This window comes from Zingiber officinale, chromosome 10A, assembly GCF_018446385.1.
Source record: "Zingiber officinale cultivar Zhangliang chromosome 10A, Zo_v1.1, whole genome shotgun sequence".
NCBI lineage: Eukaryota > Viridiplantae > Streptophyta > Magnoliopsida > Zingiberales > Zingiberaceae > Zingiber > Zingiber officinale.
The window spans coordinates 30,034,730-30,106,818 of NC_056004.1; the positions used below are offsets into that span (position 1 = coordinate 30,034,730).

Here is a 72,089-nt window from a genome sequence, read left to right on the forward strand (position 1 = left end):
TATTAGTTCTTAAAGAAGTGACTAACTCTAAATCATTACCTGACCAAGTTCAGACTGAAAATTCAACTCAAGTTCAAAAACTTGAGTAAGAAAACTCTGGTCTGAAAAATCAGGTCAAGAATTTAAAAAATACTTTAGAACGATTTTCTTTAGGTTCCAAGAATCTTGACTTGATTCTTGGGACACAAAGAGTCATTTATAATAGAACTAGGCTAGGATACAAAACCAAAAAGAAATATAAATCTTATTTATCCTTAATCAACAAACCAAATAGCAAAGTAATCCAAGCATGGGTCCCCAAGTCCAAATTGGTTAATCAAGTTGGACTTGATCAATACTGGGTCCCGAAGGATCAAATACACTACCTCGATAGGTCATATCGAGGCTATGATCCAAGGGGAGAAAAAAGAAAAACGATATTAATTAAACGAACTTAAAATTCAAAATTAAAAATTCAAAATCAAATTAAATTCAAAATTCAAATTTAAATTAAAAAATTCGAAATTAAATTAAAATTCAAAATTCAAAATTCGAAATTAAATTAAATTAAAAATTCAAATTTAAATTAAAAAAATTCGAAATTAAATTAAAATTTCAAAATTCAAAATTAAAATTCAAAATTTGAAATTAAAATTAAAAATTCGAAATTAAATTAAAATTCAAAATTCAAAATTCGAAATTAAATCAAAATTAAAAAATTCAATCAAATAAAAATTTAGAAGGAGGATCCAGAATAGCTGGCACCTCTAACTAAACTACCCGACTGGGTAACTGAACTTAATCTACCCGAAATGGGTAAACAAGAGTAGACTACCCGGCAGGGTAATTAAGGTTAGAAAAAATGGGCTAAGTTTAACTTGACCCACGGTACTGGTGAAATTTTTGGATGATAGTACGTTAGAGAAGTTTGGGCATCGCATGTCTAGGAAGATATGGCTTCGACCTAGTGCATTTGGCCAAGTGCAACTGACCGAAGCTACCCTTAAATGGATCCTAACCAGTTAGACCAAGGTTTAGTATTAAATTCAATGGGTAGGACTATTTGGAAAACCTCGAAGGCATGGTTACTTTAATGAGTTCCTTGTGACTCACCATAGCCCAGAAGTTTATCCAAAGAATGTCTACTTGTTGAACCCAAAGCTAAACCTGAATCTAACACAAAGTTAAACCGAACCCTTAAATTGAATCTCAATTCATCTCACAAAAATTATAGGATTCCCTGATTGAAAACTTAGATCGAGTGAGATGACTAAGTAATTAAAATCAAACTGATAATTAATTCAAATTCAAATTAATTTCAAAATTATTTTAAAACTTAATTTCAAAATTATTTTAAAACTTAATTTCAAAATTCTTTAAAACTTAATTTCAAAATTCTTTTAAAAACTTAATTTCAAAATCCTTTTAAAACTTAATTTCAAAATTAATAAACTTAAAATAATTTTCAAAATTAATAAACTTAAGATTATTTTCAAAATTAATAAACTTAAGATTATTTTCAAATTAATAAACTTAAAATCATTTTCATAATTAACTTAAAATCATTTTCAAAATTAACTTAAAATCATTTTTAAAAAAAATTAACTTAAAATCATTTCCAAAATTGATTAACTTAAAATTATTTTCAAAATTAATTAACTTAAAATTACTTTTCAAAATTAATTAACTTAAAATTATTTTTCAAAATAATTAACTTAAATTATTTTCAAAATTAATTAACTTAAAATTATTTTTAAAAAAATCAATATCAAAATCATTTTCAAAATAAACTAAATTAAAATGTATCTTCAAATTTTTTTTGGTTATCAATTAAACCTTCAAAATTTAATTAAACTTAATTAACTCAATTATTTAATAAAAACAAAAATATATAAAAATGGGGGGACACATGGCGCATCATGGAGGCGCCTCCCACACGGGAAGGCGCCCCCAAAGCGCGGCGGGAAAATTCCCACCGCATCGTCTTAAGGCGCCTCGGATCAATTCGAGGCGCCTCCAAAAATTTACTTAAGGCGCCTTCAATCCTTGACTTCAGAAAACGAATAGAACGCTTTCTGTTCACTTTCTGCCAACGCCGAGCACGACTTCCGCGTGCGATTTCTAGCAACCAAGGCGCCTTCAACCCGTTGTTCTTCCCTCAACACCTAGCAATGCCTCCTAGGTATAATCTCAACCCTTCCCGATCAAGTTTTACATAAGATTCATGCTTATTTTTGCCAATTTTGGTAAAATCGTTGAAAATAGGAAGCACCGTCACGTTGACCCTACTCCAGCTAGACTTCCATCAGCAGATATCAGATTCCCTACTGTACATCTTAGGGATACCTTTGCTAGTTACACTTTTGAACCTATCAAACCTAGATACGTAAATAGGACCTTTTTTACCCAGTTTTGCCAGCCATCTATCCAGATGATAGAGCACTATCAGCTGGACCAACTGGTTTACTGCATCGATACAGTAAATCAGGAATTATGTGCACAGTTCTATCACAACCTTGAAAGGGTTAATGATAGAACGTACACCACCAGAGTTGCTGGCGTTGACATTGAGCTTACTCCCACTTTGTTACGCACCACCCTAGGACTTAGGGCTTCAGAGTCTACTTTCCTATGCTACCCCAGTAGGGAACTGCCATTTGGCGATCCCTACTCCCATATTACGTTAGATACTATCTATACGTATTTCTTCGAGGAAGAGAGACCTATTGGCCTGACTGAGTTCAGGTCAGTCTCTCTTCGGGTTCAGGACTATGTGATGTATAGGGTCCTGACAGCATGTATTTTGTCGATCTCATCTCGGGATGTCCCGAAGATGAGGTCTTCACACTCATTTTTCTTGTACGCCTTGTGTCATCGATTAGATATCGATATAGCCTTGCATATGTTCCAGAACATCATTTGTGCATCTGGGATAGTCACTTCCAGGATAGTACACATGCCCTATTGTCATATTTTGACACGCTTCTTTTCGACCATAGAGGGCATAGATGTGACCAGAGGGACAGTCATCCCTCTAACCATATATGACGAGCTAGGGTCCCGCAGTTGTAGACTAGCCAGTGCTGAGATCACCGCTGATGGAGTTCTAGCTTGGACAGGACGACCATAGCCAGTCGCTGCCCCTATCGCTCCAGAGGCCGAGGATATTCCAGGCGAGGGAGAGGAGTGGGCCGACTTCTTAGCTGAGGATCTTTTCGCGGATCCTTCCCCGTCTGCCGTCCCATCCACCTCAGCTGGACCTTCGACCTCTGCACCACTCTCCGTCGAGGACAGACTTGCTCGACTCGAGGTCGAGTCCATCCAGACACGACGGATAGTTCTCTCCCTTCGATCCGAGATAGCTACCGGATTTACCTCCCTCTGAGACGAGATACGACGTCTAGGTCGGCCAGCACTCGAACAACCCCATGCACCACCTCCCGCTGATGACCCGCCAGCTGATGCTCCTCGAGTAGACGATCCTACTCTTTGATATGACACTATTATGCATTGTACTATGGATTGTTGACTATGGAAACTTACATTTCACTATCTATTTGTTTTTTTAGACCTTCTGGAAGTGAAATCTACTTATTTGCATGCTTGCTAGTCAACATTTTACTTAGTTCCAAATAATCTGGGTCTACTCATTTTAAAAATTCTAGGAAAATATTTATTTCAAAATCCCAATTTATTAGATTTTTTAAAAGTTGGACTTAGCCTAGGCTTTCCCCCTAGAAATCATGTTCCCCTAGACTTAAGCCAGAGCATCTCACAAACACCTAGGTATATCATGCTTGTGTTTGTAAAACATAGAACGGCGTGACATGCATAGGGTACAGCCTGAACTCAAGAATGTTTATTTCTGTGCATCAATAAGAGTCTGGGCGTTAAATACTTTATTAACAGTAATTCAGTCAAGTCTTCCTGTCTTAGTCAAATCTAACTGGACTAAATGACTTAACTCGACTAACCAAGTGAAAGTTGTTGTCCTCTAGGCAATCAGCAAGTAGCTACAGGTTAGACAGTTGGTGAAGGAAATGGATCTGTTACAGTTAAACATGCTTGTACTTTAGGGCTCTGATACTTGACCAAATCATATTCGATAATTTGACTCATGCTTAATTTGACTCATGCTTGGACTTAAGGACCAACTGAATAATTAACCTCAATTTTTAGCTACTCCCTCTTTGTTCTAAATATTCACAAGTTCTTAATTTTACCCCGATTTTCAAAATCAAGTTATTCAAGTTAAAGCTAAGTTTTTTACTTAAGCTATATTTTCGAAATTCAATGTTTGCAAAACACCTAGCAATTTTTTTTTTTTTGCTAAGGCTTCTCACAGATTCATTAAGTATTAAAAAGCATATTACTTAAAAGTATTAAAAAGCATATTCTTGCAAACTTTAAAAATTTCTGCTAAGCAAAAATAGCTTTCAACATTTTCTTTCAAAAATCATTTAGTTCCAAAACTTCTCTTTTGACTCATATTTTCATTCACAATTTGAAAATGAAGTGTAGTTTTGGTACTTCTTTATTCTTTCAAAAAGAAATCAGGTTCACTTGTTCATTTTTTTTCTTTTCTCTCTTATATCTTTTCAAAATTATCCGTTAAGACTCCTCCAAAAATTTAATATTTTTTTACTAAAACAGTTGCAAAAGACTTAGCTGGGTGACTTCAAATCTCTTAGCAAATACTTTATCAATTTTGACGAATATTTCTTTAAAGATATTTTCAAAATTAAGCTAAGTCAATCTCCTTTACTTATTTTGTTTCACTTATCCTAAGATATTCTCACTTAGCTAAATGATGAAATCACTTTGCTAAGTGTTTTTGAAGGTCTCTTTCTATCTTTAGAAATCTATTGGCTATCTTTCTAACAAACAATTTTTTAATATCTATTCTACCAAAGCTAAGTATTCCATTACTTATTTTTGATATATGGCAAAGGGGGAGAGTAGCCAATTCAAAAAGTAGCCAATTCAAAAGTAGCCAATTAATCACAAAATATTATTTAAAGGGGGAGTAATACTTAAGGGGGAGCTTTACAAGATCATCTTTTGATTGCCTTAAAAATCTTTTCTTTATGCTTGCTTTACTTGCATATTTGTTTACTTAACTTTGAATTTGAGTTGCCATAATCAAAAAGAGGGAGACTGTTGGTGCGGGAAGCATCCGACGATCAAACTCGTATTTTGATAATGGCAAAGGATTCAAAGTTAAGATGTTATGTGATCTAACAAATCTGTTAAGCGTTTGAGGAAAAGACCTAACTTTGGTTAGGCAAGGTAAAAACCCTAGGGGGTGGTAACCCTAGGTCATAGGAGATGGTAACCCTATGCGGAGAGTCTTGGTAGGTCGAAGGCTTCAGGCAAAAGTCCTAGGGGGTGGTAACCCTAGGTGGAAAGTCCTGGTGTCGCGAACCAGGTGAAAGACTGGACTAGCCGGGAAGCGGATGTCCAGCAGAAAGTCCGGAAGCTTCGAGTGCTAAGTAAAAGTCCAGTCGATCTGGAGGATCGCACTGGCAGCAGGTAAATCTCCTAAGTGGAGTAGGTGAGGACGCGTTCCTCGCAGAGGGAACAGTAGGCGTCGGGTCGACCTAGGGTTTCCGATTGAAAACCCGAAGTCAGACTCGGACAGTCCGGAGACTGTCAAACTTTCACCTTCATACTATCGTGTTATGAGCTAACTTTGTGATGCAGGGTATTTTTGTGTTTAACATATCTTGCAGGGACCAAAGTACAAAATTAGCCTCGGATGAACAGTACCAAGGCGCCTCCATGGAGCTTGGAGGGGCCTCGGGTGCAAAACCTGAACTGGCTGTGAAGCAAGCTTGGAGGCACCTTAAAGGAAGCCAAGGCACCTTGGACAGCTTAATGAAGGCACCTTGGAGAGGCTGAAGGCGCCTTGAACCTGATAAGGTTCGACCAGTTCAGCCCTTATCTCCGCGGCTGACTCGGCTCATTCAAGGCGCCTTGGTGAACAGTGGAAGGCGCCTTGAACACCCTTTATAAGGGAACTTGACCAGCAGCTCAAGACAAGAACTCCAAGTGATCCCTATACGCGATTAGTTGCTAACGAAAGGTTCCCGAAGTGCTGCAACTACTTTTTGACGACCCTGAGCTCCAGAATTCATATTCTCTAAGTGTTGTCGGTATTTTTAATTACTGTTTTAATTTGTACGTAGATTGTAATAATTCTCATGTTTATAGTTGTTACCCTCGGAAAGTGATCAAGGATTGCGGGCCTTCGAGTAGGAGTCGATCTAGGCTCCAAACGAAGTAAATCCACTATGTTCATCTGCTTGTTCTTTTATTCCGCTGCTTTAATTACTCAACGAATGCTTTACGATTCCGATAATCGAATGAAATAGCCGCGAGCGCTATTCACCCCCCCTCTAGCGCTTCTCAATCCAACACGATGTCCCTATGAGGAGGAAGACGATGGGGAGATTTTTGGAGCCACTCATTGCTATAATACCTATAAAAAAAGATTGATAGTTAAACATGAACTAATATTTCTAATTTTCTAAAACTTAGAAAGTTAAAATTTTAGAGTTTTACCTCGAATTCAAAGAATGCATCAAACAATGTATAGTCATGTTGCTTTTATTCCAACACTCCACCAGAACATTATGAACAACCTCATAAAACTTTGAGTCTTCGATGTGAGGCCCCTTCAAGACAATAACCATCATCTTCTCTATCGTTTCATCCCACCGCTCATAGACTAAATGAAGACAAGGTTGATCAGTGTATGCTCTCCTTAGTATCTCATAAATTAGACTTGTGAAAGAAAGTATATAATCAATTTTTTCCCCGAAATGGTCATCTAATATTTTGTACTTCACTGCTCTAATTGTAGGATCAAGACGTGCTAGGGGGGTGACTAGCATGCGTGGCTTTCACCTTGAAAGGAGAAGCAATCCCCTATAAGGAAGTAGGAAATTGTACGTAATTATTATCTCTATCTCTATCGGTATTGAGTATAAATGCGTTCTTGTGATTTATGACCTAGGGGCCCTAGTGATAGGGGTGACCTGTTACTGAACTTCATACGGATCATTTCGCATGGGATATTGATTTGAATAACATTCTGGATTGACCACTGCAAGGAAGAAGCCGATAATGAATCTAGTTTCCTATACATGCAAGGGAATTGAGGATGGACAAATGGTGAACCATGATACATTGATAAACATTACAATGAAACCGAACCCCTATAACATCTTCCAAATCAAGACTCTCTCTCACTTTCCTCTTCTCGATCTTGTTTCCCTTACTTAGCACGTGACCCTCAACCATCAATTATTTAGCTAATTCTCCGTGAGAAATCACTAGTGCTTATAATCAGTCCTGTGGGTTCGACAATGTTTTATATTACTGACGACGTAGTCGTGCACTTGCGGCTTCGTAACAGTCCCAACCCAATTCATCAAGAGGGAGAAGATCGTAGATTCACTCCTAGATGATGTAATTGTCGATCTGGCATAGCTGATTTGGCGTAGTTTCTTTTAAGTTTATCCACATCCTTTTGTAGTAACGAAGTATTTGTAAAAACTTGCTAAGTTTAACTAGATGCACGTCCATTCTACATTTCAGAATTCTCGTTCATGCTAACCTTTACTTTTCGTCTTCGAGACTGAGCTTCTTTGATTTACTTAAAGTGAGAGAAAGACGGAGTGTGAGAGCTAAGTTCGCTCGCAACTCAGCCGAATGGCTTGATATTCTAAGATACTTGGCGCGAGGGCTTTACTCGCTTATAATTTAGCCGAGCGGCTCAAGAGTCTGGAGGCATGAGAGCATGTTCATTTATAACTCGCCCAAACGGTGCAAGAGTCTGGGACACTTAGGCATGAGGGTTTTGCTTGTTTATAACTTGGTCGAGTGGCTCAAGAGTCTGGAGGCGTGAGAGCATGTTCACTTATAACTTTCTCAGACAGTGCAAGAGTCTGGTACATTTAGACACGAGGGCTTTGCTCACTTATAACTTGGTCAAGCGGCTCAAGAGTCTAGAGGCATGAGAGTATGCTCACTTATAACTCACCCAAATGGTGTGAAAGTCTGAGACACTTAGACACAAGAGCATTACTCGCTTATAAATTGGTCAAGCGGCTCAAGAGTCTAAAGGCATGAAAGCATGCTCACTGATACCCGAATAGTGCGAGAATCTGGTGTAAGACCGTTGAATTCGATAGAGGGGGGGGGGTGAATATCGATTCGAAAATCTCGAGTTAAAACGCAGCGGAAAAGTAAAGAAGTAAAGAGATGAACACTGTTGATTTTAACTTCGTTCGGAGCCTGTGACGACTCCTACTCGAAGGCCCGTACTCCTTGAGTACTTTCGTTGGGCAATTCACTAGCAATTCGGATAATTACAATTTACGTACAAATATTGCTAATGAAAAAGAAAGAAAACAAAGCTAACCGACAAACAATGAATTAAAAAGAGAGCCGGAGTGAGTCGTCGGAGCTTTGTGAACGTTGTTGGAGCGCAGAGCAGCAGAGTGATTGGACTCAGAGTTCTCAGAAGACTGATATGTTGAAGCTCCTGCCTGGGGCTTCTTTTATATGCTGCTCCGGGCGCCTGGATCCCTTCCGGGCGCCTGGAGTGTGACGTAACACTCCCAACCAGCATGCTCCAAGTGTCAACGTCGTCCTGGGGATAAAATTTGCCTCCGGGCGCCCGGACCCTCACTGTTCCCTACCTGCAAAACAGTGTTAGTCCGAGGCAAATAAACCCTGCAGCACAGTTTGTTAGCACATTTTTACAGATACGCTAAGTAATAAAAATTAGCATCAAGAGTATGACTTAGATTCCGTCTTTCCGAGACCGGAATCTAGTCACGATCTCGACTTAGATATCCGAAATGGATCTAAGCCGGATCGACGCCTAATGTTCCCTTCCCGGGAACGCGTCCTCGCAGTCACTCCCCTCCAGTGACTTACCTTACTTACCTGCCAGACGTCCGGTCAGCCCGTCGACCCGTCTGGACTTCTTGCCAAGCGTCCGGTCAGCCCGTCGACCCGCTTGGACTTCTCGCCAGCTATCCGGTCAGCCCGTCGACCTAGCTGGACTTCTCGCCAAGCGTCCGGTCAGCCCGTCGACCCGCTTGGACTTCTCGCCAGCTATCCGGTCAGCCCGTCGACCTAGCTGGACTTCGTGCCAGACATCTGGTCAGCCCGTCGACCTATCTGGGCTTCTCCTACACACTCGATCAGAGTGTTAGACAACAACAGACTAACTTAACCTGATTTGTCATTCATCAAAACCTGGGTTAAATCGTTAGTGCTAACCGCACCAACATCTGGGACACCTAAGCGCGAGGGTTTTGCTCGCTTATAACTTGGTCGAGCGGCTCAAGAGTCTGGCGACATGAGATCATACTCACTTATAACTCACCCAAATGGTGCCAGAGTCTAGGACACTTAGGCGCGAGGGCTTTGCCCGCTTCTAACTTGGTCGAGCAACTCAAGAGCCTGGAGGAGTGAGAGCATGCCCACTTATAACTCGCCCAAACGGTGCGAGAGTCTAGGACACTTAGGCACACAGATTTTGCTTGCTTATAACTTGGTCGAACGACTCAAAAGTGTAGAGGCGTGAGAGGATACTCACTTATAACTCACCCGAATGGTGTGAGAGTCTAGGACACTTAGGTGCGAGGACTTTGCTTGCTTATAACTTTGTCGAACTGCTCAAGAGTCTGTAGGTGTGAGAGCATGCTCACTTATAACTCGCCCGAACGGTATGAGAGTCTGAGACACTTAGGCACGAGGGCTTTACTCGTTTATAATTTGACCGAGTGGCTTAAGAGTTTGGAGGTGCGAGAGCTCTGCTCACTTATAACTTGGCCTAATGGCACGAGAGTCTGGGACACTTGGCGCGAGGGCTTTGCTCACTTATAACTAGGTTAAACGACATAAGAGTCTGGATGCATGAGAGCATACTCACGTATACCTCGGCTGAATGTACGAGAGTCTGGGACACTTAGCGCGAGGACTTTGCTCACTTATAATTCGATCGAACAATACGAGAGTCTGGAGGCATGAGAGCTCTACTCACTTATAATTTGGCCAAATGCCACGAGAGTCTAAAACACTTAGCACAAAAGCTTTTCTCATTTATAACTCAACCAAATGGCACGAAAATCTAGGCCACTTAGTAACTTTTCATTTAAATCTTCCTGCATTCATAGAATAAAATATTTTTACAATTTATACAAGAGTAACACAAACTTACTACTCGGCCCGCTAGCTTACGCTCCATGGTTGGTGGAGCCTCTTGAATTTTGTTTACTCCCAACTGTTGAGCTTTCCGAGTAGCACGTGACTCATCTTTTATAATTTCCACATAGCATCTCCTTGCTTCCAGTTGGTTGCCCCTAACTTCACCGACAGAGTCGTCAACAGGAAACTTGATCTTTTGACAAAAGGTAGAGATGACAATTCAGAACTCATTCAGCCCCGGTCAACCGAGGATAATGTTGTACACGGAAGATGCATCCACTACAATGAAGTTCATTAGGCGAGTTCTCATAAGCAACTCCTCCCCCAGACAAATTGCTCCCGATCTGCAATACCTCGTTGTTCAATTGTGGGATCGTTGGGGAGTTGATTGGCGAGGCTTTGGGTTGAGATGGTAACAATCCTTCTTATTATGTGTTGTTGAGTGGTGATAAGAGCAGAAGAGCGGAGTCCACTATCGGGACCCTACTAATTTTACCCTCTCGGCCTCCACATGCTGGACTGCATGGGTTCAGGCTTCGGGTGTTGCTGTGTTGCACCTGCTCGAGGCCCTTTTGGCAGTGGGTGAGTGTAAACCACTCGGCGTTCAAGGACATCTGCTAGCTCGAGGATCACTTCTTTTTTCCTAGCCGACTAGGCCTCTTCAATGTTAATGTACTTCATCGCCCATCCGAGCAGATGATCAAAGTCTTTCGGAGGCTTGCTGATAGGTGGGCGAAAGAAGTCATTATTTGTAAGTCCCAGTGAAAAGGCATTTACGAGAATTTCCTAAGTGGCTGATGGGGCGTCCATGGCCATTTGATTAAATCTCTTAATGTAGGCCCGTAACGTTTCCTTAGGCCCTTGTTTGACCACGAACAGGTTCACGTTCATCTTTTGATAACTGTGACTACTACCAAAATACCGAAGAAAAGCCGCTCGAAAATCCTTGAAGCTGCAGATAGAGCCGATCGGCAAGTGTTAGAACCACCTCTGCACCGATCCGGAGAGCGTGGTTAGGAACACTTGGCACTTGACTCCATCGGTGTATTAGTGGAGCGTGGCTATATTGTTGAATTTGAGCAGATGATCCTCGAGGTCAGTTGGCCATGTGTACTCTCCGATCGTCAGAGGCCTAAAGTGAGGTGGCAACTGATCGTCAAGGATTTCTTGAAAGAATTACCTATTCATATGCTCGAGCGAGTCATCGAGTCAACGTGCTTTGCCTTTTTGCATATCCTGGACAGGCGCGTCCTCGGAGGATGATCCTTGCGTCCGCTCGGCTCGGCTATGCTCTTTTGAGGGCATGCAGAATAAAGCCCTGTGGTACAAGATCGGTGCATTTGGTGCTTCCTTGAAGGCTCCCGTCGGCCAGTGATTAGGCTTGCGGTCGGTAGGGTCTTCCGCTCGGGCTCTCTAGTCAGCTCTCTAACCTGTCACCAATATAGCTGAGTCGTTCGACACTCGACAGTCGGTTGCCATCTGTTGCTATTCCACTATCTTTGTAGCTCAGACTTGTATTAGCAGCTCCAGTTCTTCTTGGGTTAACATTACTGTAATGAGTCATCCAACATTTTCCATCTTCACGTTTCAAATTCAAGTGTAGATTCTGACAGAAGGCGCCAAATATGATCCTATCCGAAAGTTGGGAAGATGGTAGGTTGGGAACGTGGCTCTGCTGTTGACTAGATGAAGACTCCATGATGTCCTACAAAACTAGGAGCGTTAGTGCCGGGCCGGAAAGGGGTCCCAGTGTTGGCTCTCTGACACTCAAGTCAGTGCTTAGTTCAATGGAGAAGAATAGTAGAAAAATTATAGCAGTGAGCGTGTTGAATAGTAAAGTTTCGTATACCTCTGCATGTAAATGGAAACCACCTTTTATAGTGTCACTGAAGTGTCTGTGCACGCATCCTAAAGTATATGCATGTTTTCCAAAGCGTCATAGTAAAAGATAAGTTAAAAAGAATCTCTGACACCTTTCCTTAAGCGAGTATGCAAATCTCTGATGTGAGAGGCTAGAAGCTTCTAAAGTATTGTTTGTTTGATGGACATTCTCTGTTGTCGACGGCACAAACTTACAAAGAGTACCAAGAGGTACATATATGGGTCCCGCTATAGGCCAACCTGACACTACTCGACCGGGGCATCACCAGATTGGCTGTACTGAATAGATCTGCCAGATTGATCTTCACTCAGCTTCACTGTTGTCGAAGAGTTGAAATGCGTTTGATCGGACATGAGGTCCGATCGGCCAAGACGGTGGTCTGGGCAACATGACATCTGGCTCGTAATATCAGTTGCATGTTGCGAAGTGTTGTCATTCGAATAGTCTGGTTGGCATTTTACGTAAGACCGGCTCTGATGGTTTGCTCGGCCAACTTTGACCGTTTGACCTTGACTTCGACGTCAGCTGATCTTCCCGCTTTTGGGGGGCCATATTCATTACCTTATCAATATCATTTAGGGCATTTGCATTTGTTTGTATGTTAATATATGACATCTCTTCAAATAGCATACCACGTACCCATTATATTAGCACTTCTCTATTACTAACACACACTCATATTTATTTTAACATTAATATTGATTATTTGTGCATTACATTATCCATTTATTCATTTTATTCTTTATATCCAAATTTATTTATTTTTTAAATTTTAGAAAAAATTTTATATAAAATTTGCTGATTAACAGCGTTCAAAGAATTGAACACGGTTAATATGTGGGTGTTATAACATTCATCCACATTGGTTTATAACATCATTTAGATGTTATAACACCCGATATTAATATCAATATGGATGCTCTTTATTAGCTATTATTAGTAGCATGGTATACCTTCCTAAGGTGCACCTATCACAATTGTCCATGGATTGTGGTTGGTGAACCTCAAGACCCCTAGATTTTGAAGGGGCCAGTGTAAAATAATAATAATAATAATAATAATAATAATAATAATAATAATAATAATAATAGGTTTTTTGTATTCATATAAAAAATAATAAAATAGATGCTATCAAAATAATTTCATAAATAGAACACATAAATTAAATTTATGTTTAGAGATTTTAAGGTTTACTTGGTGCATAATTTTCTTTTTTATTGGACACTTTTTAAAAAAATCCATAATATTTTAGAATTTATATTTAGATCTTTTTAATTTATGTTTTTTCAAAGACATAGTTTTGTTAGCATTTACTTTAAAAAATATATAAAAATTACCAAAAAAAAAAAGGTTGACACCACCTTTTAAATTTATTTTTTCAATGAATTAGCATTTACTTTAAACAAGTATTTTTTTTCAATGAATTAGCATTTACTTAAAACAAATATTTAAAAAATTAAAGAAAAGTGGGCCTCGTCGGAGGGGGGTCATATGTGCCAGCCGCACCTTGACCACCCAGAGCCGGCTCTAGTGAACCTGCTTATCAACCTCATCTATCATCGTGCTTTGAGCTCTCCTACTCATCACACCTAGAGCCGACCCTAGTGTGGTTAAGGTGAGGCCAACGCACAGAACCCACCTCCAACAGGACCTATTTTTTATTTTTTTAAATAAATGCTAACTCATTGAAAAAAATTAAATTAAAAAGGCAGGGCTCACTTTTTTGAAAAATATATATATTTTTTAAATAAATACTAACAAAACAATGTTGAAAAAAAATAAATTAAAAATATAAATATAAATTCTAAAATATTATAGATCTTTTTATGGTAAAAGTGTCTAATAAAAAAATAAAATATGCACAAAGTAGATCTTAAAATCTCTAAACATAAATTTAGTTTATGTGTTCTGTTAATAAAATTATTTTTATATCATCATCTTTTTTTTTTTTTACACCACACCCTTCAAAATTTAGGATCGGCCCTGATCACACCCGCTTGAAGGCTTCTGCTTTGGTAACTTGATAAGTTAAGGCTTAAGCAATAGTCATCAATATGCCACCTCCAACCTCATGATTTGTTCAAGAGTTTAGTTGATTTCAGATTTACGTGATTTAAAGATTCTGAACAAATTTTGATTAAATTGTGCTCCTTATTTCTCATCAAATATCAGATCTCTCTTCCAGCTGATCTCAAGCCAACTTGATTATTTTAGCTAATTTTGTAAACTATGCTTACAGCCTCATCACTTGCTCATTTTTTAAGAAACTCAAAAACAGACGTTTGATTTGATGTAGAAAATTATAAAGGATTTTTTAGCATTGTTTTTATTATATGACTTGTCAATTTCATAATGTACACTAGATATTAATGTATCTATATGTATACTAGACTTGGTATAACCAAATGTTAACATTTTCTTTCATTATGTTTTATAATTGACTTTGGATTTTCATGTCTACTTTATGAATAGGTTCCAGAAGAAAACATCTTGCTGTATTCCCCACTCAAGATTTTTCCTTGTATCCTTCAGCCTCCAGAATTGATGTGTCTCCCGAAACAAAATTGGGCTCTGTGATAAACAGATTCGTGGAATAGCATAATGCTAAGTTGTTTGTACCATGTACCGGTAGAGGTGAGATTTTAGGCAATTGCTTCTTCCAAAAATTCTTATTTTGGAGTAATCGAAAGCTTCATCCAGTCACTATATTCAATCCTGTCATTTTTAAAGTTTTGTTATTCAGTTTTTGTTAGCGAAGTTTCTTGAGCGTAGCAAAGTTGTGGTGGCCTCCCAGATGAAAAACAACACACGAATGTTTGGATGATCTTTTGATGTTGACATACAAAAATGGTGCATTGTTAGGTGTCTCAAATTACATTTCCATTTATCATTGATTGTAAATTTAATGGGCAGATGTAACCAAAGATATTTGGAATCCCTGTATTGTATTCAATTGGTGGTAAGTGAATTTTTTAAGTCTTGATTTTTCGATAAACACCGTGGCAGTTTAATGTATACCACTTCGTGGTCTTACATTGTAACACAGTTTTGAGTCAAAGCGTTCTTCTAAGTTTACAAAATGTAAACTACGTCACTATTACATAAATAACCTGAAGTTTACATTACCGGATGTTTTTGGTTGCATACAAAGTTCTAGAGTGCCTTAGCCGACCATATGGCCAATCCTGATTGATCATTGTTAACGGCCTTCCTCAGCTGCGAGCGCTTCTGATTTATTTGTCGGGAAAATTTTTATGAGGTAGTGTAGACGGACGTAATTAAATAATACTTTGAAGGGTCGACTTGGGCAAATTTCCCATTGGATTTTAGTTTTTCTCAAACTATGTATAACAGTCTATATGTTCTAAGGACAACGTAAAGTTAATATTTTTTTTTAAATAAATGAAAGTGTAATTGGATTTACAAAAGCGAGACCTATAAAATAAAACCATTTCTGTTAAAATGGTTAAGAAGAACCATCACGATAATTTTTTTTTCAAGACTTTGGTCATTTTTCACTTTTTTTAATAGGTTTTTACAGATTAAAAAAATTTTGAACTGTTATAATTGAGATCCTCCAAAACGTGTTGCTATATTCTTTACTACTAAGTTATTTTTTTTATTTTTATAAAAACGTTATGACGGTACTCGTCAAGAAAAATAAAAATAACAATAATAAAGTGAAATTATATTAAAATTCAAATATTCTAAACAATAATAAAGTGAAATTTGTAGGTCGACATTATAGTCATCCAACAAATATTGATAATTACAATGACTATAGTGGTGGAATGATAAGGCACACCTATAATCTTTCAAGTATTTATAGTTCAATTACTAACTATGGTATATAATAGGATATTTTCCTCTAATATAATGATAAAATATTTGGGATGTTAGGTTACCCGCTATGAGTATTTTCAAATTTATCATGATGATTGGTAAAAATTTTTTATAAAATTGGACCATCATCCTAAGATTAGTGGATTGGATACTTAATGCTAACTAAAAAAAAATATTAATAATTATAAAAATCATAATTGCTTATAGTATAGAAATCTATAGAATAATCTTAAATACCTAAGATATTATCTTACATTTATTTACAGATATATTATTGTTAATTAGACTAGGTTGTAGTAGTTAACTAGTTCATATGAAATTAATGTTGGGAGTAAACCCGTTACAATCTATGTGATTGTCTCAGAAGCTCTTTTCCACGCTTCTGAGTGCGTACCAGAGTCACAAGAACTTACAATCAAGTAGGTTTGAACAGATAATCTCAAACTATCGACTCTAGCGAGCCGAGCCACGTGCCGAGTAGGTGAGTCGAGGACACCGTGAGTTGTCGAGCGGCGCCACGTTGCTGCTGAGAATTGCTGACAGAATGTCGAGAACTGCAACACGAACTCAGAGTGGATGCCGAGTCCAGCAGAGCGCTGTCTCCTTAAAACAGATTCGGCCTCTCCGCGGTGCTCAGAGGATCAGGTGGACGTGTGTTTCCCAGGATAAAACGGCAGGATCACGAACACAACCGAGCACTGGTTGTCGTGACGATCTGAACTAGATCTGAAAACTATCACTATTTCTGTTGAGCAAAAGAAGTGCACAACAGAAGAGAAGGAAACATGGGGATTCAAAGAGGAATTGAAGCATGCTCTTCTCACACAAAGCTCACTTGAGCTTTTCCTCTCACAAAGCACAAAGCTCACTGGTGTTTGTTTTCAAAGCTCACTGAAGCTTTTCCCTCGTCTGCTTCATTCCTCTCCACTCCAAGGTCTTATATAGACCTTGTTGTGCTTGTCTTGCAAGCACAGCAAGCCACGTTGTGGCTTGCTGGTGGCTGCCAGCAAGCCACGTGTGGCTTGCAAGCTTGCTTGCCATGTGGCCTTGCATGCCATGTGGCACAAGCAAGCGTGCCACGTGGCGTGTAAGTAAGCTGACGACCTTCCTTATCTTGTATGCTGGCCAACAAGTTGTCTGACTGATGTAACAAATAATGGGGTTCACAAAAATACCCCTTGAGTTGATGTCATCCGGGCCCTAGATTTCCAACCCCCTTTGTTCCGAATCAGTCGGAAAGCCTTGCTTTCAATCGTTGTGGAACTACAACCCACATGCCACGTTTTCATTCAATTTTTTTTAACAATCCCTCACATGAATGAAAACAAGGATTTGTGATAGTTTTCGACAGTTGAGTCGAGTATAGGATAGGTAGGTGTTATCCTTTGAACCTTCCCTTGTAAACTCTGTTTGCTCACTGGCTGATTAGTAGACGTGATGTCTTTGAACTGTTTGGCCGTTGATGTAAGCAAGACAGATCTTACCCAAGACTCTCCCTGATATAGCTCAAGTCTTATGAGTGTGTTCGTTCTTGGCCATGAACACGCATGGTTCTGTGAGAAGCTCTCAGAATTGTGCCTCCAATTCTCTTCGAAGCGGCCCCACTTCTTTCTCACATAGGTGATCTCTCAAGAGTTACTATCTACTCTTTTTTTGATCATTAAAAGCCCATCGGCTTATCCTGGTCTAGTCACTGTTTCATGGGACTTCCCCTACAGTGTTTAGTCAGTGCAGATTAGTTGTCCCTTTGAACCTAGTTCTTGGGATCTCCAGTCAGCATAGGTTGGGTGTCCTCTGCACTGATCGCTGACAACGGCATCAAGCTCATTCCCTGTGATGAGCTTGCAACTAACTCTCGATTTAACCCCTTGGTTAGCGGATCCGCTAGGTTATCTTTTGACTTCACATAGTCAACAGTGATAACTCCAGTTGAGAGTAGTTGTCTAATGGTATTATGTCTACGACGTATATGTCTAGACTTATCATTATACAGATGGCTCTGTGCCCGACCAATTGTTGATTGACTATCGCAATGTATGCAAATCGCTGGCACAGGTTTTAGCCAACGTGGAATATCTTCTAAGAATTGTCGTAGTCATTCAGCCTCTTCACCACATTTGTCAAGAGCTACAAACTCAGATTCCATCGTGGATCTGGTTATTACGGTTTGCTTAGAAGATTTCCAGGAAATAGCTGCACCAGCTAGAGTGAAGACATATCCACTCGTAGACTTAGAGTCTTGTATATCAGATATCCAACTTGCATCGCTATATCCTTCGATCACAGCAGGATATTTTGTATAGTGTAGTCCATATTCACGAGTGTACCTTAAGTACCTCAGTACTCTTGTTATCCCTTTCCAGTGCTCAATACTGGGATTACTCATGTATCTGCTCAGTCTGCTTACTGCGTAGGCTAAGTCTGGTCGTGTACAACTCATCAAGTACATCAGACGTCCAATCACTCGAGAGTACTCTATCTGCGAGATACTTTCACCTCGATTTTTCGATAGATGTTGACTCATGTCTATTGGCGTTCGTGCCAACGCAATATCACCCTTGGTGAAGTTCTCAAGAATCTTGTCCACGTAATGGGCCTGACTAAGAACAAGTCCTTCTGCCGTTCTAAGAATTTTGATTCCTAGAATCACATCAGCTAGACCCATGTCTTTCATGTCAAATCTTGAGTTTAACATAGCTTTTGTGGATGTGATTATCTTATCATTACTCCCAATGATAAGTATGTCATCTACATATAGGCACAAGATAACGTAACTATTTTCTGTGACTTTCATGTAGACACATTTATCACATTCATTAATCTTGAAGCCACATTCCTTCATGGCATTATCAAATTTCTTATGTCACTGCTTTGGTGCTTGTTCCAAGCCATATAATGACTTCACTAATCTACAGACCTTCTTTTTCTGTCCTGGTACAGAAAATCCTTCAGGTTGGTCCATATAGATTTCCTCTTCTAAATCCCCATCTAGAAAGGCTGTCTTTACATCCATTTGATGTATTTCGAGATTCCATAGAGTGACGATAGCTAACAATACTCTAATGGAAGTTATTCTCGATACCGGAGAGTATGTATTGAAGTAATCAAGTCCTTCTCGTTGTCGATATCCTTTGATTACCAATCTGGCCTTGTATTTATCGATTGTGCCATCTGGTTTCATTTTCTTCTTGAAGATCCACTTGCAACCTAATGGGTTACTTCCCGGAGGAAGATCCACGAGTTCCCAAGTGTGATTTTGCAAGATAGAGTCTATCTCAGATGTAATTGTCTCTCTCCAGTGAGGTCCATCGGACGAGCTTACTGCTTCTGAGTAACTCCGGGGCTCACTTTCCAGCATGAAAGTGATAAAATCCGATCCATAGGATTTTTCTACTCGAGCTCGTTTACTCCGTCTAAGCTCAACCTCCACTGGTTCAGCATTTTTTTCTTTGTCTTGTGTTTCATATGCCCGTTTTGAGGAGCTAGCATCCTCTCGGGTCTTAAAAGGAAATACATGCTCAAAGAATGAGGCATTTCTCGATTCGATTATCGAGTTCTTGTGTATCTCCGGTATGTGTGACTCAACCACACAAAATCTATACGCAGCGCTGTTTTGTGCATATCCAATAAATATGCAATCAACAGTCTTTGGTCCTATCTTAATCCGTTTCGGATCAAGTACCAACACTTTGGCAAGACACCCCCACATTCGTAAATATTTGTAGGACGGTTGTCTTCCATTCCACAACTCATAAGGGCTCTTATCTATTTTCTTCCGGGGCACCTTATTTAAAAGGTAATTAGCTGTTAACACAGCTTCCCCCCACATGGACTCTAACAATCCAGAGCTTAATAGAAGAACATTCATCATCTCCTTAAGCATTCGATTCTTTCGCTCAACAACTCCGTTTTGCTGAGGAGTATATGGAGCTGTTGTTTCGTGTCTGATCCCATGTTCAGCACACAACTCAGCGAATGGCGATACGTATTCACCGCCTCGGTCACTTTGGACCACCTTAATCTTTCTATTACGCTGGTTTTCAACCTCATTTTTATAGAGAGCGAATTTCTCTATAGCTTCATCCTTACTTTTGAGAAGATACACATAACAGTATTTTGTGTTATCATCTACAAAAGTGATAAAATATTTATTACCACCACGTGTTGGCGTACCTTTTAGGTCGCACACATCAGTGTGGATTAGGTCAAGTGGTTCATTACTTCTTTCAATATGTTGAAAGGATGACCTTGTCATTTTCGCTTCAACACAAATCTCACACTTGTGTTTTGGGTCAAGGTGGAATGTAGGTTTGCTTTGCATGTTTATTAATCTACACAATATATCGTAGTTAACATGTCCTAGTCTACCATGCCACAAACACAAAGACTCAAGCATATAAGTGGAAGAGCTTTCATTTTTATTTATCTTGGGCCTAATGGCCATTACATTGAGCTTAAACAGCCCATCAGATACATAGCCTCTTCATATAAACACTCCATTTTTGGACAATACAACTCTGTCCGACTCAAAAACAATGTGAAAGTCATGCTTGCTCAACAGTGAGCCGGATACTAGATTCTTTCGAATCTCCGGAACATACAACACATTGTTTAGAGTGAGATCCTTGCCCGAGGTCATTTTCAGCACCACTTTTCCTTGGCCTATGACGTCCGAGGTTGCTGAGTTCCCCATGAACAGTTTATCTCCAGTGACTTCTTCGAAGTTGTGGAGCAGCTCTTTGTTGCAGCACACATGTCTGGTGGCTCCAGTATCAATCCACCATTGCCGAGGATTGGAACTATTAGGTTCACTTCAGAGATCACGGCGCAGAAATCCATATTCTGTTCTCCTGTCAGGTTGGCCTCAGACTTTTTCTTCTTTGGCCTTTTACAGTCTGAAGCTTTGTGACCCATACGATCACAATTGTAGCATTTCCCTAAGAACTTCTTTTTCATATTTTGTCCTTTGGGTTGCGTCGTGGAAGATTTTGGATGCTTCCTTTTTGAGCTTTGTCCGTGCTCAACAACATTGGCTTTTACAATAGCCTGAGAGAACAGTTTTCTCTCCGAATTCTTGTTGTCTTCTTCTATACGAAGGCGAACAACAAGTTCCTCCAGGTTCATTTCCTTCCGCTTGTGTTTCAAATAATTCTTAAAGTCCTTCCAGCCAGTTGGTAGCTTTTCGATGATAGCTGCCACTTGGAAGGTTTCGCTCAGAGTCATACCTTCTGAATGAATTTCTTGTAAGAGTACTTGAAGCTCCTGGACTTGACTGATTACAGATTTCGAGTCACTCATCTTATAGTCCAGGAAACGACCAACAATAAACTTTTTGGCCCCAGCATCCTCCGATTTATATTTCTTGTCCAGAGATTCCCACAGTTCCTTTGCCGTTTTTATCTCACAATACACAAGATAGAGTGAGTCGGCAAGATTGTTAAGGATGTAGTTTCGACAGAGGAACTGAGACTCGTTCCATTTGTCGAGCAGAAGGAGGGTGTTCACCTCATCTACACCCTTAACAACCTTGGGAATTTCCTCGGTCAAGATATGTGCCAGACCTAGCGTGGTTAAGTAGAAGAACATCTTCTGCTGCCACCGCTTGAAATTCACTCCTGTGAATTTTTCTGGCTTTTACCCGTGATTCATTGGCACATTCCCAATCGGGGCGGAGGAGGCCGGCACATGTTGAGCCTGTTGCATCTCAACATTTTCTGCCGCCATGGTAACAGAATGAATCTGTTTTAAGATTTGTTGGGAGTAAACCCGTTACAATCTGTGTGATTGTCACAGAAGCTCTTTTCCATGCTTCTGAGTGCGTACCAGAGTCACAAGAACTTACAATCAAGTAGGTTTGAGCAGATAATCTCAAACTGTCGACTCTAGCGAGCCGAGCCACGTGCCGAGTAGGTGAGTCGAGGACACCGTGAGTTGTCGAGCGGTGCCACGTTACTGCTGAGAATTGCTGACAGGATGTCGAGAACTGCAACACGAACTCAGAGTGGATGCCGAGTCTAGCAGAGCGCTGTCTCCTTAAAACAGATTCGACCCCTCCGCGGTGCTCAGAGGATCAGGTGGATGTCTGTTTCCCAGATAAAACGACAGGATCACGAACACAACCGAGCACTGGTTGTCGTGACGATCTGAACTAGATCCGAAAACTATCACTATTTCTGTTGAGCAAAAGAAGTGCACAACAGAAGAGAAGGAAACATGGGGATTCAAAGAGGAATTGAAGCATGCTCTTCTCACACAAAGCTCACTTGAGCTTTTCCTCTCACAAAGCACAAAGCTCACTGGTGTTTGTTTTCAAAGCTCACTGAAGCTTTTCCCTCGTCTGCTTCATTCCTCTCCACTCCAAGGTCTTATATAGACCTTGTTGTGCTTGTCTTGCAAGCACAGTAAGCCACAACGTGGCTTGCTGTTGGCTGCAATTTGCCAGCAAGCCACAACGTGGCTTGCTGGTGGCTGCCAGCAAGCCACTTGGCTTGCAAGCTTGCTTGCCATGTGGCCTTGGGTGCCATGTGGCACAAGCAAGCGTGCCACGTAGCGTATAAGTAAGCTGGCGATCTTCCTTTTCTTGTATGCTGGCCAACAAGTTGTCTGACTGATGTAACAAATAATGGTGTTCACAAAAATACCCCTCGGGTTGATGTCATCCGGGCCCTAGATTTCCAACCCCCTTTATTCCGAATCAGTCGAAAAGCCTTGCTTTCAATTGTTATGGGACTACAACCCACATGCCACGTTTTTATTCAACTTTTTTCAACAATTAAATGGTTTGAACTCTAGTAATGCTATATGTGTGATAAAATGGAACTTGAATGGATATAACAAAACCTATTCTATGAGGCAACTTATGCAATTTGGTATCCAAAGCTAATATCATACAGTGAGATATCTAAAAAGAGGGGAAAAAAGATAATTGTAAGTATAGTCAAACAACCGTATAGCATAATTGGTCCTAAATTTTGAAGGATCCGATATAAAATAAAAATAAAAATAATAGATCTTTGTTTTCATATAAAAAAAATAGATTAAATTTATGTTTAGAAAATTTTGATTTAAAGAGACAAAAATAGGAAAAGGCGGGTGAAAGTGGAAGAGAAGGTCGGCTCGACGTATATATATTTTATATTTTTACAAACAAAATCATAATGTTTTAAAATTTATAATTAAATATTTTTTAATTTATTTTTTCTCAGTGTGAAAAATATTTAAAACAAATTCTGTTAAAGAATAATATACTTGTCCCGAATAGAGGTTAGGTTTTCAAGCGGTTAATCAGTCAAAAATCGAATCTCAATTGTGATGTATTGTAAAACTTTTCTCCTATAGAATAGCAATTCTAAGAACACTAACCGCTTAAATGAGTCTTCGTGAATACCACGAATATTTTATGAAAAATTTTTATAGGATCTGGATGATCTAATTAATTCAAACAATTAGACACCTGGATTAGAAATATTAATAACCCACTATGTGGAAGACAGCCTCCGCTTCCTTGTGCTGCTGCTGTGACGGAGCTGTGGATGTGATGGAGCTGTGGTGGCGTAGTAATCATCGTCATCTGCCCCAGATTTCCAGGTCAGTGGTGCTGGCGCCCAAAAGAGCTTTAGGAGCTAACCCTTTTCTTGACCATGTGGCTAAGTAATTATAAGCTTTAGGATCAAAAGACAATAATGAAAACACTTCCAACCTCAAGAAAGCATTTCCAAACGTCAAGAAAGCACCTTGAAAATCCACATCAACATTTCCTTAACTTCAAAATAACATTAAGGAGGGGAACATCTAACCATCAATAGTTCAATGGAAAAGATAGGAAAATATTAGCAGGAAGGAAATCAGCCGAGTTAAAATAAGAAAAACAAGCAACAAAAAACACACACACATCATGATCAGTTTGCTAGTTCTGTGCAACTTCACATTCAATTTTAAGATTTTACAGAATGCATCAATCTTTTCAAGGTGTATAATAATATCCATCTAAAGCTTGAGGGAGATAGAGAGGCTCAAAAAATAGCATATAGAGCATGAATCACTAGTATACGTTTTTTGTATCACTTTCCCTTCTCTTCCTCCCTTGTCTGTCTTTCCACCTAAAGTATATTCAACCTAAATGGAGATACACTGTGATTGGATCTAAATACAATTTGCTGGAAATTTTATATACATACACAAGTACATAAAAAAAAACTGTCACACCCAACTCAGCTGCCAAATCAGTGTACATGTATATCCATGGGCTTGCTCAAGCTTTCCACTTCCATATGCGTGCTTGTGTATCTTGCCTGGCCAAAAATGAGCACATATTGCATCTATACCTCTGTCAATCCTGCATAATGATGAATTCCTGTATCTGTAACTGATGGTTGTGAACTGGTGGCCCCTACAACAGCTTTGCAGAGGGGACAAAGTGCATTTAGCTTGAGCCACTTGTCCACGCATTCTTTGTGGAAAAAATGAGTGCACGGAAGTTCACGCAGCTCGTCATTGTCAACATATTTTGATAGGCAAATGCAACAGACCTGCAGAGTTGGTCATTCAGCTGAGATAGTTCCAATAACTTAACCTAAACGTTGAGAAAATACAATCATGACCAGCATTTAGCTAAGAGAAATGCATCAATTATCAAACTAACCATACACCTTAAGATATATATTCATGATGCAGATTTCCACCCTTCGTATCCTAGACCCATTGTTAGATGGCCTTATTTTATCACAAACATCACTGTCATTGTGTCATCAAATTTAACATTAATTTAGACAGGAGCATAGATCTACTTTTACTAGAAGGCTATTCTTGATAGCTAAACGAAGGTGGGTTCAGTTTATTCCCTTGTTTGTTGAGATGGAAATATTATTTTATATATGTACAGAATCCACCTGCAAATAGTCTCTGATGGTACAATTTTTTTTAAGAGCGTCCCTTATACTTCTAAGCAAGAAAACATGAACTTTCAGACCTTTTTATTTGACCTTGGTGGGATCTCACTTAGGAATGTGAAAGACGGTCGGCAATTGACTTATCTTTTGCCAAAAAATAGAAAAGATGGAAACTACTTAAACTACAACTATACTTACTAGTCCACAGAAGGGTCTGTGGGAGTAAGGAGTCTGGAAAAGGAACACTATTCTACCTACCAACCAACAATAACTTGAAAACAGCTGCATGGGCTCATGATGATGATGCTGCAATGTAGCAAAAAAACTAATAGATGGAGAATTGCACTCAGAATGGTAATTATAATTGTACTGAAAGCCTGTCCATTTGGCTACCTAGGCACTTTGGACAAGTGACCATATTGGAGCAAAAAAACAAAAAAAAAAGTGATGGACAGGGGACCATATTGTATATATGGGCAGATGGGTCATCTATGCAATGGAGAAAAAAAAAATTGATTTAGTTCCTTTAATGATCTAGAACTCAATGTGATATTTTTCTGATGATTTCTCTACTAAAGAACATTAATTCTTGTGATTACAACATACTAATGAAGTTTTTAATATGGTGACAAGTAACTTGTAAGTGTAAAAAGTATTTTGCAACAGACAGAAAATTTGGATCTTAATTACATTATCTGCATGTTGCTAATAAACAGTGTATTCTACATTGTTTTATTATGCAACCTCTTTTGTATGAATCTTATATTTTTTCTATGTGGAATTATGTATTGGATGAATTGATTACTATCCTTTGTTGGATAAATGTTAGTCAGTTTCATTAATATAAGTATTTTTCATATGTTTTTACTATCAACCACATTTGCCCTACGTATACCACATATGAGCTATACAATGAGTATACTTGTTGGATAGAAATGCCTTTCAAAAAACCTTAATATTTAGCAGACTATACTTAAGCTATAATGTGTTACAAATAGCTTATAAAATCTTATGGTTTATAATTTTGTTGTGGCTGTTCCTAGTTAATTACAATTAGCTTTGTAGCATATGCAAACAGATGACATAATCACATAGTGAAGAGGGTACTTACAGCATCTTCAGCAGAAATAGTGCGCTCCTTATCAGTACCAGCAGCCAGTATGCCACCACTTGAATGGCTATCAAAATCTGAATTCCCTCTACTTTTCTGCCTCCTTGATTTGAACTTGTAACTTGGCAGTTCATTAATTGATTCTGAGGTAGCACCTCTTCCATGAGGTGTATCATCTCTCATGCCCATGATAGATATGAAGCACGGCAAGCAACAACAAATCATTGTACATAGAAGGAAAGGTAAGGCATATCCGATACAACTGAATGCAAGAAAGACAATACATAACCTGAGAACAAGCAGAAATTAAAAAGTGAATCTTCAATTTATAAATGATCAAGAAGAAAAAAGTGTGCTCCAATTCCACATATACCTATACAAGTTAGGGGCATCATGGGAAGATGAATGCCCACCAAAAACCCAGATATTTCCAACAACAAACCACACAGCAAAGAAACAATCCAAGGCTGTCTTGAAATTTCCAACTATTGCATTTATCCTGCAAACAAAAAAAATGTGAATTTTTGCTGGTAACCCTATACATGCAGGGAATTGTGTGAACATACAATTGCTGTAAGCACAAATAATTAGGTTAAGCATCTAGATAGGTAAAAGTTTTTCAAGGTACCTGACACAGTTACTTCTATTCATTTGTTTGATAACAAGAATCACCCAATGCCAAGCATACCAAAACAATTTTTTTCCTTAATCACTACTCGAGCCTCTGATTCACCCTTCCACACACTCAGTTGACTTAAATTTTAGTCAATCAAATATGCTCAAGATTTCAGACTGCAAGGCAGCAGGTCCATACAAACCACATAAGTAATTATAAAACATTTTCTTGTTCTAGGTCCTGATGGTTTACGGTTGATTCTAAGCACTCATTTTCGAATTGGTTGTTTGTATTGGCAGAAGAATTGCTAAATTAACAGAAGAAAAAAAAATAAAGTGATCACATTAAGCCACAACTATTATGATATAGAAGATAAGGATCTCTAAGCTAAGAATCAGATAATCTGAATGAGTCTGCATAAAAAGTTAACAAGTGCTTTGATTCCTGCACAGCATTTGACAGTTCGCCAGTCTTTTTTCCTTTTCAAGAGTCAGCATCTGATTGCAACCTAAGCCACATATTTATAGTGATAATTGGTGAAAGTCATATCACTAGAGATACTCATATAACAGGGAAATATATTCATATTTCATGTGTTCTCACCTATGTTACCCAAGCTCGAGTACAAATATCTGACTTAAACATGTATCTAGGTATTGTGCATCTCATTTGTAAAAGGACAACAGGAGTATCATGCCTGATTTTGAACGTTAGTGTTGGGACTGTTGAGCATCTAACAAGGACACAGAAAGGGTAGATGATAAAAAAAAATTAACCGCATGATTGACACCCAATCAATTCAACTTGAAGAAATCCATAATCTAAGCCACATAATTCCCGCAATTTAGATGTTCTTGCACGGAAATTCAAAGCAACATCCTATGTGTTTATCTATCAAGTCAATAGGGCAGGGCTCCATATCGACAATGAGAAATAAATAAATTATATTTTAAATATAGAATTAACCCATCATGAACACAGTATTCTTATACATTTATTTTAGAATTAGTAGTTTCATTAAGAGTGCCCATATAAAATGTCATGTAAACCAAGTTTTTAGGAGTTAGACATAGTTGATATGAGTATATATAACATCTCACCAATAAGAAAACCAAGCAAGTTTTGCATTGATTAGCTGTCACTCCTTGCTAGAAGATGGGTATCTTCGTCCCTCCCTAAGAACAATAGACATCCTTGCTCAAACTTGATCTTGTATGCTCCTAAAAAATGGTATCAAATCCATCAATGGGTAACTCATCACGACACCCCGAAGACTTTTGTAGTGCCTCATGGCCACTCCTCAAAAAGCTCCCTCAGAGGTTACAAACCTATTGAAGATCATGCAAGAAGCACAATGTGTCAAGAAGAGGAAAACTTGGCAGTAGGTATCCCTCTACTTCTTTGCTACATGAACCTCCCTATCATCTCAAAACAAATCCCTATTCTCTCTGATCCTAAATTCCACATCCCTCCAAAAAAAAACCTTTGTTCATTTTCTTGTAGTGTTGATTAGTATCCAGAAAGTATATTTTCCCCTAACCCACCACAAAACTTTTTTGCCAACATCCATTCCCAAGTCTCATCACTAATCCATTATCACTTGTTTCTCCCTTCCACCCATCCCTGTTAAGAGGTGGGTGTGGATCAGGGGCATTTTTTTTTAAATGACTTGATCCAATTTGATCGGGCTTATAAAAAAAAAAAATCATATGAGGGTCCATACCCGGGAAAAAAAAAATCTGAAACCAAATTTTTTGGTTCAGTTTGAGTTTCCAAGATTTTCAAGTTTCAAGGATTTCAAAAAATTTAGAAAATTTGGATTTTTTTTATACTAGTTCAACTGGAAATTAGAGAATCAAAAGATAATAATGTTTGATTCACAAAGAATTATATCATACAAAAACTCTAAATAGAATCATAAAAACCACATGAGTCTAATTACAAGAACTATATAAGAACAATGCAATTAAATGGAAGATCTACAATTTACAAGAACTATGTTAGAAGTAGAACTATAAATTGTGCATTAAAAAATGCACAGGTTTTAGTTACAAGCCACCACTATCAATCAAAGAATATATATTTAATAATTCTTTTGACTAAATATCAAGTATCCCAAGTAGGCAAATAGAAGTGTTGATGAATAAGTATTATTTACTATTTCATTATCCATCTTTAACAAAGGTGTTACTAAAGGACCTCGGAAAGGATGCTAGAAACAAAGGGATGCCAATTGACTACAAAAAAAAAATATCATCAACAAAAGTGTTCCAGAATGCATGATGTTTGTTGACGATATTTTACTTGCCATTCCTTCGTCTCTACCATCAATTAGCAAAATATCATCAACAAATATCATGCAGTCATGAACTTTAGCTTAACTACAGGAAAAAAGTATTGTTATTATAAAGCCATGTTGGCTAACACCTTGTAGACTAAAAGAGCATGATGCAAGGGATTATACCTTAGCATTCATAAGCCCACCATCTCTTACTACAAGGAGAATTTCTTTCGTGCTTATTTATTTAACTTGCCAACCTATTTAAACATTATCTTGATTTTCACTATAGACGATTTGCTACCATCAGAAACATTCAAGCCTTTGTCTATCAAAGTTTCCATAGTTCACACTCAATTATTCTTATGTCACTTAATTTTTAAAAATATAAATTTAATGGATATAAAGGGCACAATGAGACGCATGCAAAACTTCCAGCTCATAGTCACTTGCAACAAGTCCTTATTCATTTGAAGGCACAGCAAAAAAAAGAATGTGATAATGGTAGTGATGGTCAGTTCCTTGGCTTTTTGGTACTTGTTGGAAGGAATAATCAAAAGAAGTTGACAACTCATCAAGAGTGAAGATCTTCATGGAGAATGGTGCAATAAAAAAAAGGTTAAAACTTTGTTTTCAATATATATAGTGTTAATAAAACAAAGTAGTGTGTAGTTTCAATGTTAAACATATTTTATCTCCCTATTGCAATTTCTAAGTTGTTTAGTTCCACTCAATAACCCTTTCAAACATATTTGAAAACAAGGTTGTTTCACCCCTTTATAATTGAAAATCCTTAGTTATATATATATATATTAGTGTTTTATTTACTGAAAAACAATTGGGTATAATTTTCACCAAGTCTAGAAAGACTAGACTATTGCAAGACCAATAGAAGAGGCCTCCCACTATTATTTTACATAATCATTAATAAAGCTTAGATATTTGAATATTCTCTTTTATTTCATACCATATCACCAATTGAGGCACGTACATTCATGAGATTGCGGGTTGAGGCAGTGTCTGCTCTTTTTGCATCAGACGGTTATATTTTTCTAGGATAATAATGTCACTAGTACAAGAGTGATGGATTGAAGAGATATGATGTGGATAAACAAGTAGTTCACTGTCTTTTTCTTTAACCCATCAACTCTTTGCTTGAATAGCAGAGCATTTCCTCCCAATGAAACAACTTGCTTGCCACAAATTAAAATATGGGTTCGTTTTCACAAATGTATGGCATTGACCTTTGACGTTTCCACTATAAAGACCTATTATCACACATAACATGTTTTTGAAATTATTGGTGGTTCTGATAAATATATTTATTTATTTATTGATAGTGAGATTCCCACTAACAAAGTTGGAAATATGTTGACTTAACTTGCTCATTACATTGTCTTGTTTGAATATCCAAATTATCAAGAAACTTATTACTTTGTGTTGTTTGAATATTCAATTAACAAGAAACTAAACATGGATTTTTGTCAATTAGCCATGAAATGTGGGTGGAGAAACAGAGAGCTCGTGGCCAAACCAGAGCGGTCACCAAGCTTCAGCCCTAGCTAAAAATTTAGTATGGTTGTGTCTTGCAAAAAAATGTAAACATGATATTGCTATATAATTATCATTTTCTCAATAAAAGTTCCAGTGATGGGACACAAATATTTGATTATTTTAAAATATCACAAGCAAAAGTGACAAGTTATGAGTTTCTGTAGTACTTTTAACTGTAAGGAAATCCCTTTAACATTGAAATCTATGTTAATGTACTCTGATTTTATTACACGACTTATTGATGAAAACTATGTTGTTGACTTGCTAGAACCGACAGATCTTTCATAATGTAAAACTCCTACCATACACACGTTTTTCTGAATATGGAGAATTCTGTCCACCATAAGATGAATCAAATTTGTAACTGATTATCCTTTTATGTAACAACAATATTCAATTGAACAACTAAACTCAAAGCAGTCAATTCTCATGACATATATACATATTCAATAGAGAGCAATATTATGAAAAAGCAAAGTCCATGATAATTTTTTAAACAAAGTTAATACAATATGGCAGTGAATCTCAGTTAGTAGAAGAGTTAATTAGATAATTCAGATAGAATAATATGAAACAAAATAGAACTATATTCAAGTAACAGAAATAAGAATAGTTACTTTTAAGTACCTTGGACTAGTGATTACAGTTTGCCCCAACTCAAATGATGGATTGTGACCATTTTCTTCTGGTGGATTGCGTGTGATGACTCTATCAGCATAGACACTAGACTCAGGATGGTTGTTCCCTGTAGCACCCTGATTAGAATGTGCTGGATCTTGATCAGGTGTCTGAGAGCTGACATAAAGGTAGCGCCAACAAAGATATGGAAGTGTGGAAACACAGCCTGCTGTATACCCTATGATCCACACAAATAATGGAGTTCGGGGATGCTCATGTCTTGACAATGATAACACAATGATAGCAGCTATAATTTGGCTTACATTAGCAACAAGCTCAACTGTAATCCACAATCCAGAATTCAATGGACCTCTATTTCGACGATGATGATTATCAGTTCTTGTCAAAGAAGAATTTGTTGAATTAGATACATTTTGTGAGAATAAAGCTAATTGGGAGACAGGAGTCCCTGTGTTTATTGAAGGGTTATCTTGGCCAAATGTTCCATGTGAGTTACTGTCGTCAGTTTGGGAAGAGAGAGAGGTTGAAACATCATTGCTCTCTGATATACCAATTATATACTCATGTCCATTCAAGTTAGCTGCTCGTTCCATCAGATCAAGATGTATAGCAGTCTGGTGCTCACAGATTATTTCAAATTATAACAATCCATAAACACCCAATAATAGGAAGGCAGACAGAAGCATCTGAAAGTAAAAGTGGCCCACTCCTATCTTTTACTTATGAAAATTTTCAGTTTCTTTGTAACTGGGTATAATTGTCAGTAACCCACAGCTCCTGAAACTTTCTTTCTTTTTTGTATCCTATTTGATATAATTTGCTTCAAATGATTCTTGTAAGAAAAACAAATAGCCACAAATGATGTAGTTAACCTGCAAATGAAGAAAAACAAAGCAGGTAAATTTTTTAAGGTTATTCTGCTTTACATATCCTTTGAAACTGATGTAGTTAACCTGCAAATGAAGATATCTTTCGTATATTCAGCAGTCTTGATTGTAACATTGATAAAGAAAACGAACAAAAGATGCAATTCATTCAGTTTCAGAGTAAACTTAAATAAATAAAATCAACAAAATCTACTCCACATACAATAAAAGGAAACTCTCACAATTTTTTTTTTTTTGAAAAAAATCATAACTGTTGACACATATCAATGCATATCTTGCAATAACCTCTTTTGACCCAAATTTAGGTATTTATATATCAAGCAAATGTACCCACATTCATTGTCTTCGTATAAAGGTCCGTGACCTTCCACAACTTATAGAGAATTTCATCTTTGTCTTAGTGGAGCTTGTGGTTTGTTGAGAGGACAACTTCCCCACAATTTCTAAGATAATCCAAAACTTATCAACATGGCATTTATTATCTCCTTGATGTGTGGTTCTCATGTAATGTAACATCATTGGATTAAGGTGAGTAGGATACAGTAGATTGATGAATATTGCTCTTATCGAAGAAACATTCCTCGATCAGTACCTTGCATTCTCTTCTTTGACACTAAAATAATTTTGCTTGGTTGATTTTTCCAACCATATTGTAGTATTGTTTAAACCCTCCAAGGGCCTTAATTTTGCTTCTCATCATGTCTCCGCATGTCATACAGGTTATCCTTTATAATGGCTAATGGCAAGCCAATAAAGGTTGTAATACCTTTGGTAAAGTTCTCCTATTGAATTCTATCAATTAATGAGTTGGTCCAACATGTTGGGTCTGATCAATCCGTTCATTGACAAGTCAATGGCTTGAACTGGTTGGATGACTATATGAGACACGTATCATGTTCCCTTTGGATTCTTGACACACTCCATCAGTTCTCAAGACACCCCTTTAGTGGTAGATGCACCCCTTTAGACAATAGATGCACCCCTTTGGGTTATAGATGCAGCCCTTCCAGTAGCATTGTCACTAATTTACTATTTACTATCATCGATCACTGACGTAAGAATGTCAATTGTCGAATCATCTCTATGGATGTGGACACACCCTTTCAGTTCAATTTATCCCTTTGGATAAGAGAATCAGACACCCCTTTAGTGGCAGATGCACCCCTTCAGACAATAGATGCACCCCTTCCAGTAGCATTGTCACTAAGTTTCTATTTACTATTATTGATCACTGACTTAAGAATGCCAATTGTCGAATCATCTCTATGGATGTTGACACACCCTTTCAGTTCAATTTATCCCTTTGGATAAGAGAATAAAGGTTTAGGCAAAGGCAAGCCGTCTTTCCTTAAAACAATATTTCGCCGCTCAAGTGCTTATGATTGATTGACAATTATCCAAGATATAATGACCTGACTGAAAATATGAACACTCCAAATTTGAAAGCCTTAGAGCTCTTTAGAGAGGAGAGGGAGAGAAAATAACTCAAGAGGAGAACTCATAACTTCAGAATTAAGTAATTTAAGTAAGGGGAGAAAGGATTAATTTATAGGGGTGAATGATTTCTTTTAAGAGGTGAAAAACATAGGTGTGTTTTTTCCTTAACAAAAAATTATTAACTTAATCAACTAAGTTAATTGTTATTATTATGTTTTCCTTGTTGCTCCTACTCGGGAAATGCATTCACTCATTAATTTGAAATTTAATTTAATTAATTTTCAATAGAAAATAACTGATTAATTTCATTTATTCTTTGTGCACCCAAATCTCGAACGTTAATCTGATTTCTTAATCAATTTCTCACCCCCAATGGTTCCACATGAATTGACACTTAAACATACTCGAGTTAGTGTTCGTGTATTCAAACCCACAAACTTCACCCGTATTCAAGCCAGAAATCTTCGTCCAATTTAATTGGACTATCTCTCATAATTCAAATGATATCGTGAGAAATTAATTAATGATGGCCTATTCACATCCATGTCACTAGGCTACGAAACTGAATTTCCAATGAACACACACATGAATCCAAAATAAACATGATTTCCAGTATGTGCATCAATATCCTAACGACATGAAGTACTTCAATCCATCTATAGCCTACCACCAGATTATTCCTCACTGTGAACATTAAAGGGAACGAATGAGTAGCAATCAGCTCAAGGAAAACAAGTTTCCAATTTAAATCATACCTACTAGCCTCGTCACACATCAATGCGAAAAGGGGCTATAGAACGAAACTCAAACAACAAATCGAGAAATAAGATCAAATCTCAATTAACCCCACCAGAAATCCACCGCAAACCAATCGACTACCAATCCCCCAACAAAAATGAAAAGGGAAAACCAACGAACTCACCAGAATCCTACCGTCGCAGCTCCTCCCTTCTCCCTGCCTCCGTTAACCTTGTCGGATTTGGAGGTCAGTTTTGGGAAATTTCGCCGCTTATTCTATATTACTCTCCGGGCGTCTTCGAGCGTTTGTCCGTAGATGGGAACGTGACACGCCCTAATGACCGTCCGATCATCGACGGATATGATGGTGAGTTGATAATGGGATGGGAATAGATTGAACGGTTGCGATCTGTGAACCAATCCGCCCTTTCTTTTGTTTGATCTGACCGGAATCAGCTCTCATGCCTACGCATGGGTGGGGCAATATAGTTCCTCGAGACGGTATGATGATTGAAGTATGAGATATTATCATATGAGATTTTAGAATCGAAATTTAATGTGTCTGAGTATTCTTTTCCTTATGTATTAGTCACTTGCACTAATAGCAAATGGTCATCCGTGATTTACCTCTTCCATGTTTGTTTAGAGACGGGTTGACGGGAACGCTAGAAGTAAACGAATCATCTTTTGTCACATGATTGGGGAAATATAATCCCTGGGGCATCCAGTTGGTTAGTACAAGGGGATTGCCACTATAATATATGTATGGAGGTCAATCTCTGACTAGTAGGTAGGCTCATGTTCTCCCTCGGGCTAGTAGTCATCCGTGATTTACTTTCCTTTGTATGTGTGTGTATATATATATATATATATATAAATGATATGTTGTCTGATGCTTCTTGTGCAACCGTGAGCAACACGCTTACGTGACGTTATCAGCTCGATTTTTTTTTACATTATTAAATTTCTTTTATTCTCTCCCCCCTTTGCCCTCTATTCAAAACCCCGCCTTCGACTTTTAATCTCTCAACTTTCCCAAATCTAAATTTCCTCACTCTCTCTCCTTCCTTCGCCACTGTCTTCAGCTCCTTCTTGCTCCTGCTGGCAAGCAAAGCAAAGATGTTGCAAGCTAAGCAGCTGCATGCTTGTTCTCGAACTAGTTAAAAGCTCCCCAAACTACCACCACAAATATAGTCGATGCTGCTTTGCTTAGCACCCCTCTCTATTCTCAATCATAAGTTTTTCTACTCTACTATCAATTTTTCAGCTCTGTACAATATTTTTTATTAAGATTTATCTTATAAAGTACAAGGCTTAGTTGCTACATGTAGCAGCTACTTAAACAGTCCAAACAACATTTTTCTTACCATTTTTTTATTATATAATTTACAGGGAACTTGTCAAACATTATTTCTCATATTTTATAACTAATGGTAAATCATTTCATTTTAAGTTATAATTCTCTCTAATCTTAATATATTATTAGGATTTATGCTACAATGTACAAACATAATGTCTACTACAATATGTAGCAGTTACTTGGGCATTTAATTGCTACAATGTGTAACATCTACTTAGACAGTTAGCTGCTACACATTATAGCAGCTACTTGGGTATTTAGCTACTACAACATGTAGCAACTATTTGGATAGTTAACTGCTACACGTTGTAGCAGCTACTTGGTGTTAGAGTGTATACTAAAAGCCTAGCTTTTGGTATAAACATTTATCTAGAAATAAGAATCACATTGGTCAAATCTCTACATTTATGATAAATGAAGTTGTTCAATTAATTTATATTGTAGATAACATGGTGTGTGGTGTCACACACAGAGGATCATGTTATCAGTACCTTATAAATTATAAACAGTAGCTCACGACCATAATGGAAAGGAACAAACCATTGGAAGGTCGTAGTGTAATTAGGTATTAGTTTATCTTAACTATATAATTACACTAGTACACTTAGAGTGTATTGAGTAGGACCATTAGAGGTCGTTTCTTTTATACTGACTTTATAAAGAAACAAAGACCTCAGTTATTATGGAAGTGTGTGCTCTTAATCCTAATATAATAACAAGCACATATATTTGATATTTATTTCTTTAATTTATCAATGGGTGAGATTTAGTTCGATGAATCAATAAGCCCGATAAGTTGGGAAATGATATCACTTATAGTGTGTGTTGTTGATTATAGAAGGAAACTGTGTCCTAGTGATCTAGGTTGAGAATGTCCCCAAGAGGAGCTCATAAGGATTGTCATGTTAAACCCTGCAGGTGGACTTAGTCCGACATGACGATGAAGTTGAGTGGTACTACTCTTGGAGCTAGATATTAATTAAGTAAGTTGTCAGTAACTTACTTAATTAGTGGACATTTGTTATCTTAAACACAGGGAGACTAACACACTCATAATAAGAAGGAGCCCAAAATGTAATTTGGGATTGGTGCGGTAGTTCAATAATAGTTCTTTAGTGGAATGAATTATTATTGATGAAATTAAGTTGTGTGTTCGGGGCGAACACGGGATGCTTAATTTCATCGGGAGACCAAAACTAATTCCTCCTCTCGGTCCCTATCGTAGCCTCTAGTATATAGAGATTTATACCCATCGCATACCCACCTTCTTACCCATCCAATGAGGTCGGCCAAGCTAGCTTGGAACCCAAGCTAGGGCCGGCCAAGACCAAGTGGATGAGTCATGTAGGTGGCCGGCTAAAGCTTGGGTCCCAAGCTTAGGTGGTCGGCCACTAGAATATTAAAAAGGATTTTTATTAAAATTATTTCTTATGTGGATATCATGATTTTAAAAGAGAGTTTAAAAAATTAAAAATTTCCTTTTATAACTTTCTACAAAAGATTAAGAGAAGAGATTAATCTCTTTCCTTATTTGTAGTTTAAAATGTTGGTTTTAATTTTTGGTAAAAACTTTCCTTATTTGTAAATCATCTACATGTTTAAAAGATAGTTTAAAATTTGAAATCTTTCCTTATTTGTTGATTAAAGGAGGATTTTAAATTTTAAGAAAACTTTCAATTTTAATCATGTTCATGATTTAAAAGAGAGTTTAAAATTAAATATTCTCTTTTATAAGTTTCTACAAAAGATTAAGAAAAGATTTGATATCTTTCCTTATTTGTAGATTAAAAGATATTTTAATTTTTTAGAGATAACTTTCTTTTTATCCACATGTTTAAAAGAAATATTTTAATTTATAAAATTTCCTTTTTTATTAACCACCATGAAGGGAAAAATTATTTGAGAATTTTTTATTAATTTCCAAAAGCAAATTAGGAAGTTTTAATTCTTGTGTGAATTAAAATTTCCTTGATTAAAGGGATTAAGGTGGCCGGCCATTAACATGATGAAAAGAAAATTATTTTTAATTAAATAAATTTTCCTTTTCAATGGCAAAAGAATTAAGGAAGTTTTTATTAAATTTTCCTTATTTGCCAAGACCAAAGATTATAAAAGAGGGGGTAGAGGAGGCTTCATGGTGGATGTCTCTATTATTTTTCTCCCTCTCTTCTTCTTTGGGTATGGCCGGCCCTTTTCTTTTCTCTCCTCTCCTTTGTGTGGACGAAACTCTCTCATGGTGGTGGCCGAACCTCTTCATCCTAGAAGAAATTTTGATGGCCGAAACTTACAAGGAAGAAGAAGGTGCTTGGTGGTTCTCATCTCGGAAGATCGTTGCCCACACAACGTCCGAGGTTAGAAGAGGAATACGGTAGAAGATCAAGAGGTTTTTCTAAAAGGTATAACTAGTATTTTTCTTTCCGCATCATACTAGTTATTTATGGAAATAATACTAAATACAAGAGGCATATGATTCTAGTATTTCGAATTTGTTTTCGATATAGTGTTCTTTTGTTTTTCTTTTCCTTGTGATTTGATTGTTCTTTTCGGTTAACCTAAAGTTATTTTAGGAAATTAAATATTAGCTTTCCATAAAAGGTTTTGTCTAGTCGGTGGTGGTTGCTCCCATATCCAAGAAGGCCATGTGCCTCGCCACGTCAGTACTGGGAACCAATTATGGAAATTAATATTTAATGGAATTAATAACTTAAGGTGATTTGGGTCGAACGTGTTAAGTTCCGCAGGAGATCCAAGTCTAAACCTAAAAGAACAAATAGATTAAGTTTTGGATCAAACGTGTTAAGTTCCGCAGGCGATCCAAAATTTAATTTAAAAGAACACATGGTAGCTAGGAAAAGGTTCAGACCTTTGTACAAAATTTTTGTACAGTGGAACCTCTAGGTTTTCCGAGTAGCAACCAACACTTGGACATTTAGCTGCTACAACGTGTAGTAGCTACTTGGATAGATAGCTGCTACACGTTGTAGCGACTACTTTGACATTTAGTTGTTACAATTGTAGCAGCTACTTGGACAGGTAGATACTACACGTTGTAAAGTCTACTTGGACATTTAGTTGTTACAATGAGCAGCAGATACTTGGTAAGTCATTTCATTTTAAATTGTAATTCCCTCTCATCCTAATATATTATTTATACGTGATTCTAAATGATCTATTTAATTAATATAGATGAAAACATATGTTGTCTTTATTAGATATCAGCCGAGTGTTTACGACACCTGGATAGAAGCATATATACAAGTTAATCATTTTAAGGGCACTATACACCAGTCCTTCGAGAGTAAAGAGGATTCAATAAGAGCTTTTGAAGCCTAGAACGTACAATCTTACAATGTTAATAATCTTTTTTTTTTTGATAAAATTTAATTTTGGGGTTATATAATTTATAGGAAACTTGCCAATTTAAACCGTTTCAATTTCCCACAATTGATTCGATGGTAAGTCATTTCAATTTAAGTTGTTATTTCCTCTAATCCTAATATATTATTAGGATTAATGCTACAACATAAACTCCCTAGATGCTATAACATGTAGCAGCTACTTTGGATAGTTAGCTGTTATATGTTATAACAACTACTTCAACAGCTAGATGCTACACGTTGTAGCAACTACTTCGACAGCTAGCTATTACGCATTGTAACAACTACTTGGATAGTCCAAACAATCTTTTTTTACCATTTTTTTATTATATAATTTGTAGGAAACTTACCAAATATCATTTCCCATAATTTATTCGATAGTAAGTTGCTTCAATTTAAGTTGTAGTCCCTCTAATCCTAATATATATTATCAGGATTTATGTTATAACGTACAAGCCCGATGTCTGCTATAACGTATAACCGCTACTTGGAGATTTAGCTGCTACACGTTGTAGCAGTTACTTGACATTTAGCTGCTACAACGTGTAGCAGTTATTGGTACAGTTAGCACCAATGGTCAAACTTAAATTTTAATGAATAACAAATGGATTAAAATTAGATGTTGTGTTGCCTAACCTCTTTACTGAGTGTACAAGAATTGACAAATCTAGAGGACCTAACACCAACCTAAAGTCCAATTAGGTCTGAGGACCTTATAACTGACATAAAGTCCAGATAGGTCAAGGAGTGACCTGATATCTAGCAGAAAGTTGAACTGGGTCTACGAGACCTGATAACTGGCCGAAGTCTAGTTGTGAACCTGATAATTGTTGGTGCAGTTTGCACTAACAGTCTTACTAAGATTTTGATGAATGACAAAGTAAGTTAAATTAGGTATTGTTGTGATCTAACCACTTTACCAAGTGTGTAGGAGTTAACCAAATAGGTTAACGGGCCGACCGGATATTTGGTGCGAAGTCCAAATAGGTCAACGGGTCGATCAGATATTTGGCAAGAAGTCCATATACGTTGACGGGTTGACCAGATATCTGGAAAGAAGTCCAGATAGGTTGACGAGTCGACTGGATATCTAGTAAGAAGTCCAGATAGATCGACGGGCCGATTGGATATCTGGTAAGAAGTCTAGATTAGTCGATGGGATGACCGGATATCTGGTATAAAGCCTAGTTGGGTCTGCAAACCAGACAACTAGCAAACTGGTAAGTAAAGATAAGTCACTGGAGGAGAGTGACTAAGTGAGAACGTGTTCCAATTGAGGGGACAGTAGGCGTCGGTCCAGGTTAGGTCCATTTCGGATCCTTAATTTAAGACCTTGATTAGTTCCGAGTCCTGGGAAGATAGGAACTAATTACTACTCATTATTATAACTGTGCTAACTTTATTTTGCAGGGTAGATGTTTTAGTTTTATACTAACATCTTTTTGCATGACAAAAGAGCAAAAAGTCTTCAAATGAACAGTACCCAAAGGCGCCTTCAAGGCTGATGGAAGGTGTCTTCACACTATTCATGGAAGGCGCCTTCCACAGGATGAACTTTGGACTTCATTGAGAATAAGAGTCAAGATGATTGGGATCAGATTTCTCGGGTTGGAGGCGCCTTCAATGGCTATGGAAGGCGCCCTCCAAGCCCTTTATAAGGATGCTCACCCAAAGCTTCAAAAACAACACTTATATGAGCTTCAATGCATCCAAAAGGTTTTCCAACTGCTCCGGGCTCTTGCTACGACTCTGCTGCGAAGCTGCTACACCCTACTACTGCTCCGAGGATTTTAGATCACGGTTGGTAGATTGACACACGAGCTCGTTCATATCAAAAGTGTTGGTAATAGAATTATTTACTTGTACTTAATTACTGTAAAAGAACAAGTGCAGTGTGTTGCACTTGTTCCGTCTTTCTGTACTCGATTTCCTCTCTCGGAGGTGCCGTAAGAGGCTTTAGTGGATTACCCATTGATAGGTTCACGGGACCTGGGTCTTGGAGTAGGAGTCGTCGAAGGCTCCTAACCAAGTAAACCGCCTGTGTTTTCTGTGTCATTTTACTTTTGACTTCATATGTATTTTCCGCTGCGCGTACTCGTGTTGTTACAAATGAAAAAATAAGTTTTTAAAAAGCACGTGATGCATGCCCCTCTCACATGCATCTCAATCCAACAACAACTGGGTGGAAGAGTTGGTGGGTCAAAAGGCAAGCCAAGTAACTAGTAATAGTAAGTGAAAGTAAGTCACTGAAGAAAAGTAATCCAGTGAGGACGAGTCTTGGTGGGACTTTAGGCGTGGTCCAACTTAGAGTCATTTAGAATGTCTAAGCTGAGATTTTGACTAGATCTTGGTCAAGCTCTTCCTTGTACTCGATTCCCTTTTTCAACAATTTTGAAAAAGGTTTTTAGAGGGTTGCCCATCAATACAATATGAGGGATGGAGTAGGAGTCGACGAAGGCTTCAAACTAAGTAGTCGCTTATGTTCTCTTATTTTTATTGTTTCTATTTTCCACTGCACTTTGTCTTAAAAAGGAAATAAATTTTTTTAAATACACGTGACTCATCCCCCCCCCCCTCTCACATACACTGATCCTATAGCATCTACTTGGACAGTTAGCTGCTACACATTGTAGCAGCTACTTGGATGTTTAGCTGCTACAACATGTAGCAACTACTTTGACAGTTAGCTACTACATGTTGTAGTAACTACTTAGTCATTTAGCTACTACAACATATAACAACTATTTGGTTATTTAGCTGCTACAACATGTAGCAGCTACTTGGATAGATAGCTGCTACATATTTTAGTATCTACTTGGACATTTAGCTACTATAATATGCAGCAACTACTTGGATATTTAGCTGCTACAACGTGTAACAACTACTTGGTAAGTCATTTCATTTTAAATTATAATTCTTTATAATCCTAATATATTATTTATATTTAATTATAAATAATCTATTTAATTAATATAGGAGAAAACATATGTTATCTTTATTGGGCATTATCCGGGTGTTTATGACACCTGGATAAAAGCATCTACATAAGTTAATTATTTTAAGGGAGTTATACACCAGTCCTTCAAGAATAAAGAGGATGTAATAAGAGCTTTTGAAGCACACTTTGATAAAAATCTAGCACTTATCTCCTTTACATCGAGAGGAAAAGAAAGTTTGTATGCATCCTCAAATATAAAATCAAATTCAAACTCAAAGAGAAAACTATTAAAAACTGGAAAATTTACAAAACTGAAAGATGCATTAGAATAGATAGATTAACAGTTGGATTCTTTACAAATTAGTAATGAAGAATAGGTATGGTATTTAAAGTTGCAGTGTTTATAGCTCTTTTAACTTTAAATCTTCCACGATATTTAACTTTTAAACAAATTAGTTATGAAGAATAGACATTTATATTTATCTTATTATCATTGTTTCTATCCAGTATTATAGTTTGCATTTTTAATACATTTTAATGTATTATGATTCAAGTCATATTTCACTGCTACAATAGAAGCTAATCAAGACTAGCTGCTACAACGTGAAAATTACTGAACTAGCTTGTTGTAGCGGCTACTAGACAATAGCTTCTACAATGTCAAACTTAAGTTGTAGCAGTTGTTGGGACACTTTGGAGCTAAAGGGGGGGGGGGTTGAATAGCTCGCTCGCTTCATCGATGATGATCTTTTATAGTGGACATACTTGAAGCGAACTCCTCAATGCTAGCATAAAAGATTTACTTGGCATCCACCTCAAGATAAGGTAATAATACAAGGATCCACATCCTAGCACACTCTCTACTATGAAAACACTCATTCTTGGAACAATCCGAAGGTGGTGAAACCTCGTATAAGCTCACACAAGAATACAACTCAAAACAAGAAGTAAATGTACATAAATATAATACACCTCTTCTTGCTTGATCTCTTGTAGCTTGTAATCACCTCTTAAACCTTGAAAGTGCAGCAACACTTGTCTCCAAGAAACTTCAAGAACCAGCAACAATGGTGGAGAAGAATCGATGAAGAGTTGCGGAGAGGGGGTTGCACCGTTAGAACTCACCAACGACTTTATCTCTGCACTTTTAGGGTTCCCAATTGAATGGGTCTACTCCCAATCAATTTCTATGTCATATCCATGTAATCCCAGCCATTTAAAGCTCGTAACCTATGCAACGGTCATGTCTCAATCGATTAGGGAGGCTTCAATCAATCAACTGATCAATTAAGAGAGCCTCTGTGCTCTCGCAGTAGATCTGGAATCCATTAACCAATCAATTCTGACTACCTCATAATCTCATGAGAAAACCCAACCCAATCAATCAACTGATCGATTGAGGAGTAGTCCAATCAATCAGCTGATTGATTGAGAATCTTTCTATGCTCACAAGAATGGATTCTAATTTATCGACTGATCGATTAGCATAGCCCCAATCGATCAGTTGATCGATTTGGTTGCCTTTGTTCATAGCACTCTTCTAATTGATCGGATCGACTAATCGATTAGGCTCTGGCTCAATCGATCACCTAATCGATTGACCAACCCTAACTTGCTTAGCTCAAGTCTAGGGATCCCACTCCTAAAATTCGGTCAACTTGACCTGTTGGGACTTCTCAATGCCTAGCATCTAGTCAACCTTGACCTGCTAGGACTTCGTCACTAAGTGTCTAGCTAACCCTTTGGTCCACTTAGACTTTTCTCTTAGTGCTAAGTGTTCGGTCATCCATGACCCACTTGGACTTCCAAACACCAAATGTCTGGTCAGCCTTGACTAACCTAGATTTCCACATGCTTGGCTTCACTCACCAAGGCTTTTCACCACCTAGCTTTACTTACCAAGATTCCCCTCTGCCTAGCTTCACTCACTAAAACTTTTCATCTGACTTCACTTACTAGGACTTTTGCCACTACCTAGCTTCACTCACTAGGGGTTTTCACCTGACTTCATTCACTAGGGATTTTCACCTAGTTTCACTCACCAAATCTTTTCATCACCTAGCTTCACTCACTAACATTTTCTCAATCTGCCTAGCTTCACTCACCAGGATTTTTCCAATCTTCTTAACTTCATTCACTAGGTCTTTTCCACACCTAGTGTTGACCGCTGACCCACTTGGATTTTATTCTTCTGCTAACCTTCTCATTGATCTTGCCCTTGCTTAACCTCCAATTAGGACTTCTCAATCAAGTATTTGGTCAACCTTTACCTGCTTGACTCTTTTTCTCAACCTTTGATTGCTAGTCTCCCATATAGATAATTGTACCTACAATCTCCATATATTTTCAAACATCAAAACTCAAACATCATGACTCAAACTTGAGCCAACTCAAGCTTAGTCAACCTGGTCAACCTTGACCTAAGAGAAATTACACTAACAATTTCTCCCTTTTTGATGTTTGACAATATGTTTAAGTTAGGCTCACACTAACCTCAACTTCTTCTTCATGACAAAGTATGAATGAGGGGTTCCTTCAATCTCCCCCTTTCTAAGAGGGTAATCTCCCCCTTTGGAAAAATAAAGGTTTTCTAACTTAAACCCTATATTCTCCCATTTTGGCACACATAAAAAAATCTCCCTCTAAAAAGTTATCCATATGTTGTTCACAACCTCATTTGTTGTTCACACTAAGGTCTCATACCCCTCATTGTCTCTAAATGCTCATCCTAGAGCATATAGGAGCAATCGACCTAGGTTTGATCGGGTACGATCATGATTTTGATGTGTATGTCAAAGAGTTTAAGTTAGACTTTCATATTAATTTAATATGTGTGTTTGAGTCATGTAGGACTTGGTGAAACACACATAAGGAGTTTGGTGCGACCAAACTTGGGAAGCTCATCCTAGGACTCGGGTCCTTGAGACGATAGAGGATGGTGTGGAAGGCATCCGAGGGACCGCCGGACAAGGACCAATGGAGTGGAGACGAGGGAAGCAGACTTCAAGGTAATGTGAAGGATGCATGAAGAGGAGCCGCGGGCTCGGGTGCATCTGAGGGACGAAGGCCGAGGAAGAGGGCTTCAAAGGGCGACTCTGAAGAGGATGAGTATGAATGTGTAACCGGGACCAGTCGACTGGTAGAATTGGAAGTCGATTGGTCCATTTAATTGCTCAGTCGATTGGGAGCGAATAGAAGAATTCTGTTAGCTCAACCAACAATGACCAATTAACTGGTAAGTGACCATTGGCGACCGTTGGCATTCTGCGAAGTAGTCATTGGCTACATCCAACGATAGCACCAGTCGACTCATGGAAATGCTAGTTGACCGATGAGTTGATTAGTGATCAACTCTTTCCTCTCTATTTATAGGGAGTTTGGATCATTAAAGGAGATTACTGATCTTATTAAAATACTCTTAGTCTTTACCTCCAAGCTTCCAAAGTCTACTCTCTTCCTCCTAAACCTAAGTTTCATCTTGTAAAGAGGAAGAGAGCCTTTGTGAGAGGTTTGCTCCACTAAGAAGGAGAAAGCTCTAGATAAAGATTACCGGGGACTAATCCACCGAAAGATTGAGGGTTCGTCTACCTTAAGGACAAGCCATGGAGTAGGAGCAAACAATCTCCGAACCACGTTACATCGAACGTGTTAGAGTTCATGTTCATTCTTATTGTTTTCATTGCTTTAGTTTTTATTCTACTATGCAACTAACGAATTGTAGAGAAGTAATCGACTTAGGGGTGTCCAAGCTATGCAACCCTCCTTCTAGCCGGGCCACCGACACCTAACAATTGGTATCAAAGTGAGGGCGCCCTTTAATGCACTAATCGCCGAGAAGAGCACTTTTGATAAAATGGCAGGTTCACACATCCAACCACCTAAATTCGAAAGGGACTTTTCTTGGTGGAAGAAAAGAATAGAGGTATTTTTCGATACGATTTTGATATAATGCTAATCAAGAGAAGCAGTTTTGAAGCGCCTAAGGATAAATGCAATGAGACAATCGACATAACAAGATGGACCAAGAAGCAAAGGGAAGAGCATTTAGAAAATTCAAAGGCAATGCATCACCTACTGAATGTACTTCCCCAACAAGAAGTAACAAGAATTGAAAACTACACGAGTGCTAAGGATTTGTGGGATAAGCTTGTAGAGCTTCATGAAGGCACATCGGAAGCAAAATTAGCAAGAAAGGACCTCCTTCGAACAAAACTCAACAACATTAAACTCGAAAAAGGAGAAAAAGTATCTATACTTCATGCTAGAATTAAAGAAATTTTAAATGAACTAACAAGTGTAGGTGAGAAACTTTCCAACTGAGATGTCATAATGAAAGCCGTCAATGCTTTTCTAAGAACCACAACATGGATGCCCATTGTGGACTCATTCTATATCTCAAGGGATTTAGAGAAATCTTCTCTAGATGAATTCTTCTCAAACATGGAGCTTCATGAAACTTGAGTTGAAGGGCTAGATGGAGAAGCTCATAGATCAAGAGGAGTAGCCCTTGTGCCAAACAAGAGAAAGGGTAAGAAGAAGAAGTTGTTGGGACCGAAATGTAGCTAGAGGGGGGGGGGTGGGGGTGAATAACTCGTCGCGTGCTCATGGTCGACGTTGCTTGTTTCTTCAAAGATGTACAACGGAAATATATAAGAAACAACACACACAACGCTAACAAGTAGATTTACTTGGTATCCACCTCCAAAGGAGGTGACTAGTCCAAGGATCCACACACTCACACATACCTCCACTAATGAACACTCCTTTTTGGTAACTACCGAAGGCGGAGAAGCCCTACAAGTTCACACTACAAGAAGAAAGGGAAAGGATACACAAATACAAGCAAAAGCTTACAATGAGTATAGAAAACCCTAACCCTAGCCTTCTTCTTCAGCTGTAGATCTGCCTCTTGACTTGGAAAACCTCCAAGAACTTTCAAGAACTGGCGATCTGAACTTTGTGGAGAAGCTCTGGGAGCACAGTGAAGATCTGAGATGAATCGGTGAAAGTCTGCTGAAGGAAACGCTCGCCTGCAGCTAAATACGACGCCAACGGTCGGATCCTGATCGATTGGATTGCTCCCAATCGATCGGGGAGGCTTTTGAGCGATCAGACGATCAATCCAGAGCACCTCTGTGCTCTGCGGGAAATGCCTGGATTGATCGGCTGATCGATCCAGCCTTTATCGCGCAAAAACGTGCCACCCCAATCGATCCACTGATCGATTGGGGTCTCTGGATCGATCGGCTGATCGATCCAGAGACGTTCTGTGCGCTCTATGACTTGCCCGCTCAAGGCTTGTCACGGGGACCTTCCCAATCGATCGGCCGATCGATTGGGCATCAGCCAATCTATCGGCTGATCGATCCAGACACTGGTTTTTGACCAAAACCAAGTCCCAAGCCCCCAAACCAACATCCGGTCAATTCATGACCTGTTGGTTCATCATGCCTAGCATTCGGTCACCCTTGACCTGCTAGGACTCCCTCACCAAGTGTCCAATCAATCCCTTTGACCCACTTGGACTTTTCCTCATCATGCCAAGTATCCGGTCACTCCCTTGACCTACTTGGACTTTCACCAGATGTCTGGTCAACCTTGACCCATCTGGATTTCCTCGTGCCAAGTATCCAGTCAATCCTTTGACCTACTTGGACTTCCCAATATCAGATGTCCGATCAGCCTTGATCCATCTAGATTTTTCCTTGCCTGGCTTCACTCACCAGGACTTTCAACCTGGCTTCACTCACCAGGATTTTCCTTCTGCCTAGCTTCACTCACTAGGTCTTTCACCTAACTTCACTCACCAGGATTTTCCTTCTGCCTAGCTTTACTCACTAGGTCTTTCACCTGGTTTCACTCACCGGGACTTTCCTTCTGCCTAGCTTCACTCACTAGGTCTTTCCAGTCAAGTATCTGGTCAACCTTGACCTACTTGACTATTCTTCAACCAACCTGATCAGACCCTGATCAGAGGGGAATTGCACCAAACAATCTCCCCAAATGAACCACTGCACCTGCACTTGTCCATATCATCGAAGTCTTATATTGTCAAACATCGACGAAACCCAAACCAAGACTCAAGCTTGGTCAACCTTGACCTAAGGGATATTGCACGATCAATCTCCCCCTTTTTGATGTTTGACAATACCTCATTTAAGTTATGATAATTCCCATAGCCTCAACTTCCTTCATGCCACTGGGTAATGAAGGCGTAAGTTAAACCCTACATTCTCCCACTAAGAAGTCAAACTCCCTCTTAGATAATGAAGGCCTAACTTAAACCCTACATTCTCCCCCTATTGTCACACATCAACAAATTCACTTGTTGACAACTCTCCCCTTTGAGACTCTCCCCCTGAAGAGTTGCTCATCGTTGTTCACAACTTCACTCGTCATGATCAACACGATAATGAAAGTCTCATACCTTTCATTTATCCTTGACCCTACATTCTCCCCTAATGTAGACAAATGCCCAACCTTGAGCATTTATAACTTAAACAATGAAGATATCCACTCTCCATTGTAAACCAATGCTTAACCTTGAGCATCTTTTACTAAGGAAGGTTAACCACCTTCCACGGTGTATGAAAATTTAGTTTTCATGTCCTTAAAGAGCAACTCCCCCTAAAGACATGCACGTAACTTCTGTCATTGCACCAACAATGACTTGGAATCCCTAAACCTTTAGGAAACCCAAAATTAGAAGTTTTGAGGTTCAACAATTCAATATTGAAACCAAACCTCAACCTAAACTTCTACCTAGTCTCCCTTAACCAATTCATCCTTGTTTTCAACCTGAAAACACCATTTTCAAGTATACAAATGTATTTTGAGGGGTTAGGAATGGTTACCTAGACTAAAATAGGTCCAAGATGCTGAAATCAGGCTTTACCAGCCAAAATTAGCATTCCCAATCGATTGGAGTTGGGTCCCAATCGATTGAACATGCTTGAATCGATCCACTGATCGATTCAGGAGGGCTGGATCGATCGGTGGATCAATCCAGTAAGCTTCTGTTCGCGAGAAGCTTGCCCTCAATCGATCGCCCGATCGATTGAGACCCTTCAATTGATCGGCTGATCGATTGAAACTCTGAAAAGGTTGAAATTCCATTTCAGTCAATTTCAGAAACCCCTAGAAAAATCTACAAAATTCCAAAAATCATGAAACTTGTTGTAGACATTATTTAGGGTATATACTATCATGGAAAAATAGTTTTCTAAGAAAATACTTCATATTTTCAAAGATTGACATAAACTTGAAAACTTGTAAAAACTTTAGTGTTTTCTTCAAGTTTGTGCTAAACTATTCAATGATGATTACTATCAAAAGATAGCATTCACCAAGGTTTTCCAAAAGTATTTTAAAATGATTTTCAAAACCAATATCCAACCATGTTCCTTGGGCTCAATGCACATGACTTGTACATTAGCTTTCCCAATGATTGGAAAGCACATAACTATGTGTTTTGATGAATTTAAAACTCAAAAGAATGCACTAAATCAACATCTTGAGTTTTGTTCATCATCGTAACATCTCACTTGTATCTAATGTGCACTAAAACACATACAAGTCACCTTATGGGTCTTTGTGAGATGTAAAGTTTGATTTTGCCCTAATCTAGGGATCATGCATCTCTACCTAGGCATTTTAGAGGTTAGGAACATCCACCTAGGATGTTACTTGTTAATAAATGTCATTTGTCCTTAATTTCAAGGAATTAAAATTAATGCATGATATGTTATGGCATACATCAAAATGAAATAGCTTTCAAAAGAAATATTCCTATAACTACATAATGTATGTATGACATGACATGGTATTTTTTTATATTTTTCATAGTAAGTCATGAATGCAAAATACAAAACTAAATATGATGTCATGGCATATAGTGAGCAAACAATCATGGCAAGATTTAGCATAAATAAAATACCTAGATTACTTATCTAAGTGTCCTGAAACCTTAGCTAAGTTAAAAATTAAACCTAGATTGCTCTCTAAACGCTCCAAGAAAATGTCAAACCCAAATTGGCATTTCTAGTTCTCTTGATTAACTTATGCCAATTGAAATTAAGCTTATTCCTCAAATGTTGGCATATTTCGTTCTTCCACAAGAGTAACACTAAGAAAATACCAAAATCCCAACTTGGTATATCCTTATGATTTTCTCAAATTATGTCATTTAAAATTTCATCCAATTTCTCAAAATATGACACATTTTACTCTTTCCACGAGTAAACCCTTTATCATTTTAAAAGATTAATAATAACCTTGAAAATACTCCTTGAGTGTCAACTTCATCATGATTGGGTTAACTACCCTTCCAATTAGAGTTAACACTCTCTAACCCATCTATAGTGTAGAGAAGATGCTCCTAGGAACCCAAAACCTATTGGTGCTCCTTGGATGCTCTAGGTACTCACTAGGGATAACTTCCCTAGATACCTTCCTAATGACTTTGTTTGGCTTCTTAGAAGCCTTGGTCACTTTTTCTAGGTCAACTCTAGGGATTTCTTCCCTTGTGACCTTCTTAGTGACTTTCTTTGACTTCTTAGAAGTCTTAGTTACATTTGTTGTTGCAAAGATACTTCTAAGGATAACTTTCCTTGTATCCTTGACTTGACCCTTAGACTTAGAGTTAGTTCCATAACTATATGGAACCCTATGATAGGAAATTACATCCTTCTTGGCCTTTGGTTTGTATCCCAAACCTCTATGGCCATTGGATGACTTTGATACTCCTAGCCCTAGATTTTTACCCTTAGACCCTTGTGTTTCATTTTTGATTTTTCTAAGGGTCTTCTCTAATTTATCAAGTCTTGACCTCAAGACTTGATTTTCCTTCCATAATTCCTTAACCATAGATTTTTCACTAAAAACATGACTTTTCTTTTTCTTAAGCAAATACTTAGAATCCTTAGGGTTCTTGCCTAAATTTCTATCTACCTTTCTAAACCTAGGTTGAGAGATTTTAGCATGAAAAGCTACATGATTTTCTTTAACTTTATCATGCCTCCTATTTTCATGGTAAATAGCATTGAAATGATATAAGTTAGAACTAGCATGCTTTTTACCATAATTTAAAGGGGTAGGCTCAATAAAAGTTACCTTTATTTTTACCTTGGAGGCTCCCCCTTGAGTTGAGCTTGCTCCTTGAGCCTTGACCACCTTCTTCCCCTTAGAACATTGACTTTGGTAATGCCCCTTTTGATTGCAAGAGAAGTACACAATGTGCTCCTTGCTCTTCTTTGTATTGGGGATGGTCTCCTTGGGCTTCTCCTTGCCCTTTTGTGCCACTTGGCCCTTCTTCTTGGCCAATTTAGGGCATTTGCTCTTGTAATGCCCATGTTCCCTACATTCAAAACATATGATATGATTTTTATTTTTAAATGAACTATTTATACCTTCTTGTGTAGGGGTGGCACTTGCTCCTCCATTTGACTTGGAAGTAGAGGCTTCCTCTTGATTCGAAGATGATACTCCTCCATTTAATTTTGCTTGACTTGTGGAGGTGGAAGCTTCTTCTCCATTTGACCAGGATGTAGAAGCTTCTCCTTCTTCTTGATCCGGTGCCATCGAAGGTCGCTCCCCCTCAATCCTAGAGGTGGAGGATTCACCTTCTTCTTCATCCTCTTGTGCATGAAACAAGGAATATGCTCCTTCCTTGCTCTTTTGATTGCACTCCTTTGAGGATGAGGATTCTTGGACCTCTTCTACGGAAGTTGAGCATCTCTCAACTTCGGAATTCTCCTCCTCTTGGTCTTGCTCCAATGAGTTACCCTCTTTGGATTTTTCTTGGATTGGTACTGATATGGGTAAGGTTTTATAGGTCCCTGGTAAGAAGAAAAAAGGGGGGTAAGGAAACTAAGAAGATAGGCCAATATCGGCCGGGATATACCTCCCAGGCATAGTTAGGTCTATATCGGCCGGGATATAACTGCAGGAAGGAGGTAGGGTAATATCGGTCGGGATATACCCCGATAGGAGATAAGTCTATATCGACCGAAACACACCTCCCAGGCGAAGTTAGGTTAATATCTACCGGGACATATCTCCCAGGCAAAGTTAGGCTAATATCGGTCGGGACATACCCCGATAGGATATAAGTCTATATCGACCGAAATAAGCCTCCCAGGAAAAAGACCTATATACTTTTGAGGAAGTAGGCTAATATTGGTCGGGGCATACCTTCATGATGAAGGTAGGGTAATATCGGCCGGGACATAACTGCAGGAAGGAGGTAGGGTAATATCGGTCGGGATATACCCCGATAGGAGATAAGTCTATATCGATCGAAACACACCTCCCAGGCGAAGTTAGGTTAATATCTGCCGGGACATATCTCCCAGGCAAAGTTAGGCTAATATCGGTCGGGACATACCCTGATAGGATATAAGTCTATATCGACCGAAATAAGCCTCCCAGGAAAAAGACCTATATACTTTTGAGGAAGTAGGCTAATATCGATCGGGATATACCCCGATAGGAGATAAGTCCATATCGACTGAAACACACCTCCCAGGCGAAGTTAGGTTAATATCTGCCGGGACATATCTCCCAGGCAAAGTTAGGCTAATATCGGTCGGGACATACCCCGATAGGAGAGCCAGTACGGGCCGGTCGATCAATACCTTGGAAAGATACTGAATATTAACATGGAAAGAGGTGTAAATAGAAGACGTATGAGGAAGGATCATAGATGAATATTTCAAATAAGATAATTAATGGAGATATCTGTAATATGTAAATACATAACAGGTGTTATATTTTGGCGGGAAATATGCTTCCAGATTATTTTACAGGTACTAAACGACAAAGAAGGTACATCTGAGGTACGAAAAAGATTCCTTAAAAATCATCTACCACAAGTACGCAGCCGACGTCATCTCATAACGAACTCTAACAAACCGGGGTCCACTTCATGACTACGGAGGTTATATGAAGTGGTATAAAAAGGGGAATCCTCTCCGTTGGCCAGGTAAGTGGACGAGTTCACCAGTTCACATCATTGTGCACATTCATAACCCTTAATTTTTCAACTACTGTTCATCATCTTCCTCCTTCTTCCACACCAAGAGAGATCACTAACTTGAGCGTCGGAGGGTCTAGCCAGGGATTCCCACCCCGGTCTCAGGTCACTGACGATAGTGTTGGCTGGTCTCTTGTGCGCAGGAAGTCTTGGAAGCTCCGAATCTAGGTGTCTCTTCATCAGATCTTCGTGCAAGGAGGGCATTCGGTGACTCTATTTTTCCCGATCCGCTTTGGGTTTCTCGGATCATTGTTCTACAGGTATTATTCTCCATCAGCCGTAGGTTTTTTCTTGCCGACTCTCCGTCTTACCTAGCTTCTTAGACAGGATCAAATTTGGCGGCGTCTGTGGGAATCTCACCTAAATCTGAGACTACATGATGGAAGAGGCCGGAAAATCAAACCTATTTACTATCAGTCGGGAGGATTTGGATTTTCTCATCAACTCCCATGTCCAGAAAGCCTTGCAGCAACAACAACAACAACTTCAAGCTCACACTGGAGCTACTCTGCCAACAGCTCATAATCCGGCAATATCAACTACCGAGCATCGGAAAGAAAAGGAACTAGAAGAAGAGGAACATGCATATTTTCCTCCAACTGCTGTTTCTCCGACGAGGCGTCCCCGAGCCTTCCTTCGCACTCCTATGGAGCAGGGGGGTAGAAGGCCTGTGTTCCAAGAATCCTCTGGTGAAGCACCCGATAAAGAAAAGCATAAGATCAAAATGATAACTAGTGATAGCTCACCTGAGAAGGTCATCTCCCCATTCTCTCAAAGTGTACTGGATGATCCGCTTCCTAAGCGGTATCAAAATCTGCAGATCGGGGAATATACTGGAACAACAGATCCAGAAGATCATCTGTTGAAATTTGAGAACGTAGCATTATTACAACAATTCTCTGATGGAGTGAAGTGTCGGATGTTTCTCACTACCCTCGGAGGAGCTGCATAGCGCTGGTTCAAGAGATTACCAGAAAAATCTATTCGAAAATTCAAGGACTTCAAGAAAGTCTTCCTACACCATTTCTCTAGCAATAAGAGGTATCATAAGACTCCTTGGAGTTTGTTTTCAATCAAGCAGTCGTCTAAAGAATCTATCCGAGCATACATCAAAAGGTTCAATCAGGTAGCTATTGATGTGCCTAATGCTACTACTGAGATATTAGTAAGCGCTTTCTCTCAAGGTTTGAATGATAATGATTTCTTTAAAGATTTGGTAAGAAATCTCCCTGTTAATTTTGATTCCTTGATTGAACGGGCTACTGAGTTTATTAATGTAGAAGAAGCTCAAGCTGCTCGTAGAAAGGAGGGTGCCACCTCTTCTCCTACCCAAATTAAAGAGAAAGCTCCAGCCCCTGTGCCTCCACCAAGAGGTCCTATAATAACTCATCCATCCCATCGACAACCAGAGTATCGTCCATAAGATGTACAACATGTGGAGATACAGCCAGAGGCACCAAGGAGGTAGTGCACTTATCATAAAACTAGCAGTCATCATGCTGAAGACTGTTTTATTTTAAGAAATAGACGAGTCAATAGGGAGCGATATCAGAGGCAGAACTACTATCGACAATAATACCCTCGGCAGCAAAGTCCACCCAAATTGGAATATCACCCGATCGAGACTCGGCAGGAGGCAGTACCAGTCCCGGCCGGTACTAGTCAAGTATCAGAAAAAGCACCTTCTGAAGCTGTGATGACTAGACAGGAAGAAAACAGAAACAATGCTGCTCGAGACAATATCAATATGATTATGGGCGGACCCACTGATGGGGATTCTAATAGAGCCAGAAAAGCACATGCTCGAAGATTGGAGATTCATGCAGTAGGGTGCAGCATGGAACTAGCAGCCGACCCTGAAATAAGTTTCGGGCCCAGAGATCTTGAGGGGGTAGAAATACCTCATGATGATGCTCTAATCATCAAAGTTGTGATAGCCAACTACGTCATTGCTCGTACCTTCATAGACACGGGTAGTTCCGTCAATATTATATTCAAGAGGCTTTCGATCAGCTACAAATTGATCCAAGTGAACAACAAATCGTTACTCCCCTGTATGGATTCACGGGCAATGAAGTACAACCTTTAGGTCAAATAAAGTTGGTCATTTCACTGTGAGAAGAGCCTCTGATGAGAACCAGGAGATCTTATTTTATGGTGGTAGACGCTCCATCCTCTTACAATGTGATATTGGGTCGACCTGCCTTAAACGAGTTTAGGGCGGTCGTTTCTACTTTTTGTCAGAAGATCAAATTTCCTGTGGATGATCAAGTTGGAGAGGTACGGGGTGATCAGAAGACAGCCCGAAAATGTTATGTAGAGATAATTCGAGCTGAAGTTAACATCACCCGAAAGATTCAAAGAATGGAGGTTAACACCATTGGGGAAAAACAGCCCGTCCTGGTTTATGAAGAGAAGGAAGAAATTCAGATCCAGGCCGGTCGACCTGAAGCTACTACATATATCGCAGTCGATCTTGAGCCTACTCTGAAGGCTGCATTAGTACAGTGTTTGAAGAAGAATAATGATGTATTTGCCTGAACTCCCAAAGAAGTCTCGGGCGTTTCTCCTACCATCATGGAACATTCCTTGCATGTCTTCCCAGATGCCCGCCCGGTCATGGAAAGAAAAAGAAGTTTTAGCGCAGAACAAAATCAAATCATCAAAGAAGAAATAACCAAACTTATGGAGGCAGGATACATTAGGGAAGTACAGTTTCCAAGCTGGTTGGCTAATGTGGTGTTAGTCTCTAAACCAGGAAATAAATGGCGAGTCTGCATTGACTTTCGGGATCTCAACAAAGCTTGCCCGAAGGACTATTATCCGTTACCCAGGATTGATCAGCTTGTTGACTCCACCGTTGGATGCGAATATATCTCTATGTTGGACGCTTATCAAGGTTATCATCAAATTCCTTTGGCCAAAGAAGATCGGGAAAAGGTCAGTTTTATAACATCTGAAGGTACTTATTGCTATAATGTTATGCCCTTCGGACTAAAAAATGCAGGAGCAACTTATCAAAGGCTTATGAATAAGGTTTTCCAGAAGCAGATTGGTAGAAATATGGAAGTATATGTTGATGACATCTTAATTAAGTCTCTTCAAGCTGCTGATCTGTGCAGGGATGTAGAGGAAACTTGCGAGACCTTAAGACAATATGGCCTCAAGTTAAATCCAAGCAAATGCTTGTTCGACATGAAGGGAGGAAAATTCCTGGGATATATGGTGTCCGAACGGGGGATAGAGGTCAACCCGAGAAAGGTCAAGGCACTGCAGAACATGGAGCCACCGCGCAACATGAGGGAAGCTCAAAGATTGACAGGCCGAATCACAGCCTTGTCTAGATTTATTTCTAGATCGGCTGATCGTAGTTTTCATTTCTTTAAAATACTCAGAAAGGCTAATAAGTTTCAATGGAATGAGGAGTGTGATAATGCTTTCCAAGAATTAAAAGATTATTTGGCTACTCTCCCGGTGTTGGCTAAACCTATAGTAGGAGAAACTCTGTGGGTATACTTGTCGGCTAATGAAAACGCCGTAGGCTCTGTACTAGTTAGACAAGAGGGAAAGGAGCAACAACCTGTATATTTTTCTAGCCATTTATTAAAAGGAGCTGAGTGTAGATACACTACACTAGAAAAATTAGCTTACGCCCTAGCATTGACTGCTCGGAGGTTGCGCCCATATTTCTTAGCACATGAGATTATTGTATTAACTAACAGCACTCTTGGGCGAGTGTTACTCAACCCAGAGGCATCAGGACGGCTGATCAAATGGACAACTGAACTTGGCGAATATGACATCCAATATCAACCTCGCTCGGCCATCAAGGCACAAGCTCTAGCAGACTTCATCATAGAAGTTCAAGGCCCCGAGGAAGAAAACACCTGGAAGGTTTATGTAGATGGTTCTTCAACTAGACAAGGTAGCGGAATTGGTGTTCTTCTTATATCTCCAAGGGAAGACAGACTGCAACTCTCCATCAGGTTGAATTACAGAGCTACCAACAACGAAGCAGAATATGAAGCCTTAATAGCCGACTTGCAAGCTGCTCGGCATATAGGGGCAGCTCGAGTTCTTATCTATTCCGATTCTCAATTAGCAGCTCAACAACTATCAGGTAATTTTAAATCAGTAATGATAGGCTTAAGTTATATGCTGAAGTGTTTGATAAGTTGAAGTCCCAGTTTCAAGAAGTAAATATACAAAAGATTCATAGATCTGAAAATCAAGTAGGAGATGAATTGGCTAAATTGGCTTCTGCTATAGTACCATGGAGTTTAGATAGGCCCGTGGAGCAAACTCTGTTAGTATCTTGTATTGAAAGACATGCTGAAGCAGAGATTCAAAGCGATTGGAGGGCTCAGATCATATTATACTTGCAGTAAGGTATTCTTCCTAGTGATATAGAACATGCAAGAGTATTTAAGAAGAGGGCCGCTCAATACACTATGGTGGGAGAACAGTTATATAAAAGGGATTTTTCCAGACCTTTGCTTAAGTGTATTGGCACAGAAGATATACAGTTTATTTTACGAGAAGTTCATCAAGGTTCGTGTGGTAGTCATATAGGGGGAAGATCTTTGGCTCGTAAAATTCTGTTAGCAGGATATTTTTGGCCCACTTTACATAAAGATGCTAACAAGCTGGTGAGAATTTGTGTTTCTTGTCAAAAACATCAAAATATCTCACATCATCCTACACAGTTATTAAGAACCTCTATAGTTACATGTCCCTTTGATCAGTGGGGCATGGACATAGTAGGTCCGTTTCCTATGACAGCTGCACAGAGAAAATTCTTATTGGTAACGGTGGATTATTTTTCTAAATGGGTGGAGGCAGAACCACTTGCTCGAATTACTGAAGATGCAGTTATTAAATTTTTATGGAAAAATATAATCTGCAGATTTGGCATTCCTCATAAATTGGTCTCTGATAATGGAAGGCAATTCCAAGGGGTAACTAATAGGGAGATTATTAGAGGTCTAAAAACCAAATTGGATCATATTGGAGGTAGCTGGGTAGATGAATTACCCAGTGTTCTTTGGGCTTACCGCACTACACCCCGGGAAGCTACAGGAATCACGCCTTTTCAGTTAGTTTATGGAGGAGAAGCAATAATTCCCATCGAGGTGGGGGTAGAGTCTGATAGGCGGCGATTATATGATGAGGACAATGGCGGTCGACGACTTATGGAGCTAGATTTGATAGAGGAAATAAGAGATAAAGTTGTTACCCGTCTTGTATCATATCGACAACGGATGAGGCAAAACTATAACAAAAGAGTGATCCCCAGATTTTTCCAAGTAGGGGATTTGGTATGGAAACGAATTAAACCTGTTGGAGATGTCAGTAAGCTGGCGCCACAATGGGGAGGACCTTACAAAGTGGTAGAAAAGCTCGCATCAGGCTCATATTATCTTCAAGATATTGAAGGGAGAATTTTGGAACGCCCCTGGAGCGCTAATCATTTACAGCCTTATCGAACCTGACCAGACCATACTATTTAAGAAAGTGTTCACAATTATTTGAAGTCCCTGGTGAACTGAGGACAAGTATACCTACAGTTTATGTACCCTCTTTCTTTTAATGAAAGCCAGGCAAGACAAATATCATCACTGAAAATAAGTATGGTTCACACAGATTGATAAATATCTAGAGAACCTTCATTTTCTATTTCGAACAATCAATAGGAGGAAATCCTAAAAGGCCTATTTAGCTCCCCTCAAAGTCAAGAAACCTTAAAAACTGTCAAGAGGTTAGTACAAGAGTCATATTTTTGCATAGACTAAAAGTCGATCGGGAAATTCTATGAAGTAACTCGGTCGGGTCTTCATAGGAGGAACCGGAGACTCTAAACCATCTCAGAAGGAAAAGTCGATCGGGAAATTCTATGAAGTAACTTGGTCGGGTCTTCATAGGAGGAACCGAAGACTCTAAACCATCTCAGAAGCAAAAGTCGATCGGGAAATTCTATGAAGTAACTCGGTCGGGTCTTCATAGGAGGAACCGGAGACTCTAAACCATCTCAGAAGCAAAAGTCAATCAGGAAATTCTATGAAGTAACTAGGTCGGGTCTTCATAGGAGGAACCAGAGACTCTAAACCATCTCAGAAGCAAAAGTCAATCGGATCGGGAAATTCTATGAAGTAACTCGGTCAGGTCTTCATAGGAGGAACCGGAGACTCTAAACCATCTCAGAAGCAAAAGTCGATCGGGAAATCCTATGAAGTAACTCGATCGGGTCTTCATAGGAGGAACCGGAGACTCTAAACCATCTCAGAAGCAAAAGTCGATCGGGAAATTATATGAAGTAACTCGGTCGGGTCTTCATAGAAGGAATCGGAGACTCTAAACCATCTCAGAAGCAAAAGTCGATCGGGAAATTCTATGAAGTAACTCGGTCGGGTCTTCATAGGAGGAACCGGAGACTCTAAACCATCTCAGAAGCAGGAAATTCTATGAAGTAACTCGGTCGGGTCTTCATAGGAGGAACCGGAGACTCTAAACCATCTCAGAAGCAAAAGTCGATCGGGAAATTCTATGAAGTAACTCGGTCGAGTCTTCATAGGAGGAATCGGAGACTCTAAACCATCTCAGAAGCAAAAGTCGATCGGGAAATTCTATGAAGTAACTCGGTCAGGTCTTCATAGGAGGAACCGAAGACTCTAAACCATCTTAGAAGCAAAAGTCGATCGAGAAATTCTATGAAGTAACTCGGTCGGGTATTCATAGGAGGAACCGGAGACTCTAAACCATCTCAGAATCAAAAGTCGTTCGGGAAATTCTATGAAGTAACTCGGTCGGGTCTTCATAGGAGGAACCGGAGACTCTAAACCATCTCAGAAGCAAAAGTCGATCGGGAAATTCTATGAAGTAACTCGGTCGGGTATTCATAGGAGGAACCGGAGACTCTAAACCATCTCAGAAGAAAAAGTCGATCGGGAAATTCTATGAAGTAACTCGGTCGGGTCTTCATAGGAGGAACCGGAGACTCTAAACCATCTCAGAAGCAAAAATTGATCGGGAAATTCTATGAAGTAACTTGAACGGGTCTTCTAGACCATCACAAATCACCAGTAAGAGATCTTATAATTTCAAGACCTAATCAACCGAGATTATGCGGACATGAGGCTGGAATTCAAAAGGGATGCTATACATATGATACATTATTCATTTGGAGGCCTATCCATTTGGAAGTCTTTATTTAAAATTTGCCTGGAATAATATGTTCAGCTCGGAACTCAGGAATTTTACACAGCTCTTTATCTAGAGATCAATTGAAATTATGCATTCTTTTGGAATTATGAAGTATACCGGATGTTGTCTGCAGAAGAATTCATCAGGATAAAGATTAACTTCCAGAGATAAGCCGGGAATTCTCGAATAAAGTTTATACTCAATACTCAAAAGTATTTCAGAAGGGGTATTCTCAAATCAGTATGATAAAGAAGCAAGTAAGTATCAAAATTTTCTTATATACTGCAAGTACTTAGTTACACAGCTTTAACCACACTTTTTTTTCCATTAGCAGTTCCTATAGATACAAGTCTTTTATAAATGATCTCTTTAAACATTCGGAAAAGGGCCTTTTAAATCCGCGGGCAGTTCTTCGTTAAGCCTGCGGCGATTTATGAAAGAAAGGGGAGGTTCTTTGGGTAGGTAATCACCCTCTCTTAATTGTTGAAGAACTCCCGATACAGAATGGTTTAGAGCACCTACTATCCTACGAACGAATTCCCGAGCAAAGGCTGAAGACTTCAAATAAGTCTGATGCCATTCTTCCCACCGGCTCTTCTCTTGGTCCTTGTAATTTTGAAAATCAATTTGTAGTCTCGCGTTCTAATCTTGCAAGGCATCTTTCTCTGATTTAAGCTGCTCCAATTCCTTCTGAAGCAGTGATAATTCAACCTCTTGAGCTTTTCTCTGCTCTTGTTCCTGTAGGAGAATGAAATCATGAGAGGCTAAATCCTGAGCTTGATGAGAAAGACAGGCATTATGGAGCTTCTCTACTTTCTCTAAAATAAGACTTCTTTGAAAAGCATCTGAGAGAGCTTTCTCTTTCAAAGCAATCTCTAGTCGAAGACCAGAGTGTAACCTATCCACCTGTAATTCTAACGTCCTTCTAGCAAGCTCTTTGTCTTTCAACATTTGTTGACATTCCTCCAATTCTTGTTTCAAGGTTCCCAATTGTTGATTTTGCAAGGCCACCTTCTCTTGCAACTAAGCCATATCGTTGTTAGAAGAAGGTGAAGCAGCCTTCAATGTCTCCAGTTGAGCTTTCAACTTATTGTTCTCATGATCCTTAACTGTAAGTAGTTGATCGATATGTAGACTTGTGGCAAGAAACTAAACAAAAGGATAATGTAAGTTAAAGATGAAGATATAAAGTTGATAACATATAACTAGGAATACTTACAGCTACTGCCTGACGACTATGGTGATCAGCTCGATGTGGGAGACTAAGGCCTCTTAGTTGCTCATAACCCTGCATCCAAGATTCGGCCAATAAACCTTGTAGTTGTAAAGTGCCATAGTTAGGTGGACTAGAAGGCTGTCCCAATTGAGAAGGTAAGCCCGCGGCCAGTTTAAATAAAGGACGAGGAAGGGAAGAAGAAGGAGGCGAAGAAGAATAAGATGCAATAGAAGGGAAAGGAATAGTAGGAACAAGAGGAACGGGGAAAGAACTAGATGGAATAGAAGGTAACAGTGTAGGAGGGGCTGTAGTAGTTGTGGGAACACTAACGGCTGGAAGACTGACACTTGGAGAGGATCTCCGGCAAGGTGTCCGTTTTGCTCGAGGCTTAGAGGCCGAAGGAGGCAAAGCCAATGCCAAGGATGCAGAAGACACAGGAGGGATAACGACCATCTCAGAAGCAGGAGCAGGAGGAGCTGAAATAATAGAAGAAGAAGGGATAAGTAGACCGGGCCTCATCATCCTAAGAGCAGGATTGGAGATAATATGGGTGGGAGTTATCGGTGTCTTACCTTTCTCAAAATAAATAGGCGTCGGGACAAGAGGAGCTTGCACAAAAGTGCCAAAGAAATCGCCGAAGGGAGAGTCCTTAGTGAGGTTTGGCTTTTTAACTAAGGTAACAAAAGGCTCTTCTTCCTCCTCTTCCATGAGTGCAACACCCTCTGCCCGTCGTTCTTCTTCGGAAATCAAGCCCAAAGTAGAGGGATTAGGATTGGATCGGCGAGCAAATAACCATTTTTCTCCAAGATTATTGACAAAAGACTTAGTCATAGCGGAATTCTTATACATAAAAGCTGGAAGAAGAGCATCAGCTGAAATACAGAGGATAAACACCATTATCAAAGAAATATGCTAATCAGTAAAGGCGAAGTGAAATAATTATACTCACCAAAGGAACTATCCAAAGGAGTGTCGATGTTGCCTATCCCGAAGGGAAACATCAATCCCTCTTCGATTAGATGTGGCAAACTGAATTTTGCTCTTCGCAGTTTGGGTAGAGTAGAAGCAACAGAGGGATCGTTAAGAAGATCGTGGGTGTCAGGAAGCAGAGGTAAATCATGTATCCATTGAATAGGAAATGGAGGGGGAGAAGGGAGACGCATGTAGAAAAATTTATGATACCATTCACCTTGAGGAGGAATACGGTTAAACAGAATGGCCTTGGGACGAGACTGGAACTTGAAAACGCCAACATCTACTCGGCGAGGAATGAAGAAGTGATGAAAAAGACGGGGAGACAAGGGGAAATCCAACAGTTTTGATACCCCAATGAAACCCATTAGAATAGAAAAAGATTGAGGGACAAACTGATTAAGCGGGATATCAAAATAACGGCTGACATTGCAGAAAAAAGGATGAAGGGGAAATCTAAAACCTTGTAAGACTTGGTCCCTGAAGACTCATGGCATGAGTCTTTCGAAGACTCAAGGTCCCTCTTCTAGAGAGGAGAGAGACCGCATGGATCAGATCCCTTATGCCTCAGCCATAGGATCTATCATGTACGTCATGCTATGTACTCGACCTGATGTCTCGTATGTTTTGAGCATGACGAGCAGATACCAGTCAGATCCAGGTGAGAGTCACTGGATAGCGGTCAAGAATATTCTTAAGTACTTGAGAAGGACTAAAGAATATTTCTTGATATATGGAGGCGATGACAAGCTAGCTGTAGAGGGTTATAGTGATACTAGCTTCCAGACCGACCAGGATGATTATCGATCGCAGTCAGGGTTCGTGTTTTGCATAAATGGTGCTGTTGTGAGCTGGAAGAGTTCGAAGCAGGACACAGTCGCTGATTCTACAACAGAGACCGAGTACATTGCTGCATCAGAGGCAGCAAAGGAGGCAGTTTGGATCCGCAAGTTCATCACTGAACTTGGGGTGGTTCCTAGTATCACTGACCCTATTGAGCTCTATTATGACAACAATGGAGCTATAGCATAGGCTAAGGAACCTCGCTTACACCAGTGACCAAACACATACTACGGCGCTTCCATCTCATTCGAGAGATTATCGATAGAGGAGATGCGAAGATTTGCAGAGTACCTACAGAGGCTAACATCGCAGATCCCTTGACCAAGGCTTTGGCACAGAGAAAGCATGATGGTCACACTAGGTCATTAGGCCTTAGAGCCTACACTGATTGGCACTAGTGCTAGTGGGAGATTGTTAGTTAGAGCCCTAGAGCCAATCATTTGATGATTATTGTATGGACTCATTGTATCATATTCTTATATATAAAGGCATTTGGGTTTTTGGTTATTATGCTTATTTGTATTAGTGCCAAATAAACTAAGTATAATAGCGTCCTTGAGTAGAAGGTTCTTACCTATATCAATCGATTGGTTGAATCGATAATGAGATGATATAGGGAACACTACTCTTAATCATTTCTAGTCGAGTATTAACATTCAGGGACAATGTTAATGCAATAAGACTAGCATGTAGGTCAACTTGATGACTTGATCTCACAAGTCATGGATATAGAGATATCAAGTTGACACATGGGTATGCATTGGAGAATGTATACTGAATGACCCGCCATGAGAAAGTATCATGGATCGCTATATGAGTGTCATATACTTTCTCATGTGGCTATTAGTATGACTATTAGTCCTTGGACCTGAAATCACCATGGATCCCTACATAAGGAGTTATGTACTTTGGCTTCGTCAAACGTCACCCGTAACTGGGTGGACTATAAAGGCGATTACTGGGTATGTAACAAATTATGCAGAGGGATGTGAGTGATGTAGATGGGATCTATCCCTCCTATATGACGGGAGTGACATTGATATTCTTGATAGAGTGAGACCACTAAGTGCATGGTCATGCCCAAATGAGTCAATATGAGATATTGAGCTCATTTGATCGAGTGAGTCTACTTGGGATTCAAGATTTAGATTGATTAGATGATGACACAGTCTATGCCTCACATTGATCAATCTAGATGTCTAGGATAGAAGGACAATGTCATATATTGTGAAGAGTCACAATTAGTAGTCACAAGGTGATGTTGGATCTCAACATTCTTGTAACTTGGGTAGTAATGATGTATTGCTAGATACCGCTCATTACTTATGCTTCTAAATGAGTTTATGAGCATTGCCAACGTTACTGTTGGTGCAACCTTAGGTCAAGGTTGACCTGGTTGACCCGACTCGAGTTGACGTGACTCGAGTTGTATTTTGATGTTTGACTTGGGAAGATTGTCGGTGCAACCTTAGGTCAAGGTTGACCTAGTTGTGTTGCATGTTGATGTTGACACTCGTGAGAGAGTTCTATTCTTGATGTGGGACAAGAATAGATGTTTGGGAGATTATTGGTGCAACCGTAGGTCAAGGTTGACCTGGTTGACCTGATTCGGGAAAAGTCCAAGTATAAAGACTTGGCACGGAAAAGTCCAAGCAGGGAGCTTGGCACTGGAAAAGTCCAAGTATGGAGACTTGGCACGGAAAAGTCCAAGCAGGGAGCTTGGCACGTGAAAAGTCAAGTATGGAGACTTGGCAGGGGAAAAGTCCAAGGTTTGGCACGGGAAAAATCCTAGTGAGTGAAGCTAGGTGAAGGTGAAAGTCACGGTGAGTGAAGCCGGGCATTGGGAAAATCCTGGTGAGTGAAGCGGTGAAAATCTAGTGAGTGAAGCTAGGTGAATGAGAAAGTCCTAAGTGGGATGTTGGTGTGGAAAGTCCGGTGAGTGAAGCCAGGCGGTGGGAAAGTCTGGTGAGTGAAGCGAGCGGTGAGAAAGTCCTAGCGGGATGTTAGGCGGTGGAAATCTGGTGAGTGAAGCGGTGAAAGTCCAGTGAGTGAAGCGGCAAGGAAAATCCGGATGGATCGGGGATGATCGGACTTACGGTGTTGGAAAGTCCAAGTAGGTCAAAGGGATTGACCGGACACTTGGCGAGGAGTTCTAGCAGGTCAAGGGTGACCGGATGCTAGGGATGAAGTACCAATAGGTCAAGGTTGACGGATATTGGTTTGGAAGTCTTGGGACTTGGTTTGGGCAAAACCAAGCTCGGATCGGTCACCGGACCGATCCGGTGATCTGTTTGCTACGATCGGTGCGGTGATCGATCGGATGCAACAAGCTCTGACCGATTCTTGATCGGTCGGTGGACCGATCAGATAACCTGATAGCGAACCAGATCGGAAACTGATCGGGAGCTTCGGGCGCCAAGGCTGATCGGTCTACGGACCGATCGGGGTTCCTGATCATGATGGGTCTCGCATGCTGACCGATCAGGGAGAAGTACTTCTGATCGGTCCATGGACCGATCGGGGGGAACAGAAGCAAAGTTAGGGAATGGATCGGTCTGTGGACCGATCCACATAGACCTGATCGGTCCATAGACCGATCAGAAGCCTAACCGTCAGATATGTCCTGATCGGTCCAGATTCTGTGGTTCGGTCTCTTGACGATATAAAAGGATGTCGTTTCTCTTCTTCTTTTTCTCTTTTTCTGTTCACTGCTGCTGAGCTTTGTTGAGCTCCTAGCGAAGCTTCGCGTGAGCTTCCCTGACTGGATCACCTGCTGTAGTAGGCGCTTGGAGCTGCTGCTTCTTCGATCGAAGAGAAGGCAAGCAAGAGTTTTCTTACTGTTGTATTTCTTTTGTTTCTTTGTGTCCAAGTGTTCTTGATTGGTGTTGTGTGAGGTTTCTCCACCCATAAGGAGTTGTTTTAGCCGGTTCTCCGGGGACTCATCCACCGACGGATTGAGAGGCTTCGTCCACCTTACGGACACGCCGAGGAGTAGGAGTATCATCTCCGAACCTCGTTACATCGACGCGTTGAGGTTTGATCTTCTTGTTTTCGTTTCCTTGTTTGTTTTTCCGCTGCGCTAACGAATTGTAGGAAGAAAATCGGGTCGGCTATTCACACCCCCCTCTCTAGCCGTACGAAGGATCCTAACAAGTGGTATCAGAGCGAGGCCGCTCTTCATCGGATCAACACCCGTGGGAGCAAAGCTAGAGATGGATCAATTCGGAGAAGACATCACGATTCCACCCTTCTACAACGACAACTTCACATATTGGAAGGTAAGGATGATGTATTTTCTTAGGACTAATATGTTGAACTGGTTTTGTGTACAAGAAGGGTTTTCTCCTCCAATGGATAAAGAAGGAGAGCCTCTAGAGAAGAACAAGTGGACGAAGGAACAAGTCCACCAATCCACGATCAACAATGAGGTAACTAAAACAATTGAATTTTCATTACCTACTAATATTTTGTGTAAGATAGGTAAATACAACAATGCCAAGGAATTGTGGGATAACTTGGCCAAGTACCATGAGGAGAGCTCCACTTCAAGCCATGAAGAGGAGCCTAGTGAGCCAAGTAGCTCACATCATGGAGGGAGCAAATTGGGAGTTGAGGGCTACTCAACATCCAAGGAAGAAGAGGAGGAGAGTTCCTCTTGCTCAAGTTCGGAGCAAGAAGAAGAAGTTTCCACCTCCGGAAGGGTTGAAGAAGAAAGCTCATCTCCATCCACAATCCTAGGTAACTCAAACATTGTGATTTCAAGCAAATTACACATAATGTGTTTTGAGTGTAGGAAACATGGGCACTACAAGAGTAAGTGTCCAAGGAGGGTTAGGAAGACTCCACCGGCACCAAAAGTCAAGGGAGCCGGAGTCCCGACACGCAAAGGCAAGGAGCACGTGGTATGCTTCCAATGCAAGCGAAGGGGACATTATCGGAGTCATTGTCCGAGGGGGAGGCAACCTCACAAGGGCAAGAGACCGAGCACTTCTATAGGGGGAGCTAAGGCAAACCCTAAGGTATCATTTAAGTCTCATTCGTGCAATACTAGTAAGATGCATGCTAGAAATTTTATTGCACTAGTCAATAATGATAAGCATGATAACATTAGAAATCGATACACATGCTTAGGTGCCAAACATGTGAGCCTAGATAAGGATAACACTAGGAAAGCCAACCCTAGAATTACCTCATCTAAGGTTAAGGAGAACCTAGGTAGGAATCCCAAATCAACTAGACACATGCCTAGGAATGCCTCAAAGAAAAATGACAAATCAAAAATTGAGGTACTAGAGAAGGAGAATCAAGTCTTGAGGTCAAGACTTGATAATTTAGAAAAGGCTCTTAAAAACATGGAGAAGTCATCTCTAGGGTTTAAGGGTCAAAAACCAATGTCCAAGGACAAAAAGGGTTTGGGTCACAAACCTAAGTCCCAAATGGTCAAGCCCACTTATCACAATGTTCCATTCGATTATGGAACAAAACCTAGGGCTAGGAAGACCATTACCAAGGTTACAAGGGGAGTCACCCCTATAGTTGACCTTGATGAGACCCAAATGACCAAGGCTTCAAAGCCCAAGAGGGTCATTAGGAGGGTTGCTAGGGAAGTCATCCCTAGTGAATATTTAGTGAACCCAATGAGCTCTAATAGGTATTGGGTTCCTAGGAGCATTTTCTCTACCCCATAGATGGGTTAGAGAGTGTCAACTCCAATAAGAAGGGTAGTTAACCCAACTTTGAGGAAATTGACACTCAAGGAGCATTTTCAAGGTTTTGATAACCTTTGAAAATGAAATAGAATTATTATTTACTCCTTGAAGAGTAAATTGTGCCATATTTGAAAAATATCGATTTTAATCTTATTTGGCACAATCTTAGAAAACCTAGAGAAATACCATAATTGGGATTTTGGTTTTCTCTTAGGGACATATGGGCAATCTAGGGTTAGATTTTAAGTTAGCTAAGGCTAAGGATACTTAGATAGGGAATTTAGGTATATTTATTTATGCTAAATCTTGCCATGATTGTTTGCCCTCACATGTCATGACATCATATTTAGTTTTATTATCATTTGAAATGTCATGATAATGCTTAGGCTAGTTTTTATGTCATGTTTATTTAAGTTTCAAACTTTATGCCATGACATCATGACATTGGCACATGTTTTTACTTACGATATCATTTATGCCATGTCATCATCTCTTGCATTATGATCAATGAAATTGATTTAAGGACAAACATATGATTTGATATTGAGATCAAATTGGTGTTTAGAAAATGCATGAGAACTTAGCCTAAGTTGACCTTAACCCATATCTCACATCAAATTGACTTGAATGTGGTTTGATACACCTTAGATGTGTGTGGGATATTAGGATCATGAGTTAGGATCAAGGTGCATAGTCCTTGTACCTAGATGAGCCTAATTCAAGAAATGGGGATCATAGGGAAAGCTTGTGTACAAGTCATGTACATCTAGCCCTAAGATTATGGTCCTAAATTCAAATGGTTTTAAAAGCATTTTAAAATTGATTTGAAAAACCTTGATGAAGCTTTCCTAGTGATAGCATTCATCATTGAACATTGTGATACAAAATTGACTTAACTTTGAACTATTTCAAAGTTTTCGAATTTTGTATCAAGATTTGAAAATGGAAACTATTTTCATATAAAACTATTTTTCCATGATAGTGTATGTTATGAGGAATGTATCCTCAAAATTTCATAATTTTCGAATTTTCTGGAATTTTCTAGGAGTTTTGAATTTCGGAAGGAAATTTGAAATCGCCTATCAGTGGATCGATGGGGACCGATCCGGTAAATCTGATCGGTGCGTGGACCGATCCGATTGAAGCATGGATGGTCTGCAGGACCGATCCGATAAACCGAGAGCTTGGTGCGATCGGTGAAACTGATCGGTGCGGGGCCGATCCATGGGATTTCGATCGGTGCAGGGACCGATCGAGGCGTCTGATTCGATTTTCAATTTGTTGGTCTGAAATTTCAGCTAGAAGTTGGGTTTTGTGGATTTCTAAGGTTTGGAACTCACAAAGACATTGTTGGTGCAATGGTCAAAGGGAGTTGACCTCTAGGGAAGTTTCCTAATTGTCAAGGGGAGTTGACTTTTAGGGAGTTTTTACTCAAAGACTTTTTAAGGATTAGTGATATGGGATTATCACTAAGTTGATTGTTGAGTTTAGTATCAAGGGAAATTAAGAGTTTCAAATGAAAGGTATGGGACTTTCATTAGGAAGAAACTCTTGACCTTGATACCTCCTTTTCTTTTGATGTGTGTCAAAAGGGAGAGTAGTCATTGGAGAATTATTGGAACCCAGGTTGGGTTATCGGGTTAACCTAAGCTAGGGAAGAATGTCAAGGAATGTTCAAGAAAGAACATTGGAATTCTTTTGATGTGTGTCAAAAGGGGAGAATTATTGGAGAACCCAAGTTGGGTTATCGGGTTAACCTAAGGGAGAATGTCGAGAGAATGTTCAAGGAAAGAACATTGGACATTGGAAGATGATTGAAAACCTAAGTTAGGTTATCGGGTTAACCTAACTTGATTATGGTTTTGTCAAACATCAAAAAGGGGAGATTGTTGGTGCAACCTTAGGTCAAGGTTGACTGGTTGACCGACTCGAGTTGACGTGACTCGAGTTGTATTTTGATGTTTGACTTGTGAAGATTGTCGGTGCAACCTTAGGTCAAGGTTGACCTAGTTGTGTTGCATGTTGATGTTGTACACTCGTGAGAGAGTTCTATTCTTGATGTGGGACAAGAATAGATGTTTGGGAGATTATTGGTGCAAGTAGGTCAAGGTTGACTGGTTGACTGATTCGGGAAAAGTCCAAGTATAAAGACTTGGCACGGAAAAGTCAAGCAGGAGCTTGGCACTGGAAAAGTCAAGTATGGAGACTTGGCACGGAAAAGTCCAAGCAGGGGCTTGGCACGTGAAAAGTCCAAGTATGGAGACTTGGCGGGGAAAGTCCAAGCAGGAGGCACGGGAAAAATCCTAGTGAGTGAAGCTAGGTGAAGGTGAAAGTCACGGTGAGTGAAGCCGGGCATTGGAAAATCCTGGTGAGTGAAGCGGTGAAAATCCTAGTGAGTGAAGCTAGGTGAATGAGAAAGTCCTAAGTGGGATGTTAGGCGGTGTGGAAAGTCCAGTGAGTGAAGCGAGGCGGTGGGAAAGTCCAGTGGTGAAGCCAGGCGGTGAGAAAGTCCTAACTGGGATGTTAGGCGGTGTGGAAATCCTGGTGAGTGAAGCGTGAAAGTCTGGTGAGTGAAGCCGCAAGGAAAATCCAGATGGATCGGGGATGATCGGACTTACGGTGTTGGAAAGTCCAAGTAGGTCAAAGGGATTGACCGGACACTGGCGAGGGAGTTCTAGCAGTCAAGGGTGACCGGATGCTAGGGATGAAGTACCAATAGGTCAAGGTTGACCGGATATTGGTTTGGAAGTCTTGGGACTTGGTTTGGGCAAAAACCAAGCTCTGGATCGGTCACCAGACCGATCCAGTGATACTCTGTTTGCTCTGATCGGTCTGGTGACCGATCAGATACCGAACAGAAGCTCTCTGTTCGGATCGGTCTGGTGACCGATCAGATTAGTTCCTGATCGGTCTGCCAGACCGATCAGACAACGATCAGAGGCGCAAAGAAGTTCGGGAGAAGAGAAGCCTGATCGGTCTACGGACCGATCAGGAGGTTCCCTGATCGGTCTGTGGACCGATCAGGAGCTTCCCTGATCGGTCTGTGGACCGATCAGGAGCTTCCCTGATCGGTCCATGGACCGATCAGAGACGGAACAGAAGCAAAGTTAGGGAATGGATCGGTCTGTGGACCGATCCACATGGAGCCTGATCGGTCCATAGACCGATCCAGGCACTAGCCGTTGCGACGCAACGGCTAGATTTCTTCTGTGTTTTCTTCGCTTTCTTCGCAGGTTATAAAAGGAGGGCTGCTGCTGCGAGCCTCTCTCTTCTTCTTCTTCCTTTTTCCTGTTCTAAGTGCTGCTGTACTTGAGCTTTGTTGAGCTCCTCCGAAGCTTCGCGTGAGCTTCATTCCACGACTGGATCACCTGCTGTAGTAGGCGCTTGGAGCTGCTGCTTCTTCCAGTCGAAGAGAAGGCAAGCAAGAGTTTTCTTACTGTTGTATTTCTTGCTGTCTTTCTTTGTATTTCTGTACTCTCCTTACTTGCTGTTGCAAGAGTGTGTTGTGGCGAGGTTTCTCCACCCATAAGGAGTTTGTATTAGCCGGTTCTCCGGGGACTCATCCACCGACGGATTGAGAGGCTTCGTCCACCTTACGGACACGCCGAGGAGTAGGAGTATCATCTCCGAACCTCGTTACATCGACGCGTTGAGGTTTGATCTTCTTGTTTTCGTTTCCTTGTTTGTTTTTCCGCTGCGCTAACGAATTGTAGGAAGAAACGCGATCGATTTGGGGTCGGCTATTCACACCCCCCCTCTCTAGCCGTACGAAGGATCCTAACAAGTGGTATCAGAGCGAGGCCGCTCTTCATCGGATCAACACCCGTGGGAGCAAAGCTAGAGATGGATCAATTCGGAGAAGACATCACGATTCCACCCTTCTACAACGACAACTTCACATATTGGAAGGTAAGGATGATGTATTTTCTTAGGACTAATATGTTGAACTGGTTTTGTGTACAAGAAGGGTTTTCTCCTCCAATGGATAAAGAAGGAGAGCCTCTAGAGAAGAACAAGTGGACGAAGGAACAAGTCCACCAATCCACGATCAACAATGAGGTAACTAAAACAATTGAATTTTCATTACCTACTAATATTTTGTGTAAGATAGGTAAATACAACAATGCCAAGGAATTGTGGGATAACTTGGCCAAGTACCATGAGGAGAGCTTCACTTCAAGCCATGAAGAGGAGCCTAGTGAGCCAAGTAGCTCACATCATGGAGGGAGCAAATTGGGAGTTGAGGGCTACTCAACATCCAAGGAAGAAGAGGAGGAGAGTTCCTCTTGCTCAAGTTCGGAGCAAGAAGAAGAAGTTTCCACCTCCGGAAGGGTTGAAGAAGAAAGCTCATCTCCATCCACAA

General features: G+C 39.6%; 1 protein-coding gene across 3 annotated transcripts; it reads right to left on the reverse strand.

The window, feature by feature from the left end:
• Positions 1-23,826: 23,826 nt before the first annotated feature.
• Positions 23,827-34,373, reverse strand: LOC122027174 (E3 ubiquitin-protein ligase At1g63170-like). 3 transcript variants are annotated; one of them, XM_042586074.1, is made up of 5 exons: positions 34,264-34,373; positions 31,006-31,889; positions 26,304-26,429; positions 25,931-26,219; positions 23,827-24,459 (listed from the first exon to the last, which is right to left on the reverse strand). In XM_042586074.1, exons 2-5 carry the CDS (start codon positions 31,608-31,610, stop codon positions 24,250-24,252), a joined length of 1,230 nt encoding a protein of 409 aa, XP_042442008.1. In that variant the 5' UTR covers positions 31,611-31,889; positions 34,264-34,373; the 3' UTR covers positions 23,827-24,249. The 3 variants fall into 3 exon arrangements, with proteins under 3 accessions (XP_042442008.1, XP_042442007.1, XP_042442009.1); XM_042586073.1 differs by having other exon boundaries at positions 34,275-34,295; XM_042586075.1 differs by lacking the exon at positions 34,264-34,373 and adding an exon at positions 34,097-34,118.
• Positions 34,374-72,089: the final 37,716 nt, after the last annotated feature.

Excerpts from the sequence above, each read along its gene's own strand:
- LOC122027174 (XM_042586074.1), bottom strand. The coding sequence starts at position 31,610 with ATGGAACGAGCAGCTAACTTGAATGGACATGAGTATATAATTGGTATA. Across the intron at positions 26,220-26,303 it reads GATGCCCCTAACTTGTATAG|GTTATGTATTGTCTTTCTTG; the intron begins GTATATGTGGAA and ends GCTTGTTCTCAG. Across the intron at positions 24,460-25,930 it reads CTATTTCTGCTGAAGATGCT|GTCTGTTGCATTTGCCTATC; the intron begins GTAAGTACCCTC and ends CCAACTCTGCAG.